At 48.9% G+C, this 69979-nt stretch overlaps 2 protein-coding genes across 5 annotated transcripts in view; both read left to right on the top strand.

Moving 5' to 3' along the window:
* The window catches only part of SLC2A5 (solute carrier family 2 member 5), a 36441-nt gene extending 2759 nt beyond the window's left edge, over positions 1–33682 (top strand). The window contains exons 2-13 of one of the 2 annotated variants that reach the window (XM_078330313.1): positions 8803–8920; positions 12042–12140; positions 12637–12797; positions 21633–21757; positions 27372–27524; positions 29241–29366; positions 29443–29630; positions 29746–29856; positions 30482–30583; positions 30897–30972; positions 31365–31492; positions 31588–33682. In XM_078330313.1, the coding sequence (XP_078186439.1) occupies positions 12640–12797; positions 21633–21757; positions 27372–27524; positions 29241–29366; positions 29443–29630; positions 29746–29856; positions 30482–30583; positions 30897–30972; positions 31365–31492; positions 31588–31791 (1371 nt within the window). In that variant the 5' untranslated portion in view covers positions 8803–8920; positions 12042–12140; positions 12637–12639 and the 3' untranslated portion in view covers positions 31792–33682. The remainder of the gene's footprint in view (positions 1–8802; positions 8921–12041; positions 12141–12636; positions 12798–21632; positions 21758–27371; positions 27525–29240; positions 29367–29442; positions 29631–29745; positions 29857–30481; positions 30584–30896; positions 30973–31364; positions 31493–31587) is intronic. The other variant, XM_035307622.3, reaches the window with a different exon arrangement.
* Positions 33683–44208: 10526 nt separating this feature from the next.
* On the top strand, positions 44209–69221 carry SLC2A7 (solute carrier family 2 member 7). Of its 3 annotated transcripts, XM_002750248.5 has the most exons (12): positions 44209–44337; positions 45565–45663; positions 47198–47358; positions 51259–51383; positions 52536–52688; positions 54649–54774; positions 55024–55211; positions 56251–56361; positions 59800–59901; positions 62451–62526; positions 65105–65232; positions 65990–69221. In XM_002750248.5, exons 1-12 carry the CDS (start codon positions 44287–44289, stop codon positions 66221–66223), a joined length of 1554 nt encoding a protein of 517 aa, XP_002750294.3. In that variant the 5' UTR covers positions 44209–44286; the 3' UTR covers positions 66224–69221. The 3 variants fall into 3 exon arrangements, with proteins under 3 accessions (XP_002750294.3, XP_054114714.2, XP_035163512.3); XM_054258739.2 differs by lacking the exon at positions 45565–45663; XM_035307621.3 differs by lacking the exon at positions 54649–54774.
* Positions 69222–69979: the final 758 nt, after the last annotated feature.

Here is a 69979-nt window from a genome sequence, read left to right as displayed (position 1 = left end):
GCTTTGGAGTCTACTCAGCCCCTTCACTTGAGTTATCTGGTTTGTCTCACATCTAAGAAAATGTTAGACAAATCAAGTGTTATCACCTCCATTTTAATTTTATTTTGTTTTATTTTATTTTATTTTATTTTGAGACAAAGTTGCCTAGGCTGGAGTGCAATGGCGCGATCTCAGCTCACCACAACTTCTGCCTCCCAGGTTCAAGCGATTCTCCTGCCTCAGCCTCCCGATTACCTGGGATTACAGGCATGCACCACCATGCCCAGCTAATTTTGTATTTTTAGTAGAGACAGGGTTTCTCCATGTTGGTCAGGCTGGTCTCGAATTCCTGACCTCAGGTGATCCGCCCACCTTGGCCTCCCAAAGGGCTGGGATTACAAGCATGGGCCACCGCACCTGGCCATTACCTCCATTTGTAGAAAAGAAATGGGTGACGAGGACTTAGGTGTTTGGGGGTCAGGGAGGTCCTGTGCTGTCCAGAAAAAGGCACGTCTGCCATGTCCCCTGTGTGCAGCTGCAGAAAGGAATGGAAATACCCCCATGTGGCAAGCCCTGAAACTGAGCAATACATTGCAAAAGGAAATGATTCAGATGGCCACATGCCGGAGGCCTGGCCTGACCCCAGCTGCCTCCTGCCTGAGCCCTCCAGGGAAGGAGGCCTCCTCTGGGCCAGCACGATGAGGGTGGAGATGGGCTTTCAGGAAACCTCCTGAGAGCAGCCGGCCGCTGGGGGCAAAAGCCAGGGCATGCTGGGCTTCCCAGAACACTCCAAAGGAAACGATTCCAGTGTTCTGTAGGAATCCAGGAAATTGTTAAGTGCAGCCAGGAGGGGATGTAGGAGCCAAGGAGAAATGCGGGGGCAGGTGAAAGCTACAGAGGCTGCGCAGCCTGGGTGTCTGGCAGTGTGTGGAGCCAGCTCCCTGCCCCTCAGCGGCTGTGTGGCAGTGGCCTTGCCAGCCTTTTCTCTTCTTTTTCTTTCTTTTTTCTATAATTTTGAGTCATGGTCTCACTCTGTTGGCCAGGCTGGAGTGCAGTGGTATGATCAGAGCTCACTGTAGCCCTGAAGTACTGGGCTCCAGCAATCCTCCCACCTCAGCCTCCTGAGTAGCTGGGACTGCAGGCATGTACCACCACGCTTGGCCGATTTTTAAATATTCTGAAAAGACAGGATCTCATTCTGCCCAGGCTGGTCTCAGGCTCCTGGGCTCAAGCGTGCCTTCTGTCTTGGCCTCCCAAAGTCCCTGGATTGTAGGCCTGAGCCGCTGCACTCAGCCTGGCTTTTCTCACATGTAGAGGGAAAAGACTGACATCTCTCAGATGTGCACCAATGACTTTCTGTCAGGAAAAAAAGACTCTTGACCTGAAAGAAAAAAAAATAAAATGGATTAGGAAAAAAAAAGATACAACAAGCTATTTTACAACTACGCAAGGATTGAGGGCCAGGTGCAGTGTCTGTCGCCCATAATTCTATCACTCTGGGAGGCCGAAGCAAGCGGATTGCTTGAGCCCACAATTTTGGGACTAGCCTAGGCAACACAGCAAAACTTGGTCTCTACAAAATATACAAAAATTAGCTGGGCATGGCAACGCGTGCCTGTAGTCCCAGCTGCTCTGGAGGCTGATGTGGGAGGATCGCCTGAGCCTGGGAGGAGAAGGTTGCAGTGAGTGGAGATCACGCCACTGCACTCCAGCCTGGGTGACAGAATAAGACTCTGTCTCAAAAAACGAACTAACAAAAAAGGTTGTGAATAAAGTTCCCCAACTCAATAAAAAGATGCCAAGGTGCTTTGGAAAATAAAGACACATTTTGATGGAGTGGCTCCACCACCAACTAGTTGAGTGTCCTAGCGCAAATGACACCCCTCTGTGCTCTCTGGGTCCTCATGATATTCATTTGTAATTAATGGATTAATTAATTAACCCATTTGTAACACCTACTACAGACCAGGCACGGTCCTAAGTGTTCTACACCTGTGAACTCATTTATTCCTGTGGTGGTATTATCCTCAAAAAAAATTTTTTTTTCAGGCGGGGTCTGGCTCTGTTACCCAGGCAGGAGTGTAGTGGCACAATCACGGCTCATTGCAGACTCCTTGGCTCAAGTGATACTCCTGCCTTGTATTTAAAATTTTTTTTTTTTTTCCGAGACTGCATCTTGCTCTGTCACCCAGGTTGGAGTGCAGTGGTGCGATCTCGACTCACTGCAACCTCCACCTCCTGGGTTCAAGCAATTTTCCTGCCTCAGCCTCCTGAGTAGCTGAGATTACAGGCACGTGCCATCACACCTAGCTAATTTTTATATTTTTAGAGAAGTGAGGTTTCACCTGTATTTTTAGTAGAGACAGGGTTTTACCATGTTAGCCAGGATGGTCTCAATCTCTTGACCTCATGATCTGCCTGCTTGGGCCTCCCAAAGTGCTGGAATTGTTGGTCAGGCTGATCTTCCTGACCCCATGATCTGCCTGCCTCAGCCTCCCAAAATGCTGGGATTACAGGTGTGAGCCACCGTGTCTGGCCTTCTGCCTTGTTTTTTAATTTTTTTTTTGGTAGAGACAAGGTCTCACTATGTTGCGCAGACTGGTCTCAAACTCCTGGGCTCAAGCCATCCTCCTGCCTCAGCCTCCCAAAGTGCTGAGATTATTGGCGTGGGTCACCACACCGGGCAGATTATCCCCATTCTAAAGGGGAAGGAACTGAGACACTGAGAAGTTCAGGAAGTTACCCAGGGCCACACAGCCCGGCAGAGCCAGGCTTCAATCCCACACTCCTGGGCTACAGAGGCTGTGCTCCAAACCCCCACAGCAGCGTGATGATGGTCAGCAATCCCTGCCCCTCCCACTACGTGTTTGTGAAACGGAGTTCAGCAGTTTGATAAAGTGACATAGCTTCAAGTATCGATCATTCATGAGAGCTAACTACTCCAGGGGTATTTGCATTCTGACTGGAGACTCCTAACAAGAAAAAGTTTTGAGCTGAAATAGTGTCTCTCTGACAGTAGAAACTTCAAGATAGATTTCTAAGGGAGATGGTTTGGGCTTCCTTCCCAGTGACCTTGAATCACACCCTGTCAGAAGGTCAGCCTAGGAATGTTGACCTAAAAAAAGAAACTGAAGCAAAATTAATATAGAGAGTATATTGGGGCCAAGGTTTAGGACTGTAGCCCTGGGAAACACTAGAATGTACTTTGGAGAGCATAGGAGAGGTTCAAGGTTTTGGTTGCTTTTTGTTTGTTTTTTGTTTTTGAGATGGAGTCTTGCTCTGTTGCCTAGACTGGAGTGCAGTGGCATGATCTCTGCTCACTACAACCTCCGCCTCCCGGATTCCAGCGATTCTCGATACCTCAGCCTCCCGAGTAGCTGGGACTACAGGCACGTGCCACCACACCCAGCGAATTTTTTGTATTTTTAGTAGAGACAGGGTTTTGCCATGTTAGCCAGGATGGTCTCAATCTCTTGACCTCATGATCTGCCTGCTTGGGCCTCCCAAAGTGCTGGAATTACAGGCGTGAGCCACCGTGAAAGGCCTGAGATTCAAGTTTTTAAAGAAACAAGGACAAATTAGGAGAGGAGTGATTACAAACATTGTGTGTTAGGAATTCTCACTGGTTTAGAGAAATTACATTGATTAGTGATGGGCTGTCCATTGCTGATGTAGAGTGTGTGCTCTGGCATCCGGTACATGGCATTGTTAGACTAATGTACCACTACATGGTGGCAACACTCAGTGTAGAGTCCACATAGCAGGCAGATGACTTAGCGCATGGGGGAGGAGGATGTGACTGCTGCCACATTTCGGTGCTTTGGGGGACTGGTCATTTAAAGGGGTGTATATCCCTCAAAAAGTTTCTTTTCTTTCTCAGGGTGGTTGTATTACTAGAGTCTCAAAATGTTCGCTGTATTATGAAAGGCAGGAAGCTGGTTTACTGGCAGCATGAGGAATGTGATTTCTGGTTTCTCCCTGAAGCGCAGCTCAGAGTCATGGCAACCTCCTCAGCCTGTAAGGCGAGACCTTCCTGGTCACTGCTGGAGTCACTGGGGCTTCGCATTTTAACAAGCTGGCTGGAGACCTGCACATCCTCTTCAGCCCCTCCCTCTTCCTCATGCCCTAATCCAGCCTAGTACCAAATTCATTTTGTTCCCCCTCCTGGAAAGCAAAGAAAGAAAGAAAGAGGACTTAAGCCTTTTTTCTATTATGTGCCTTTTAAAATATAGTACTGCATCTTTATTGAGACTATAACTCAATACCATACAGTTTTGCCCCTCTAAGGTACACAGGCCCAGGCTGACACTGTGGCTCACACTTACAATCCCAGCACTTTGGGAGGCTGAGGTGAGAGGATCACTTGAGACCAAGAGTTCAAGACTAGTTTTGGCAACATAGCGAGATCCTGTCTGTATAAAAAATGTAAATAATAGCCTGGCGTGGTAGCTTCCACCTGTAATCCCAGCACTCTGGGAAGCCAAGGCGGGTGGATGACTTGAGGTCAAGAGTTTGAGACCAGCTTGGTCAGCATGGTGAAACCCGATCTCTACGAAAAATACAAAAATTAGCCAGATACGGTAGCAAGCACCTGTAATCCCAGCTACTTGGGAGTCTGAGGCAGGAGAATAGGTTGAACCCAGGAGGTGGAGGCTTCAGGGAGTTGAGATTGCACCATTGTACTCCAGCCTGGGTGACAGAGCAAGACTCAAAAACCAAAAAAATTAAATAAATAAAGCATACAGGGTGGGGGTGGCAGCTAACACCTGTAATACCAGCACTTTGGGAAGCTGAGGCAGGAGGACTGAGACTAGCCTAGGCAACAAAGCGAGACTCTGTCTCTACACACACACACAGTACATGTTAATATATAAAAGTGTACAATTCATCACCAAAGTGAAACAAGCCAGGCATGGGAAGACACGCAATGAGTGACCTCACATGTGGAATCTGAAAAAGTTGAACTCACAGAAGCAGAATAGAGTGGTGGTTGCTGGGGGCAGGTGGTAAGGGGGTGATGCTGGTTAGAGTGTCACGTCTCAGTTCTGCAGGATGAATCTATTCTGGGGTCTAATTGTGGCTTGATGACTATAGTTAGTAATACTGCATTGCATACTTGAAATTTGCTTTAAAAAGTAGATTTTGGGTTTTTTTGAGACAGAGTTTCACTCTGTTGGCTGGAGTGCAATGGGGAGATCTCGGCTTACTGCAATCTCTGCCTCCTGGGTTCAAGCAATTCTCCTGCCTCAGCCTCCCCAGTAGCTGGAACTACAGGCACATGCCAGCACACCCAGCTAATTTTTGTATTTTTAGTAGAGACAAGGTTTCACCATGTTGACCAGCATGGTCTCTATCTCTTGACCTCATGATCCACCCGCCTCAGCCTTCCAAAGTGCTGGGATTATAGGTGTGAGCCACCGCACCCAGCCACAAAAGTAGATCTTAAATGTCCCCACCACATACAAACACACAGGTAACTATATGAGGTGATGGATATGTTAATTTGCTTGATTGTGGTAATCGTTTCATCTTGTATATGTATGTCAGATCACCCCCTTGTACACCTTAAATATATATAAGTTTTATTTGTTAATTATACCTCAATAAAGCTGGAAAAATTTAAAAAGAAAGTATACTATTTAAGGCATGTTTACAGAGTCATGCAGCCATCACCACAGTTAATTCCAGAACATTTTCATCATCCCTGAAAGAGGTTCTGTACTCATTAGCAGGTATTCCCATTCTCCCATCTCCTTCCCCAAGCCCTAGACAACCATTAATCGTTCTGTCTCTGCAAATTTGCCTATTCTGGACATTTCACATTAAATTGCATCAGACAATAGATGCACTTCGTGACTGGCCTCACTTTCTTTTCTTTTTTGAGACGTAGTTTCGCTCTTGTTACCCAGGCTGGAGTGCAATGGCGCAATCTCGGCTCACCACAACCTCCACCTCCTGGGTTCAGGCAATTCTCCTGCCTCAGCCTCCTGAGTAGCTGGGACTACAGGCACGCACCACCATGCCTGGCTAATTTTTTGTATTTTTAGTAGAGACGGGGTTTCACCATGTTGACCAGGATGGTCTCGATGTCTTGACCTCATGATCCACCCACCTCAGCCTCCTAAAGTGCTGGGGTTACAGGCTTGAGCCACCGCGCCCAGCCTGGCCTCACTTTCTTAATGTCTCAAGTTTTGCCCACTTTGTAGTATGTATCAGTACTTCATTTCTTTTTTTGTTAATTTATTTTTTATTTAATAGGGACAGGATCTCACCATGTTGCCCAGGCTGGTCTCAAACTCCTAGGTTCAAGCTATCCTCCTGCCTCAGCCTCCCAAAGTGCTGGGATTACAGACTTGAGCCACCATTCATGGGCCAGCACTTCATTTCTTTTTACGGCCAAGTAATATTCCAATTTATGGATAGACCACATTTTATTTGTCTATTCATCAGTCAGTGACCACTGAAGTTTCTACTTTGGTGTTATAGTGCTTCTAGGAAGATTTGTGTTCAACTTTTTTTGTGGAAAAGTATTTTCATTTCTCCCGAGGATATACCTAAGAGTGGAATTTCTGGCTCATATGGTAATTCTGTGATTAACTTTGGGAGGAATTGCCAGACATTTCCAAAGTGCCTATACCATCTTACATCTCTACCAGCAATGTAAGAGGATTCCAATTTTCTCCACATCCTTGTCAACTCTTATTATTACCTGTCTAAAGTGTGCACATCCTAGTGGGTGAGAAGTGGTATTTCATGCTGATTTTTATTTGCATTTTCCTGATGGGATATCAAGTCCTTTTAATTCACATCCTCAATAGTCCTCAAAGCTGGCACTTTTAACACCTACCGTGGCCCATCCCGTTACCCAGGTGCCCGTCTGCTGTCTGCTGGCCTCTGCAGTAACCCACTCCTTGGTCTCCCTTCTGCTCTGCATGTAGCCACTGAAGTAATTTTTTAATTTGTTATTTATTTATTTTTTGAGACAGAGTCTTGCTCTGCTTCCCAGGCTGGAGTGCAATGGCATGATCTCAACTCACTGCAATCTCTACCTCCTGGGTTCAAGTGATTCTCCTGCCTGAGCCTCCCTGGTAGCTGAGGCTACAGGTGCATGCCACCATGCCTGGCTCATTTAAATATTTTTGGTAGAGACAGAGTTTCACCATGTTGCCCAGGCTGGTCTCAACCTCCTGACCTCAAGTGATCCTCCAATCTAAGCCTCCCAAAGTGCTGGGATTTTAGGCGTGAGCTACTGTGCCTGGCCTGGAGTAATTTTTTAAAAGTTCAAATCCTTCCACCCCATGTCAGGGCTACAGAGCACATGAAGAGAACAGACAGAGTGAGTACGGAGTGAATGCCCAGTCTGTTCTGTGGCCCTGACCCCGGCTTGCCCTCCTTTCCCCACACTGGCCGAATTCCAGATGCTCAAAGTTCTGAGCTCCAGCTGCCTCAAGCCTTCGCATATTCTGTTCCCTTTTTCTGAATCATCCTCTTCCTCCTCCTCCCCTCAGCTGAAATGTTGCTCCCCAGACCTCTCTTTTTAATCACTCCTGTTTTTCTTCATAGTGCTTCCTACAGTTGCCGTTTATTACATTATCATGTAGTTTCTTAATCTGTGTCTTTACCATTGGACAGCAGTCTGCGGGGGCAGCTCTCTTGTTCACTGGAGGGTACTGTGCTTCCTGGAGCCCAGTTGGCTCGCCATACATATTGAAGGCATTTGGACCAGCAGGGTTAGTGAGGACCCACCCAGAATAACTTTGCTACTCCCAGGAGAGTGAGCCATGATTCCTTCAGGGCCCACAGAATGTGCCTTTGGCTTGAATTCAGGGAGAAAGTCAAAGAATGGAGGGTGAATGGAGTGCTCTTTGCTCAGAGACTCTAACCTGATCATTCAGTCGCTCTGCTGTCTCCTCTCTAGTCTCTCTGATCATTTTTGCTGGGATCCCATCCAAACAGTCAGGGAGCTGGCTATCCGTGGTGCTTGGCACAACCCCCGACTCTGGGGCATGAGCCCTGGGAACAAGCCAGCTCCACCAGCTGGGGTGTGCTTGTTGACTGTGCTGCTGGCCAGAACCCCTCCCCTGACCTTGAAGGACTTCAAACCCCAGGCCTTTATCATCAGACTGAGGGAATGGTGGTCAAGAGCTGCCCTTGGCTGTGTGAATGAAGCTGGCTGCAGTTTTGTCTTACTGAGAAGAGAATTAGAAAAGAAACTTTTTTTTTTGAGATAGGGTCTTGCTTTTCTGCCCAGGCTGGAGTGCAGTGGTGTGACCATAGCTCACTGCAGCCTTGAATTCCTGGGTTCAAGTGATCCTCCCACCTCAGCCTCCTGAGTATTTGGGACCACAGGCATGCACCACCACACCCAGCTAATTTTTAATTTTTTTTTTTGGTAGAGACAGGGTCTCCCTATGTTGCCCAGTTTGGTCTCAAACTCCTGGGCTAAAGCGATTCTCCTACCTTAGCTTCTCAAAGTGCTAGGATTACAAGCCATCACACCCAGACAGAAGAGGTTTTTTTTTTGAGACAGGGTCTCGCTTTGTCACCCAGGCTGGATTGCAGTGGTGCGATCTCAACTCACTGCAATCTCCGCCTCCCGTGCTCAAGTGATCCTTCCACCTCAGCCTCCTTTGTAGTGGGGATTACAAGTGTACATCACACCCAACTAATCTTTGAATTTTTAGTACAGAAGAGGTTTCACCATGTTGCCCAGGCTGGCTGAGAACTCCTGGGCTCAAGCAGTGCACACACCTCAGCCTCCCAAAGTGCTGAGATTACAAGCATGAGCCATCATGCCCAGAAGAGAATTTTTTTTTTTCTTAGACAAGGTTTCACTCTGTTGCCCAGACTGGAGTGTAGTGGCAAAATCTCGGCTCACTGCATCCTCCGCCTCCTTCAAGCAATTCTCCTGCCTCAGCCTCCCAAGTAGCTGGGATTACAGGTACTTGCTACTACACCTGGCTAATTTTTGTATTTTTAGTAGAGAATAAAATAGTGTAGTGTGTGTGTAGTGTGGGCATGTGTGTGTATGTGTGTAGAAATGGGTTTCACCATGTTGGTGAGGCTGGTCTTGAACTCCTAACCCTTGACCTGCCCACCTCAGCCTCCCAGAGTGCTGGGATTACAGGAATGAGCCACTGTACCCGGCCCCAGAAGATAATTTTTTTAATCAGCATTTTCTTTCCTTTCTCCCCCCGCCCCACTCCCACCCCTCTCTCTTTGTAACAAAATAAAGCAGTAAAACAGCTAGAGGGTAGGGGCACTCTATCCCCAGCACTTAGAGCAATGGCTGCTTCACATTATATGTTGAATAATTGAATGGATGAATGGATGAGTGAATAAATACCCACAGAGTCAGATGAGAGGTGAGCCGAGGTTATCATGTGTGCATATGTGGCTGGTGGGGGTGGGTGGTATGTGGTATGTGTGTGCGGGGTGTGTATGTGTGGTGTGTGTGGGCTGTATGTGTATATGTGTGGTGTGTGTGTGTGTGGTGGGGTGGATGTATGTGTGTGGTATGTGTATGTGATGGGTGTGTATATGTACATATGTGTGTGTGAGGGGTGGGCTCTGTGTGTGTGGTGGGTATGTGGCTATGTGTGTGGGGTGTGTGGTATGTGTGTGGGATGTATGTGTGTGTGATGTGGGGAGTGTGATGTGATGTGTGTGTGGTGTGTGTATGCATGTGTATGTGTGGGGGTGGGGGGCATGTAGGGGTTGGGAATGTATCTGTATGAGGGTTAGTGTGTATGTGTGTGTGGTATATGTATGTGAGGGGTGGGGACGTGGGTGTGTATGTGTATAGTGTGTGTGGGGGGTGTGTATGTGTGTGCAGTGGGGGGCATGTGGGGTGTGTTGTGTGTGTACATGTGGGGGCATGTGTGTGTGATGTGTGTGTGGTGTGTGTATATGCATGGGGGTGTGGGTGTGTATGTGTATGGGGTGTGTGTGTGTGTAGTGGTGGCATGTGGCAGTGTGGGGTGTGTATATGTGGGGAGTGTGTGTGTATGTCTGTGGGGGTGAGGTGTGGGGGTGTATGTCTGTGGGGTGTGTGTGTACCTGTGGGGGGAAGTGTGGGGATGTAATATGTGTGTATGTGTTTGTGATGTGTGTATCTGTGTGTGGGGTGGGATGTGGGTGTGTATGTGTGGGGTGTGTGTGTGTCGGGGTGTGTGTGAGGGTGTGGGATGTGTAGTATGTGTGTACATGCAGGTGTGTGTGTAGTGTGTGCATGTGTGTAGTGTGTGTACTGTGTGCATGCGTGTGTATGTGTGTAGTACATGTGTATGTATTGTGTGTGTGTGTGTGTATGTGTGTGGTGTGTTTTTGCTTTTCACTAGGGCTCCTTGCCGGTGCTGCTCTGCAGATTCTCTTCATCCTGTCTGGGGACCCGACAAGGCAGAAATGATCATGATTTCTCTCCCTGTCTGGGCTCCTCACTTACCTCTCTGAAGACATCCTCTTTAGGCTGAGCACAGTGGCTCATACCTACAATCCCAGCATTTTGGGAGGCCGAGGAGGAGGATCGCTTGAGGAGTTTGAGACCAGCTTGGACAATATAATGAGACCTTGTCTCTACAAAACAATTAAAAAAAAAAAAAAAGCCAGTCATGATGGTACAGACCTGTAGTCCCAGCTACTTGGGAGGCTGAGGTGGGAGGATCACTTGAGCCCAGGAGGTTGAGGTCGCAGTGAACTATAACGGCACCACAGCACTCCAGCCAGGGCAAGAAAGCGAAACCCTGTCTCAAAAAAAAAAAAAGATTCTCTGTAGATTTAGATCCAGTGGAATAGTGCTCAGCTTGGCACTGGAGGGCCGAGCATGAACCTGTGTCACCTGTGAAAGGGGGCTCTCCATCAGAGGAGATGGAAGAAGGTCCTTCGATGACAAGTCAGAGAGCAGCGTCCCAAGCTCTCTCCGACAGCAGAGTCACCTCTACAGCTAGACATGGTCATAATTAATCCTGGCAAACACTGTGAGGGAGTGTGATTGTCCTCGTTTTAGAGATGAGGAAACTGAAGATCATAGGAATTAAGCTGAAAATTGCCAACGGGTAGATTCAAAAATGAGATTTTAAGAAATGAGATAAAATCTGTAGATTTTAAGCGCACAGCTCTCTCCATGTCTGTCTCCTGATGTTCATTACGAATGAATTTCCTCTTGTCATTAAAGATTGAAAGGAATTTAGTTAAATAACTAAAATTTTCCTTCTTTTCTCTTTGATTTTCTGGTAGTTTATGTTTGAGATAGCAAGAGCTAATTCGCTACAGTTGGCAAATGCCGCTACGTGACAGGAATGTCAACAAGAGCAATTCCACAGCTGTAGTAGCTGCAGAGAAGCTGTTAGAGAAGTAGGTTTCAGCTTCTTTCTTTTCCATGTTTTATTTTGTTTTTGTTTTTGAGAAGGACTTTCACTCTTGTTGCCTAGGCTGGAGTGCAGTGGCATGATCTCAGCTCACCGCAACCTCCTCCTCCTGGGTTCAAGCAATTCTCCTGCCTCAGCCTCCCAAGTAGCTGGGATTACAGGCATGTGCCACCAAATGCGGCTAATTTTGTATGTTTAGTAGAGACGGGTTTCTCTATGTTGGTCAGGCTGGTCTCAAACTCCTGACCTCAGGTGATCTGCCTGCCTCGGCCTCCCAAAGTGCTGAGATTACAGGTGCAAGCCACCGTGCCCAGCCAGTTTCACTTCTTTCTGATCCAGTGGTTCTCAAATGGGGGCACTTCTCCACCAGGGGACACTTAGCAATGTCTGAAGACATTTGGGTTGTCACAGCTGGGGAGAGGGTTGCTACTGGAATCTAGTGGGTGGAGGATGCTCTAAACATCCTGCTATGCTCAGGACAGCCCCCATAACAAAGAAATATTCGACCCCCGTTGTCAGAGTGCCGTGGTTGAGAAAGTCTGTTGTAACTCAAGGTGTGTTGAGGGTAGGTTTCAAGGTATTCAAGTAGTTTCAAGACCACGGATCTTCAGATTACATCTTTCTATGAACTGAAGTAAAGCGGGAGGGCCCTGGAACCCTGGAGCTGCTTCCTGACCTAAGCCGTGATCTCTGCAGAGGCTGACGCTTGTGCTTGCCCTGGCAACCCTGATAGCTGCCTTTGGGTCGTCCTTCCAGTATGGGTACAACGTGGCTGCTGTCAACTCCCCAGCAGTGGTAGGTCACTGTGGTGAGCAAGATGTGGGGAGGGTGTTTGGAGCAGCTTATTGCCTGGGTGGGACTGGCCAGGGAGGGGCTGCTCATGCAGCGGGTCTTCAAGCAAAGGGAGAGGGAAACACGGCACAGACCTGAGGGAACTCTCAGACACGGGGCCCTTGGGATGGGCCAGGTCTGGCTGAACACACAGTGGGCCGGGCTCCAGGACGGGGCTCAGATCTTCTGTGGTCTTGTGGTTTAGAGGGAATCCGGAGGGGCCAGGGGTCTCCTTTCTAGCTGAGAAATACCCAGGGTGGCTTGCTGGTCAGAGGCTTCCCAGCCCTCCCTGTGGTACCCACCTGCTCGCTGCTCACAAAGCTTTGTCCTGCCTCCCACCCCACCCCCCGGGGAATAAGGTTGGTCTCTGTGCACTGTTGTGTTGGGTGTCCTAACAGCTAATGTTCTTCCTGCAAAACCAGATCACATTATTTTGGTGTTGTTTTGCTTTGTCTCCTAGTACATGCAACAATTTTACAATGAGACCTACCGGGATAGGACTGGTGAATTCATTGAAGACTTCCCCTTGACGTTGCTGTGGTCTTTAACTGTGTCCATGTTTCCCTTTGGAGGCTTTATTGGATCCCTCCTGGTCGGGCCCTTGGTGAATAAATTTGGCAGGTAAGGGAAGGGGAATCTAATTCCCTGAAACTCATAGACTCCCATCAGAGCTAAAACATAGGCCTACCACTGAAATCCTTACCATGAGACTAGGATAATAGGATAATAATCACCGTGGTCATTGTTCTTTTCTTTTCTTTTTTTAATTTGAGTTGTCCAGGCTGGAGTGCAGTGGCACAATCTCGCCTCACTGCAACCTCTGCCTCCCAGGTTCAAGCCATTCTCCTGCCTCAGCCTCTTGATCCTCGGATCACAGGTGTACACCACCACACCCAGCTAATTTTGTGTTTTTAGTAGAGATGGGTTTTCACCATGTTGGTCAAGTTGGTCTCAAACTCCTGATCTCAGGTGATCCACCTGCCTTAGCCTCCCAAAGTGCTGGGATGACAGGGGTGAGCCACTGCGCCTGGCTGGTCATTTTTATTTTCTAATGGGGTCAGAAAAGAAGACCAGACATTGTCAGTGTTTGGAGACCTAGGCAGGGTCTCATGGGTTAGAAGCAGGGGTGGCCTGGGATCTGCAGGCTCTCGGCGGACCCAGAAGGAGCCTTGAGTGCTTGTGGAGACCCAGGACTCGCTTTGGCTTACACTGCCCTTTTGCCCCCACAGTGTCATATAGGACATCTCTCTTGTGACACCAACCTCGTGAACACAGCGGGGGGGGGGGGGGTCAGGGCTGTATCTTGCCCCTATTTCTAGAAACATTAGAAATTCCATATTTTATTCCAAAAAAGTTTCCTTAAGATATCACACTCTCCCATGTAACTTCCATGGACATTATGGAGGACCTAGTTAGAAACAGAATTATAGAGGTCCCCTCATCCAACTCCAGTGATGAGGAGCGCACGGGGGCTGAGTGAGGTCACAGATCTCGTGAGCCCAGAGCCAGGACTGTAATCCAGACACCGATTCCTCCTCCAGTATTTCTAGAAAAGAATCTGAGAATAAAAACACACGGCTGGGTGTGGTGGCTCACACCTGTAATACCAACACTTTGGGAGGCTGAGGTGGGGCGATCATTGAGGTCAGGAGTTAGAGACCAGCCTGACCCACATAGTGAAACCCATCTCTACTAAAAATACAAAAAAAAAAAAAAAATTAGCCGGGTATGGTGGCACATGCCTGTAATCCCAGCTACTTGGGAGGCAGTGGCAGGAGAATCACTTGAACCGGGGAGGTGGAGGTTTGCAGTGAGCTGAGATCACACCACTGCACTTCAGCCTGGGCGACAAGAGCGAAACTCCAAAACAAACAAAAAGACACCGCCACTGCTTTGGGATCTAGCATTTTCTTGAGAGGTTAGTGTTGAACCCGTAATTTTCCCTGTGGGCCCCCATGGAGCAGAACATCCCTCCAGTCAGAATCAGACCTGCAGGACACTCCTTGAGTGAATAGCGTGCCGTTTGGTCCACAGATGGAGCTGAAGGTTGCTAATTGAACTGTCTTCTTGGGAGTCTGATAAATGCTATTTGGCTTGCCATTTTCTTAAGTATTTGTGTTATTTATTTATTTATTTATTCATTTATTGAGGCAGAGTCTTGCTCTGATGCCCAGGCTGGAGTGCAGTGATATGATCTTGGCTCACTGCAACCTCCACCTCCCGGGTTCAAGCCATTCTCCTGCCTCAGCCTCCCAGGTAGCTGGGATTACAGGCACCTGCCACCATGCCTGGCTAATTTTTGTATTTTTAGTAGAGACAGGTTCTCAAACTCCTGGCCTCAAGTGATCCACCCACCTCAGCCTCCCAAAGTGCTCGGATGACAGGGTGAACCACCACGTGCAGCTGGTGTCATTTAAATAATAGTAGCAACTAACATTTATTAATGAGTTCCTATGTGCCAGGCACTATCCTGACTGCATTTAGAAGTACTATTACAATCCCCACTTTAAAGATGGGGAAATGGTGCACAGAGAGACATTGTAACTTACCCGAGATCACACAGCTGGGAGGTGGCCAGGACTCCAACCCAGGACATTTCACTTCTGAGTATGAGCAAGTAACCTCTATACTCTACTTCTGTTATTTAGGGCAAATATCTTCTCAGTCTCTTGCCTTATTTTTTAATCATACCTATAGCACCTTTTTAACGCAAAATTTTAAAGTCTTCAAGTGGTCAAATTTATAGTTTTTGCTTTTCAACTAGGGACACTTAAAAAGCAAAAACTATAAATATATATATGTGAGACAGGGTCTCCCTCTGTCACCCAGTGGGGCAGTGCAGTGGCATGATCATAGCTCACTGCAGTCTGGAACTCCTGGGCTCAAGGGATCCTTCTGCCTCAGCCTCCTAAATAGCTGGAACTACAGGTGTGCACCACCATGCTCTGCTCATTTTTCAGTTTTTGTAGAGACAGGGTCTCACTATGTTGCCCTGGCTGGTCTGGAACTCCTGGGCTCAAGCAGTCCTCCCACCTTGGCCTCCCAAAGTGCTGGGATTATAGTCATGAACCACTATGCCTGGCCTCTCCTATATTTTTAAAATTAATTTCACAATTTTGTTCTTCCAGATAGATCTGGTATTTTATTTTGATGAGAGAGAACTAATTTTATTTTTTTTCCAAGTGGAAAGTCACTTGCTCTCAAATTTATCTTAGTTACTCGTGTTCCTTTACTCTTCCATTTAAAATTTTAAGTCAGCTTCTCAAATTCGCTGAAAAAATATTCTGATTGGCATTACTCTGAATTTACAAATTAACCTAAGGAAAACTGACATCCCTAGAAGCTTCCCATCGTCTTCAGGTCTTCTTAGATGTCCTTCAAGAAAGTTTCATTGTAAAGGACCAAGGATTTAGTTTTGTTCCTGGGAGTCACTGTGGTTCCTTGTCTGAAGTTTTACGTCTTTGTCATTTCTAGGAAGTTTTCAGCCAGTATCGCTCCAAATACCACCCCTCCCCTATTTTCTATAGCCTTTGCTTCTAGAACTCTGAAGTTCCTCCATGTCTTTGAATCTCTCATATTTCCCATCTTCATATCTCTGTCAGGTGCTTTCTAGGTAATTTCTGCAGGTCTCCCTTCCCATTCATTAATTCTCTCTTCAGATATAATAAGCCTGCTATGTTTTAAATTTTAAATGAAAAATGATTATATTTTTTATTTCAATAAGTTCTGCTTATTCATTTTTAAAATCTATTTTCTATCATTGTTTTAGATAACTTTTATAGTTTTTTTGTTCTTTCCTATAGTACTATTTTATATTTTATTTTATTATTTATTTATTATTTTTTTTGAGATGGAGTCTCGCTCTATCACCCAGGCTAGAGTGCAGTGGTGCAATCTCGGCTCACTACAGTCTCTGCCTCCTGAGTTCAAATGATTCTCCTGCCTCAGCAAATAGCTGGGATTACAGATGCCTACCACTATGTCCAGCCAATTTTGTATTTTTAGTAGAGACAAGGTTTCACCATATTGGCCAGGCTGGTCTTGACCTCTGACCTCAAGTGATCTGCCCCAACTCTTGGCCTCCCAAAGTGCTGGGATTACAAGCATGAGCCACCGAACCCTGCCTATTTTAAATATGTACACACACACGCACACACACACACACGAGATAGTATCTTACTCTGTTGCCTAGGGTGGGGTGCAGTGGTGCAATTATGGCTTACTGCAGTTTCCACCTGCTGTGCTCAAGTGATCCTCCTCTCTAGTAGCTGAGACTACAGAGATGGGGGTCTTGCTATGTTGTCCATGCTAGTCTTGAACTCCTGGCCTCAAGCCATCCTCCCACCTTGGCCTCCAAAAGTGCTGAGATTACTGGCATGAGCTACCATGTCCTGCCATTAAAAATAGATATTTTTCTTTTTTTTTTTTTTTGAGATGGAGTCTCACTCTGTCACCCAGGCTGGAGTGCAATTGCACGATCTTGACTCACTGCAACCTCCACCTCCCAGGTTCAAGCAATTCTCCTGCCTCAGCCTCCGGAGTAGCTGGGATTACAGGTGTGTGCCACCACGCCTGACTAATTTTTGTATTTTTAGTAGAGACAGGGTTTCACCATGTCAGTCAGGCTGGTCTCAAACTCCCGACCTCACATGATCCGCCTGCCTTGGTCTCCCAAAGTGCTGGGATTACAGGCATCAGCCACTGTACCCAGCCTATATTTTATTTTTAAAGAGCAGTTTTACACTCACAGCATAATTGAGAAGCTACAGAGACCCCATACACCCTCTCCCTGATACATACACAGTCTCCCCCTTTATCAGCATCTCTCCCCAGAGTGGTGTATTTATTATAAATGACGAAATTTGCATTGAGGTATATCATCACCCAAGGTCCATAGTGTACATTAGGGTTTATTCTATGGGTTTTGACAAAAGTGTAATGACTTGTATCCACCATTATAGTATCATATAGAGTAGTTTCACTGCCCTAAGAATCCTCTGTGCTCTGCCTAGTCATCCCTCCCTCGTCTCTAATTCCGGGCAACCACTGATCCTTTTACTATCGCCAGAGGTCGCCTTTCCCAGAATGCCATATAGTTGGAATCGTATAGTATGTAGGATTTTTTCTTCCTTCCTTCCTTTCTTCTTTCCTTCTTTTCTTCTCTCTTTCTCTCTTTCTTTTCTTCTTTATGCTCCTTCTTGCACACCGATAGGCTTTTCAGATTGGCCTCTTTTACTCAGATGTACTTAAGGCTTCTCCATGTCTTTTCATGGCTTGATAGCTCATTTCTTTTTAGCGATGAATAATATTTCATTGTCTGGTTGTACCACACTTTATCCATTCATTACTAAAGGACATTTTGGCTGCTTCCAAGTTTTGACAATTATGAATAAAGCTGCTGTAAACGTTCGATGCGGGCGTAAGTTCCTGAGTGGACGTATGTTTTCAACTCCTTTGGGTAAATCCCAAGGAGTATGTGATTGCTGGATCATATGAGTACAGATAAGCATGCGTTTAGTCTTGTAGGAAACTGCCGAACTGTCTTTTAAATGGATGTATCATTTTGCATTCCCACCAGCAACGAATGAGGGTTCCTGTTGCTCCAGCATTTGGTGTTGTCAGAGTTCTGGGTTTTTGCTCTTCTGACAGGTGGTACCTCATTGTTTAATTTACATTTCCCTGATAACACATCATGTGGGGCACCTTTCATATGCTTATTTCCCAACTGTGTATCTTGGTGAGGTGTCTGTTAAGATCTTTGGCCCTTTTAAAAATTGGGTTGTTTTCTTTTTGAATTTTAAGAGTTCTTTGTATATTTTGGAGAACAGTCCTTTATCCAATATTTTCTCCTAGTTTGTGGCTTGTCTTTTCATCCTCTAAACAGTGTCTTTCACAGAGCAGAAAGTTTTAATTTTAGTGAAGACCAGCTTATCATTCATTTTCTTTTTTTTCTTTCTTCCTTTTTCTCTTGCCTTCCCTCCCTCCCTCCCTCTCTCTTTCTTTTATCCCCTCCTTTCTTCCTTCTCTTTCTTTTTTCTTTCATTTTGAAATAAAACTTTATTGTGATTTCTTATTGTTATAAAAAGACAGACAATTGCTCGGGAGGAGTGTACTCCCATAAAATGTCCGCCTCCCTTCTTGGTGTGCCACTGGTTCCTATCTTTACTTGTTCTTTGTGTAATTGACCTACTATTTTGAGAGGATCATGTTAGCAACTTCAGACCAAAATTGTTGCTTTACCTATTCCTCCCTGGAATTTGATCAGTCCAGTTGACACTGTATGTATTTTGAGGCCGTTGGCATCATCTATATGACAATTATATCTTCTTTGCTATTATTATTTTACTTTTTTGTAATGCATATAACACCTCTGTGTTTTATGATATTTTTGTCTCAAATTATATTTTGTCAGTTATTAAGACTGTCATCCAACTTCCCTTTTTGTCTATATTGGCCTTTTAATTTTATATTTTCTAACTTTCTGTAATTATTTTATTTTAAGGATCAATTCTTTCTTTCACGGATTATGCCTTTGGTGTTATATCTGAAAAGTCATCGTCAAACCGAAGACTGTCTAGATTTCTTTTTCCTGCGCTATCTTCTAGGAGTTCTGTCGTTTTGCATTTAATATTTAGGTCTGTGGCCACTGTGAATTAATATTTGGGAAGATTCTAATGTCTGTGTCTAGATTCATTTTCTTGCAGGTAGGTAGACGTCCAGTTGTTCCAGCACCATTTTCTTTTCTTTTTTTGTTTTTGAGACACGGTCTCATTCTGTCACCCAGACTGAGTGTGGTGGCACAATCACGGCTCGCTGCAGCCTCAAACTTCCTAGCTTAAGCAATCCTCCTGCCTCAGCCTCTCCAGTAGCTGGGACTACAGGACTGCACTAGCAGTAGTGCCCAGCTAGTTTTTGATTTTTTTCTTTTTCTTTTTTGAGACAGAGTCTTGCTATGTCACCCAGGCTGGAGTGCAAAGTGGCACAGTCTCAGCTTACTGCAAACCCTGCCTCCTGGGTTCAAGCAATTCTCTAGCCTGAGTCTTCTGAGTAACTGGAATAAGAGGTGTGTGCCACCACACCTGGCTAATTTTTTTGTATTTTTAGTAGATGCAGGGTTTCATCGTGTTGGCCAGGCCAGTCTCGAACTCCTGGCCTCAGGTGATCCACCCACCTTAGCCTCTCAAAGCCCTGGGATTATAGGTGTAAGCCACTGCACCTGGTCAATTTATTATTTTTTCTAGAGATGGCATCTCACTTTGTTGCCCAGGCTGGTCTGGAACTCCTGTACACAAGTGATCTTCCTACCTCAGTGTCCAAAAGTGCTGGGATTACAGGCATGAGCCACTGCACCCAGCCCAGCACCATTTTTTGAGGACTTTTTTCTCCAGTGTGTTCCCTTTGCTCCAAAGTAAGTTGACTAGACTTACTTGGGTCTATTTCTGGACTCTCTGGTCTGTTCCATTGATCTATTTGTCTATTCTCTTTTTTTTTCTTTTGACAGAGTCTCACTGTGTCACCCAGGCTGGAGCGCAGTGGTGCCATCTCGGCTCACTGCAACCTCCGCCTCCCAAGTTCAAGCAATTCTCATGCCTTAGCCTCCTGAATAGCTGGGATTACAGGCACGTGGCTGTAGTAGAGATGACGGGGTTTCACCATGCTGACCAGGCTGGTCTTGAGCGCCTGACCTCATGTGATCTGCCCACCTCAGCCTCCCAAAGTGCTGGGATTATGGGCGTGAGCCGCCGCACTTGGCCTGTTGTCTATTCATTTACCTGTACCATAGTGTCTTGATTACTGTAGCTTTGTAGTAAGCCTTGAAATCAGATACCACCAGTTCTCCAATATAGTACCATTTGGATTCCTTATTTTATGACAACAATCGTTTTAAAGATTTTATAGTCCCAATCTGATTCTGTTGTCTGAAGGTGTGCTGTTAGTGTAAGCGGCTCTCACGTGTGGCGAGTGTTTCACGTGTTTAGGAATGTGGAGCTCTACTCATTAATGGCTTTGTCCTTCATGAGGGTTCTCATCATGAGGGCTCCATTGTGGGAGGCCCCTCTGGAGAAGTTTGCTTTGCTTCTGTCAGGATCTCTAGGGAGGGCTTGTTCCTGACTTAAATGGGATTACGTTCCAAGTTAGTGTGATGTTTGATATAGGTTTTTAGGTAGGTTCCCTTTATCAGCTTAAAGAAGTTCCTCCATTTATAGTTTGTTAAGGCTGGCTAAAAAAGACAAAAAATGGCTGGGTGCAGTGGTTTAAACCTATAATCCCAGTACTTTGGAAGGCTGAGGCAGGCAGATCACCTAAGGCCTGCAGTTCAACACCAGCCTGGCCAACATGGGGAAACCCCATCTCTATTACAAATACAATCACTTAGCTGGGTGTGGTGCCACGTGCCTATAATCCTAGCTACTTGGAAGGCTGAGGCATAAGAATTACTTAAACCCAGGAGGCTGAGGTTACAGTGAGCCAAAATCACTGCACTCCAGCCTGGGTGACAGAGTGAGACTCTCTGTCAAAAAAAAGAAAGGAAGAAGGAAACTTAGGCCAACTTTTAAATAAACGAATAAATAAAAATTTAAAAACCATAATGGTATTAAATTTTATTGACTTACTTTGCTGCTTCTGTTGAGATAATCCAGTGTTTTCCCCCAATATTTTACTTATTCATTTATTTACTGAGACAGAGTCTAGCTCTGTCACCCAGGCTGGAGTGCAGTGGTGTGATCTCAGCTTACTGCAACCTCCGCCTTCCTGGTTCAAGCAATTCTTGTTCCTCAGCCTCCTGAGTAGCTGGGATTACAGGTGCCGGCCACCACGACTGGCTAATTTTTGTATTTTTAGTAAAGACATGGTTTTACCATGTTGGCCAGGCTCATCTCAAACTCCTGACCTCAAGTGATCTGCCCACCTTGGCTTCCCAAGGTGCTGGGATTACAGGCATGAGCCACCGTGCCCGCCCGGCCCAAATGTAATCTTTAATATGGTAAAATACATTGAAACGTTTTTGTGTATGCTGTTGAATTTAATCTAAGATTTCATTTAGGATTGTGGCATCTATGTTGACATAAGTGACATAGGGCTATACTTTTCTTTTCCTCTAATGTCCTTAACCAGGACAATTTTGGGTTTGGCTTTCAAGATTACACCAAAATGATAAATTAGCTAATGATTTCAAAAACCTTTTACTATATCTTAATACAGAGCCTTTCCCTCCATTTTCACCACTGTTGTCCTCTGGACTGTGGTCATTTCCATTTGCTCCCCACACAGAGAATATGCCCACACCAGGCCACCCACTTGACCTGTCAGTCCCAGGTCCCAGAGAGCTAAACACACAGCAGTAAAGCCACTGCCGTAACTGCTGGAGCCTATGCAGGGAGACACTCGGGGAACATTTGTGGAATGAATGAGCAAATCCTTGAGCCAAACTAACCGATATTTTGTCCTCTGCAGAAAAGGGGCCTTGCTGTTCAACAACATATTTTCTATCGTGCCTGCGATCTTAATGGGATGCAGCAAAGTCGCCAAGTCCTTTGAGCTTATCATTATTTCCAGACTTTTGGTGGGAATATGTGCAGGTAAACAATGCTATGCTGTATTGCCATTCTGTGAGGGTCGTCCAGGAAGGGGACAACAGGCCCCCAAGGACTAGAACCAATCTGTGATCTCTGAAGTGTATAGAAAGCCATTCCTATGCCTCTACTGTGATATAGATGCTTGAGTTCTATGTGGGTCTCAGGTGCAAAAGAAAGCAGAGCTTTACTGTGATGTGTCCTACAAAGAAACATCTTTGAAAGACTGAAATGCAGAATCTTAACCTGGGAAGAATCCTTTCAATCCAATCCTTTATCTCAATATGTTGTAAACATATTTAGAACATATTGAGATAAAGTATCACACACACACATATATAACCTTATCCTTACTCCATATAACACAGTCTCTTCCATGTTATTTATTTATGAGACAGGGGGATATGGTTTGGCTCTGTGTCCTCACCCAAGTCTCATCTTGAGTTATAAACCCCACTTGTCAAGGGAAGGACCTGGTGGGAGGTGATTGGATCATTTCTCCCATGGTGTTCTTTAAACTGTAGGTGACGACCAGTTAGTGGGTGGTGATATCTGTTTAATGAGCAGCATTTTCTTTTTCAAAATAGGATAGCTGGGTGCAGTGGCTCACACCTGCAATCCCAGCTACTCTGGAAGCTAAGGCAGGAGGATCACTTGAGCTCAGGAATTTGAGACCAGCCTGGGCAACACAGTGAGACCCTGTGTTTTAGTCCGTTTTCACACTACTATAAAGAATACTCCCCGAGACTTGGTAATTTATAAGGAAAAGAAGTCTAATTGACTTACAATTCCCCCTGGCTGGGGAGGCCTCAGGAAACTTACACTCATGATGGAAGGGGAAGCAGGCACGTCTTACACAGCAGCAGGTGAGAGAGAGGGAGAGAAAGTGAGAGTAGGGAAACTGCCTTATAAAACCATCCAATCTCATGAGAACTCAGTATCACAAGAACAACATGGGAGAAATCTCTCTCATGATCCAATCACCTCCCACCAGGTCCTTCCCTTGACACATGGGAATTATAACTCGCCATGAGATTTGGGTGAGGACACAGAGCCAAACCATATCCCCCTGTCTCATAAATAAATACACACACACACGAGAACCAGGTTGCAGTGTAAAATGTATTTGTGTTTTTTTACTGTAGGTGAGAGTCAAAAAAGCTTGAGAAACAATCTAATGTATGAATTCCACCACCAGAAAGGTGTTGACAATGCCACATTTTAAGTTTTATAGGGGAATTTCAAGTTTGCCAAGGCATCCTGAGTTCTATTCCCGAAACACCCACCTGCTGAGAGGGTGCCGACTCGCTGGGAGGTGGCTTCTCCTAAGCCTACTCTGTTGCCTCCAAGCCTAGGCTGCCAGGCTGTACTGCGGTGACTTTAGAAAATTCTCCCGGGGTCCAAAGTGGCTCCCGCCGAAGGTCATGGCGCTCGCGAAGCGAGGTCATCAGTTCAAGGCTAACCTGAGCAACCTCATAAAGCTCAAACTGATTGGCAAAAAAAAAAAAAAAAAAGAAAATTCTCCCATAGTTGCATCATACTGAAGAGAAATGAGAGTACAGCCATGTCGGGGGCTTTCCCTGAGTTGCCATCCTTAGTTGGCAGTATTTCTCAGGCCCAGGAAGGGAGAGGCATCTAGGGTGCAAGCTCTCAGGGTCCTACAAGTGCAGGGTGGGCCCCTCGAGGGAGCCCCTCCTGGGGGCCTCACTGCCTCCCTCCAGTCACTGTCCCAACATTGCCAAGGAACTCTCATTTGTTTCTTCCAAACACAGGGATAGGGACAAACAGATAATTTGGCTGGCAGTCTGCAAACCCCTCAGCTGGGATTAATTGGCAGTAACAGAGACATGAAAAAAAGATGCAAGACGTTTCCCAAGCATGGACTAAGTCATGCCCAAGGGAGGCTGATGAGCCCTACGGCAAACTTTATCTGGTGCTCGGCTTTCCCTGAGAGTACCCGGCTGGGTCTCTGCCATCTTGCCCTGACCTGTGGGTTTTCTCTGCAGTGGGCTCAACTTCTTGAAAAATAGATGATTCCTAAAAGTTGTCAGCAGTGAGCAGGTCCAATCACTTCTGTTGACCATTAACAATACAGGATTGTTTCCAATGGAGAAATAGTAGGCTCCAGTAGATAACCAATCAGTTAAAAGTCTCAACCTTCACTCTGAAGTCAGCAGTTCTCGAAGTTTTAGGTCTCAGGCCCCTTTGCACACTTAAAATTATCGAAGGCTCCAAAGAGCTTTTGCTCATGTGGGTTATATTGATCAATATTTGCTGTATTAGAAATGGCAAGCGAGAGTCATATTAATTCATTTTTTAAAATAAGCCTATTACATGAAGAGTTATTTTATTTTACATTTTTGCAAATCTCTTGAATGTCTGGCCTCATCAAAGACAGCTGAATTCTCAGACGTACCTCTGGGTCAGGTCAGTTGTGATGTGGCGTGGCGGGCACTCTCTGGAAAACTCCCATATGCTCATGAGAGAAAGAGAATGAAGAGCAAATATCATCATCTCAGGATTATCACAAAAATCGTTTTGATCTCACAGACACCCTTAAAAGGTCTTGGGATCCCCAGGTCCTCAGATCATGGTTTGAGAACACTGGTCATTGGGTAATCCATTAGCTGTCAGTTTTTCACATACCTCCTGCAAGTCAGCAAAGTAGGTCACCAAGCTATGTGCTGCTTAGACACTCATCTTAAAACCACCCATGTGGCCGGGTATGGTGGCTCACGCCTGTAATCCCAGAACTTTGGGAGGCTGAGACAGGTGGATCACTTGAGGTCAAGAGTGCGACACCAGCCTGGCCAACATGGTGAAACTCCGTCTCTACTAAAAATATAAAAATCAGCTGGGTGTGGTGGAGTAGGTCTGTAATCCCAGCTACTAGGGAGACTGAGGTACAAGAATTGCTTGAACCCAGGAGGGGGAGGTTGCAGTAAGCTGAGATTGTGCACCTGTGCTCCAGCCTGGGCGACAGAGCGAGACTCTGTCTTGCAAACAAAACAAACAGACACAAAAATAAAACCTCCCATATGAACGAGAACCACATGGCTCACTCTAAAATGAAGTAAACAACTACCTGGACAAGGGGGTGCCAAGACGAGTGTGACTGTGATTTGAACATGCTCGTACTCACTGATTTGTTATTAGTCAGCTTCTTGGTGGGAAGACTGAAGGTATTCAGTGGCTCAGAGGAACTTAAACTTACTGTTGGTTGGTTGGTTGGTTGGTTTGAGATGGACTCTTGCTTAGTTGCCCAGGCTGCAGTGCAGTGGTGCGATCTCAACTCACTGCAAGCCCCACCTGCCCAGTTCAAGCAATGCTCAAGCCTCATCCTCCCGAGTAGCTAAGACTACAGGTGTGAGTCACCACACCCGGCTAATTTTTTTGTATTTTTTGTAGAAATGGGGTTTTGCCATGTTGGCTAGCCTGTTCTCAAACTCCTAGCCTCAAGTGATCCACCCGCCTCGGCCTCCCAAAATGCTGGGATTGTAGGTGTGAGCTGCGGTGCCCAGCAGGAGGAATTTAAACTTTAAAAGCCACTTTGCTCTGACTCCAGTGTCAGAAGTAGCTGGCTGGGACGTCCTTGTGGAATCATTTTAAAGACAAAAATAGAGATTGCTTTCCACTAACATACAGGTAACCCCATCTCTTCACAGACCTCCTGATGTTTGAAGGAGGTCTTTTTATGTCCTTTTATGTCCTTCACTAAGTTAAGGTGCTCTTGCCGCTAAGTGGCCCCCAGGCTCTTGTTAAGTGGTAAGGACAGAGCCTCCACTTCAGCTCCCAGGAGGCCTTGCCTTCCTCTGCAGCTCTTTGCCCTGGGCCTGTGGGGTGTTGCCCCCTCTTCCCACCTAGGCATGCTAAGAGCTGCTTTAAAGACTGCCCCTCTTTGCTCTGAAAATGGAGAAGAATCAGTATTAATGAACTGTGATATCTCTTTTCAAATATTAATCAGAGATGTCTGTGGGTAGAATTGCCAAGCAGGAAAACATGGCCTCAGGTACCCTCCCGTCTCAGTGCCATCCAACACCCCACCATCGACAGCAGCTGCAGCCTCCACTTGCTCCAAACTCTGTTCCTGAGGGTCTCCCTGTCAGACACCCACATCCTCTGAGCCTCTGCTTGACCCAGGATTGGCTACATGCTACTTGGACTAGTAAAACTTCCTCTCTATCCCCAGCCTCTAAATGTGCTTTTAGGAGAATTAAATAGGACAATGTGTGTGAAAATACTTTGGAAGCTGTAAAATTAAATTCTGCCTTTTTTTTTTTTGAGACAGAGTTTCACTCTTTTACCCAGACTGGGGCGCAATTGCATGATCTCAGCTCACCGCAACCTCCGCCTCCTGGGTTCAAGCAATTCTCCTGCCTCAGCCTCTCGAGTAGCTGGGACTACAGGCATGCACCACCATGCCCAGCTAATTTTTCTATTTTTAGTAGAGACGGGGTTCCACCTTATTGACCAGGATGGCCTCGATCTCTTGACCTCGTGATCCACCCGCCTCGGCCTCCCAAAGTGCTGGGATTATAGGCATGAGCCACTGCGCCCGGCCATTTCTGCCTATTTTTTTTATTAACAGCAGGCAACATCTCATTCTATAAAATATAGTAAGTTTTCCCTCCACTAGATTCTAGTACAATGGAAAAATGGACAAGTTTAAATATTGGGGATTCAGAAGTAGTTCAGACATTACATACATCCCAGAAATGCAGATATTCCATAATATGTATTGAAATTTCTAATGCTTATTGAGACATATAACTTGTTCTTAAAGGTATATGAAAGTATCTCTGCATTGGTTTATTATATGCTGAGGGCCAGGGGTCCTTAGCCATACACGCATACACACACCATGTACACACATACACCCACCCAGGATTTATATATATGTGTATATATGCACACACACACACACACACAGAGGCCATATACACATACAACATGCCATGTATGTATATATACACACACCAGGCCATATATATAAGGCATATATATATTTATAAACACACATGCATACACACAGAAGCCATATCCATATACACACACACAAGCCATACACACATGCAGGCTATACACACACACACATACACAGAGGCCATATACACATATACACACATGCCATATATAAATACACACAGGCCATATATATACACACATACAAACACATATATTATGCGTATACACACACATATATGTATATATACACATATATTTTAGTGGAAACAGGGTCTCACTATGTTGCCCAGGCTGGTCTCAAACACCTGGCCCCAAGTGGTCTACCCTCCCCACAGCCTCTGCAAGTGCTGAAATTACAGGCATGAGCCATCATACCTAGCTGCCTTACCATGTATTAAACAGATCCTCCACAAAAAGCAGAAACATGAGCGGGTCTCGACTTAGGCCGGGGCAGAGGGAAGGCCCTAGGTCAAGCTGGCCGGGGCCTCCAGATGACATGGGCTGAAACAAGGGACCCTGTGGGTGAGCTCGTTTGTAGTTTTCAGAGAGTTCTGGCCCAAATAATGTGATTGCTAAGAATAATATACTTGAAGACACAGCTTGTCCCTGCCAGACTAATTTTTCCTGATGGTGTTTCGATTTCACCTCCTCCCAGGTCTATCTTCCAATGTGGTCCCCATGTACTTAGGGGAGCTGGCCCCTAAAAACCTGAGGGGGGCTCTTGGGGTGGTGCCCCAGCTCTTCATCACCGTCGGCATCCTCGTGGCCCAGATCTTTGGTCTTCGGAATCTCCTTGCAAATGAAGATGGTGAGTTCAGGACATCTCGGGACCACCCCCACCCCTTCACCACCACCCTTGGCCCCTCCTCATTCTCCAAAGCCACCACCACAGGACAGGGCTTTTTGCCGACTGGTCTCTTGTAATAGGGTGGCTGTCCTTGGGGGGCCTATCCTGTCCTGAGTCCACACAGCAGGCCCTGGACAAAGGCATGATGATGGACTGGCTAGTGTTTACTCTCTGTCCCTCTTAGGAGATGGATGAGGTGGCTTTGAGTGATCTGCTTCTCTGCCTGCTGAGCGGCTGTCCATATGGAGGCCCGTGGCATAGCAATGACAGCCACCAGTGTGCCAGGCTCTGTGCTTGGGGCAGGCCCAGCATCAGTTCACAGGACTGTTCCCACCAACACTGTGGTCTGGGGCTCGGTGACGATCCCATTTTGCAGACCAGAAAGGGAAGTACCAGGAGTCAGGGTGGCCTGGCCCCATGGGTGAGGTGGTGAGGACATCCCAGACCCTGCCTCCACCCTCCCCAAGACAGCCCAGGGCCTAGCATACGGAAGTTGAACAGATGCCTTTAACTGGTGTTGTTTTTGCATGACTTTCTCCCTTAAACCATCATCAATCATCCCATCAGTCAAAACATAAGCCATTTCCCATCAGGGTTTCACATCCTGCCTGCAAGTCAGTCAAGTGGACCATCAAGCTCTGTGCTGCTTAGATGCTCTCTATAGAAAGTGCTTGTTGTGGGCCAAGTGCCAAGTCTTTTTTAGTAACTCATGCGTTCCTCAGAACAGTCCTATGAAGCCTGGGCCAGTATCATACCCATTTTACAGGTGTATCACCTGAGGCACAGAGAGATTGGAAAACTGCTCCAAGGTCTCATGAGGATACAGACCCATGGCACAGGACTAGGTCCTTGTTTCAGTGCCACATGCTCCTGCTTCTCCTTCACTCCTGCATGTGTTGGGGACACTTATGCTGCGGTGCCATGCCCTCATTAGGAGCTGGGACCAGAAGTGAATCAGCCAGGTTCCTGACTCAGGGAGCTCTGTAGCAGAACTCAGAACCACATACTCTAGGCGTTTGTGAAGCTCTCTGCTTCATTTCCTTGCTTTGCCTCTGGTTTCACCTTTGGCCGTGGCAGGGTGAATGTTACCATTTCTGAGCCTCACAGTGTGTGGACTTGCACTCAACACCTAGTCTGTGAGATGCGTCCACGCTGAGTCTTGCTGCGTGTTCACTGCAGTATCAAACTCCACTCATGAGTGCGGCCAGCCCACGTGTCCCCTCTACGTGGAATATTCAGGACATTCCCACTGTGTGTGGTGTCCTTTCTATCATCAAAGCTGTGGTGACCATTCCAGTTCAGGTATCCTGGTAGCCTGGCTTCTCTGGGCGCAGAGCTGGGAGCGGGCAGCTGGGTCAGGCCAGGTGTGCCCAGCACCTCCAGCCGCTGGGAGACTGTCCTCTGAAGGACACGGGGACGTTCTCACCAGCACTTGGTGTTGCTGGCCTCGTGGGTGTGGTCCCTCTGGTGGGCGCGGTGATGCATAGCTGCTGAGCCCTGATGCCGGTGCTTCCCAAGGGTCCACTGCGGGGAATCGCTGTTCTTAGGGCTGGGAAAGCTGTGCCCTCCTGACCTGTGCCCCGCTCAGGGTGATGGGGCCGGCTCCGTGCTCCGTGCAGAGGGTGCCTGTTGGGTGGTGGGGAGGCCGCTGGTGCCAGCTCGCTGCCTTCCTCCCAGGCTGGCCGATCCTGCTGGGGCTGACCGGGGTCCCTGCGGCACTGCAGCTCGTTCTGCTGCCCTTCTTTCCCGAGAGCCCCAGATACCTGCTGATTCAGAAGAAAGATGAAGCGGCCGCCAAGCAAGGTAACGAGGACCCGGGCGGGTACGGCCTCCAAGCTTTGCCCCCCAACCCTGGTCCGACGGCGCCATTTCTCCCTAGCCCTGAAGACACTGCGCGGCTGGGACTCTGTAGACGCGGAGGTGGCCGAGATCCGGCAGGAGGACGAGGCCGAGAAGGCCGCCGGCTTTATCTCGGTGCTGAAGCTGTTCCGGATGCGCTCGCTGCGCTGGCAGCTGATATCCATCATCATCCTCATGGGCGGACAGCAGCTGTCGGGCGTCAACGCCGTATGGGCCCGGCCGTGGCTCGCGAGCTGGGGAGGGCCTGGGGGCGCGGGGCGTGGGTCCCAGCGCAGAGGTTGCCTCCTTTGGGCAGCCGCCCAGCCCCGCACTTGCCTTGCAGATATACTATTACGCGGACCAGATCTACCTGAGCGCCGGCGTGAAGGAGGAGCACGTGCAGTATGTGACGGCCGGCACCGGGGCCGTGAACGTGGTCATGACCTTCTGCGCTGTGAGTGTCGTAGGAGCAGCCCACAGCCTCCACCCAAAGCCCCTCGGGCCCCCACGTCCCAGCCTCGGCGCCGCCAAGAGGGCAGCCCGTGGTTCCCAAACGTGGAGGCCCAGCCCCTTCTACAGAAGCTCCGTGTGGGAGTTGGTCCCGCACCGGCCCTTCACACTAGGGCCTGCCGAGCTGCACCGGGCCTGGGGCGACCACCTGACAGGAATGTAGGGGTGCCTGGACCGGGCAGAGCCCAATGCCAGGTAGCTCCAAGCCCGGGGTACCTGGAGTGAGGCTCGGCCACCTCAGGATGGGAACAGGCTCCGTGGGGCAGCGTCTCCGGTGCATGCAAACATCTGGTCTTCCGGGCGGGCGCGGATCCTCAGGCTCAGGGTTGTCGGATTAGGAGGCCCTAGGGCCGAGTCTCAGGGGCCGGCAGCTGGGGGGTCCCACATCCCAGCCACAGCCGACTTCCTGCTGGCCAACCGAGGGCATGTCTTGCACACAGGAGTGAGTGTGCGTTCACACGGGTGGGCACCCGGCTTGCCCAGCTCTCCTTACAGCTGCCCCATGGGAAGGGGTTGGAAGGAGGGTGAAGCTGGGCCTCTCTCACCTGAGCCCTGCTGCCCTCCTGTAGGTGTTCGTGGTGGAGCTGCTGGGTCGGAGGCTGCTGTTGCTGTTGGGCTTCTCCATCTGCCTCACAGCGTGCTGCGTGCTCACCGCGGCTCTGGCCCTGCAGGTGAGGGCGGGCCAGGGTCCCCAGAGCCCAGAGCTGCACCAGGAAGACCAGGGCCACTCCCACCTTCACCCCGACCTTCCTTAAAAGGAAAAGGGGTCACAGTGAGCTGTTTTAGCAAATGCAAGTGGCCAGACATCTAGGGATCAATAGCCCACAGCCCACATTCAGCTGATTTTCCAGTGGCTCATCGAGGTGGCACTGCTGGGGGGAGGAACCAGGTGCCATCCTCCACCCACCAGGGCAGGTTGGCCACACCCTGGGGTCCCATCCTAGCTTGTCTGCTCCAGGTGAACCAACTGCTTTCTCTCCACAGAACACAGTGTCCTGGATGCCATATATCAGCATCGTCTGTGTCATCTCCTACGTTGTGGGACATGCCATTGGACCCAGTACGTACCTGAAGCTGGCCTCAGGATGTCACCACCCCCTCCAGTTCCAGAAGCTCCTGGCTGGAGCTCCTTAGAGGCATCAGGGATGGCCCAATGCAGCCTGAAAATGGCATCTCTTCCCGGCTCCACTGCAGGGGTGTGGGGGGTGGCACAAAATGAGGGTGAAAATGGTAAAGTGGTGGTGTGGGTAGGAACACGCAGACTGTGCAAGCAGCAGAGTGGGCCTCCCAGGTGGTCGCTGGTCAGCCATCCCTGTACGCTGCCATTTGCCTCCTGCATGCTGCCCCACAGCCTGAGTCCTGGAGACGCTGCTGCTCCAGGGCCTGCATGGCCAGGCCTGGGATGCTCGGGCCTTCTCTGCCTTCAGGGAGGCTGTTCTCCTCCCACCGCAGGTCCCATCCCCGCACTGCTCATCACTGAGATCTTCTTGCAGTCCTCTCGGTCATCTGCCTTCATGGTGGGGGGCAGCGTGCACTGGCTCTCCAACTTCACCGTGGGCTTGATCTTCCCGTTCATCCAGGTGAGTGGGGCCCACTCTCACCAGATCCCCATGCAGTAGGGCTCGAGCCCATGGGCAAGGCCCATCCCACACGTCACCTGCCCCTCTTCCCGCAGGAGGGCCTCGGCCCATACAGCTTCATTGTCTTCGCTGTGATCTGTCTCCTCACCACCATCTACATCTTCCTGATTGTCCCCGAGACTAAGGCCAAGACGTTCATGGAGATCAATCAGATTTTCACCAAAATGAATAAGGTGTCTGAAGTGTACCCAGAAAAGGAGGAACTGAAAGAGCTTCCACCTGTCACTTCAGAACAGTGACTCCAGAGAGAAGCCAGTGGAGCGGGTCTGCCAGGGGCTTCCTCCTTTGGGCTGTTTTTCTGACTTCTAGCTGTCTGTAAATATCCAGAAATAAAACGAGTCTGACGTGGAATGCAGCCCTCATCTCCAGCCTCCCCACTCCAGTGGGAACTGTGCAAAGGGCTTCCTTGCTGTTCTTGAAGCCAGGCTGTCTCCAGATTGGCCCGTCACCAGCCCGAGTCAAGCAAACAGCTGGTCCTCCACCTTGCTGGGTCAGCCTTTGTGTGGCTCCTGGTAACATAATAAAAACAGTTACTATAGTGGCGAAATGGAAGGAATTAAATTTTGCCAGATAAACTGACTGTGGCCCCAACAGATCTTCTGGGGCCCTGGGCATTTGTTTAGAGCCAAATTCATCCTCTTATCAGATCCTTTTCCAGAAATACCTATCTAGGAAGGTGTGATATCAGAAACGACATCCAGAAAGCTAAGGAACAGGTCCCTGTGGAGACACTGAGTCAGAATTCTTAATCCTAAATTATATTATCAGTGGAAAATGGAATTGCTTCTGTGTAGTCAATAAAATGAATCTGATCACTTTTCAACAAGACGTGCTGCTGTTTGAGAGCAAATGGAAGGCAGGAGGAAGTTCCAGCCTGAGCAACACAGACCCCATCTCAAAAAAATATTTTTTTTAACTGGGCATGGTCCCAGCTATTTGGGAGGCTGAAATGGGAGGATCACTTGAGTCCGGGAGGTCAAGGCTGTCCTGAGCCATGATTGCATCACTGCATTCCAGCCTGGATGACAGAGTGAGACCTTGTCTCAAATAAATACATAAATAAATAAAAGATTGAGCAAGCTTCCAAATGTCCTCAGCTGTGTAGTGAAATCTTGAGGAGTCTTGAAATCTTGAGACTGTGGCCAGGGAGGAAGGGAAAAGGAACAGTGTCTTGATATGGTTTGGCTGTGTCCCACCCAAATCTCATCTTGAATTGTAGCTCCCATAATTCCCCTGTGTTATGGGAGGGACCCTGTGGGGGATAATTGAATCATGGGAGCAGTTTCCCCCATACTGTTCTCATGGTAGTGAATCAGCCTCATGAGATCTGATGGTTTTATAAGGGGAAACACCCCCTCGTCTGCCACCATGTAAGATGTACCTTTTGGTTTCTACCATGATTGTGAGGCCTTTTCAGCCATGTGGAATGGTGAGTACATTAAACCTCTTTTTCATTACAATTTACTCACTCTCTGGTATGTCTTTATAAGCAGCACGAAAATGCATTAACACAGGTCTCCCCCCAGAAATATAGAGAGCTGGAGGCTTTTCTTAGAGATATGAATAAAGGGTGCAAGTGTAAGTGTACGTATGTGCAAAAATATAGATAAAACCTTGAAAGTGCTGAATGGCCTGTGCAAGAAGTGATGTCTTCTCCTGGTAGTTGGGTGGCAGAGACTGGTGGCCAGGAGAGACAGTAGTGGGACTTGGGAGCACCTTTTGTGGGTATGGAATGGCGATTCCACAACCAACAAGCTAAATTACTCACAAGCAGGTCCAGAGGAAGTGAATGAACACTGTGGTTGAACCATCCTTGACCTTCTGCAGTAGGGATCTGCATCCTGGAAGGGGCACAGAAACAACCAAAGAGGAAGGCTCTGAGAGCTGAGGAGTAGCCAGGTTAGGATATCAGAAGTTAAGACACTGTGGCACCTCTAACACAGGGGAGGCTATGAAATTCATGGTTCTGGATGTCTACTTCCTGGGTTCAAACTTTGGTTATGCCACATTTATTGTGCAACTCGGGCAAGTTACTTGGCTTTTCTGTACCTCAGTTTTCTCTTCTGTTAAGTGGAACTAATAATAAATGTCTCACATGGCCATCAAGAGAATTAAATAAATTTATATGTAGATCAGTGTCATGTATTTTGTATTCTTAGGTACTTTTAAGTGCTCGGGAATAAGCATTAATCTTGAGGACAAATAAACTTACACATAAGATACAGTGAGAGACCATTATGCATGTATACTAGGATTGAGCAATGCAGTAAATGGTTGGCAGATGGTGGGGCCATTTCACAGTTGCAGTGGGAGGTTACAGATAAGCAAGGAGAGAGAGCGAATGATCCATGTGGTAGTAGATCATTATCTACTACAAGTAGACTTGGAGACCTGGGTATGAACTCACATGCGGTTTAATAGAGATTCAGGCTACTATACAAATATTTATAGATAAGCATCTACATATGAGTTAGTAAAATACAGCAGGAGAAGAGGTGTGGGAGTACCAAAGGGAGGTGAGGAATTTGGAAAGACAAATAGGATTTCTCCAGTTGGAGAAGATGTGACAGGAAGGTGAGGGATGGGCATTCCAGGCAACAGGCAGCACAGAGAGCTATGGAGGCATTCAGGGATGCTACGAGTTATTTGGTCTGAAAGTGAAGCCAGAGAGATAGAAGCGGGTATGGGGTGGGGACAGCTGTAGTGGATCATGTGGGTCCTGGGAGCCGAGTTGAACTTCATTGTCAAGACAACCTGGGGTTATGTGATGACCGAGTTTCCAGGAGCACCTGGCAGTAATGTGAAGGGGTGGGGCTTGGATAGGGAGACCAGCTGGTGAATAATGAGGGCCCCGCAAAGCCCTCCATGGTCAGGGCTGAATGTGAGGAAGCATTCAGAAAGTCAGTAGGATTTGGGATCCACTCAGCCCTCAGCGGTGAGCAGTCTGGCGTCCCTGCCAGATTTCTAATATGGGCCAATGGGGAAGGGCTGGAAGAGCTGGGTGGCAGGTTTTAGGAGAAGATCATATATACTTTTTTGACCTGTTGAGATGGAGATCATGGGACATACAGAAGATATCTAGAAGGAAGGTGGCATGTGGCTCTGGAGCTCAGGGGAGCAGGGACATAGGTTTGGGGAAACCACATATCTGTTAGCACCTACTGTGTGCCAGGTCCTGAGTGAAAGGTGCAGTGAAGAAAAGTAGCCCAAGGGGTGACAGGTGGAGGAGCAGCTGAACAGAGAGGGGAGTGAGGCGGCTGGGGGCAGCGTATGCAAACGTCTTATAGGAGAGGGTCAGCCATGGTTCAGGGAGTGATAGGAAGCAGGTGATGCTGAGGCAGAAAGGAGGTGGGGAGGAGGAAGGGGGCCCCAGGAGCATCAGAGATTCTATTCTGAATGTGTTGGGAGGCCACTGGTTCACTTGAGCGGAGAGTATTCTGATCTGATTTGCAATTTAAGAAATCATTCCAGCTGCTCCGGAGAAGAGTCTGAAGGAGACCACGAGATAGCAAGGAAATCCGATCCTTACTAGATCTGAGAATAGGTTAAAGCACCATGTTTGCGTAAGATTGCCCCAGGTTTGCTGACCGAGAGGATGAAAGGTGGGAGGTGGGCTGGGTGTGCTGGCTCATGACTGGAATCCCAGCACTTTGGGTGGGAGAATCACTTGAGGCCACGAGTTTGAGACAAGCCTAGGGAATATAGTGAGACCACCACCCTGCCCTGCCCCAGCCATCTCTACAAAAAGTAAATATAAAAATAACTGAGTGTTGTGGTGCACACCTGTAGTCCCAGCAACATGGGTGTCTGAGGCAGGAGGATCGCTTGTACCTGGGAGTCATGGTCACACCAATGCACTCCAGCCTGGGCAACAGAGCAAGACTTTTTCTCAAATAAATAAGTAACTTTTTTTTTTAAGACAGGAGATGGAGCACCGTCCAACAAGGGGCACAGGAAAGCCAGCAGAGAGGACAGAGCTGCCAAGCTCTGCCATTTGCTGAGACCAGAAAGAGTCCCCCTTGGATTCAATGACTCAGTGACCTCAGGGAGTGCTATGGGAGGTAGTGTGGGGGCAGATGGTAGACTGCTAGGGTGAGGACTGCAACTGAGGCAGAAAAGAAAGATTGGGAGCTCTAGTTATTGTTCGCTCTTCCTTCCTCCCTTTGCTCTTTCTGCTTGAGTGGGTGTTTGGTCACTTACAGAACACGTACACATACATAACATAAAAAATAGGTATACACATATCGGAGGTTTGGAGCAACATCTTCTTACTGGTGGGAGGCATGATTTTCTTATAGATGTGGACCACTGGGGGCCAAGCTGCCTGCAAAGATCAGTGAAAGCTGAGGAGAAATGATGCTCTGGGAGAATTAGACAATGTCAGGGGATGGTGACGCCTCCAGAGAGCCTGCCACTGCCATCACACCAGAGCAGGGTTGGGGCTGAGCCTGGGCACTGTTACAGCTCAGCTGGGTGTGCACACACCCTGAGAAGTGCTGACATACCAGCCCCCTGCTACCTTGGCCCCCTCTGGAACTTGGGCACTGATAAGCATGAGAGGGGAAGCTGAAGGGGTGCTGAGGGTGGCCCAGTGCTGGCCTGCAGGTGCCCCTTAGTGCAAACAACCTGGCACCACAGACAGCTGTGGGAGGCAGACAAGTTCCCGGGTGGAAGTGGACAGTTCCCCATAAGATCCCACCTTCAGGCAGGGAGGACCTAAAGGCTAGGAGCTGGGCTGCCAGTCCTGCAGACCAGAGTGGAGACTTATGATGCTTTTTCTGGGCCCACCCATGGTCCTCCATGAACCAATCAGCACGTACTTCCTCCCCTCTGAGGTCCATAAAAGCCCTGGGCTCAGCCAGAACAGGGCAGAGGATGGAGAGATGACAGGATGACAAGCTGCAGAGAGGAACTACCCTCTCCAGGGGCTCCTCTCTGTTGAAAGCTGAACACTCAATGGGACAATATGCCTGCAGAGGAGCTACCTACATGGGTCTCCTCTGAGTTGTTCCAACACTCAAGAAAGCTCCTCTTTGTCTTGTTCACCTCCACTTGTCTGTATACCTCATTCTTCCTGGATGCAGGACAAGAACTCAGGCAAAGGTGCCACCGGCCACAGGAGTTTCTGGCCAGAAAATCGACACCCCCAAATCCCATAACAATGCTAAGTCCCTGGGATGGGATCAAGGTCAGGACACTTGGCAGGTGAGAGATGGAGCCGAAGAGGGTTCAGACTCATTTACTCACCACTGTGCCCACCATGCCTGGAACAGTAGCGGGCACAGAGTAGGGGCTCATTCAGTGTTTTTTGAATAAATGAGTTTTGGGAGGGAGGATTGTAAATGGTTGATAGCAGAGCAAGAAAGAATGGAGCTAGGGAGATGTCAGCCCCCAGAAGACGTGTTCATAACCCAAATCAGGCAGCTGGAAGGTAGGTTTGACCAGTGGTTTTCACACTTCCAGATGTCACATACCAAAATTGGGTAGACTAACATCAGGCTGCCTCTTTCTATTTTGCAAATAAAAACATTTTTTAAAAATTGGTCATGTGTACTGTCTCATGCCTATAATCCCAGCAGGATTGCTTGAACCTGGGAGTTTGAGACCAGCCTGAGTAAGAAAGTGAGACCCTGTCTTTAATTTGCATATATATACACACACACACACACACACAATTTTTTAATAAATGAACTCTCATCAACAATCAAAATGAGGAAAAGATGTTTTAAAAGCAAGGGCATTTACTATCTATGAAGGATGTAATCACAGAATAAATTTCAGTCTTTTAAATCGAATAGGTTTTTCTTTGTGAAAACCTCACTCCATTGCCCTGTGTCCTGATATTGCCTAGTGGCTCAACCACCAGGAGAGAAACATCAGGAACAAGGGCAGGGCAGTGCTGTTCCATTACAGAAGGGCTCTCCGAAGAAAGAGCTGAAGTTCCCATCTGGAATGTTAGTTAACTGAGTCTTGCCCACTTCAGTCTGCTTTCTCCAGGGCCATTTCTTAATGCCTGCAGGAAGAATGAGAAAGCAGGTAGTTGGCATCAAATACGTATGATGTGGTTTTCTTATGCATGAACCTTTCCTTTTTCCCTCCTACTCTTCAGTGAATTGAGTGCTTTTTTCCCCCTTTTTTATGTGTTTTCCTTTTTCTTTTCTTTTTTTTTTTTTCTTACAATGGCACCATCTCAGCTCACTGCAACCTCCACCACTCAGGATCAAGCAATCCTCCCACCTTAGCTTCCCCAGTAGCTGGGACTACAGACACATGCCACCATATCCAGCTAATTTTTATATTTTTTGTAGAGGCAGCATTTCGCCATGTTGCGCAGGCCGGTCTTGAGCTCCTAAACTCAAATGATGCACCAGTCTTGGCCTCCCAAAATGTTAGGATTACCGGCATGAGCCACAACACCAGGCCCTAACTGAATGCTTTTTGAGAGGCTGCTCTCGTCATCCTATGTTCTGCACAGAACCAGAACGTGTAAGTGATACATACATGGCATCTTCTGTCTTTAGGAATTTACAGTGTAGCCAGGAAGACAAACACCATGCATACCTTTTCCCTCCTTGCACCCTTGAACTCAAAGTGGGTCACCAGAGCCATCTGTGAAAATTTGGCTAGGGTCCCTGCTCTTGCCAGATATCTTTTTTTTTCTTTCTTTTTTTTTTTTTTTTTTCCCCCTCGCTATTTGTTCCTGCTCCTTTCTTACAAATCAAGTGTTATAACACCCTTAAGTGAAAATTGCTTACTACACCTCCTTCCGGGAACTGCCTTCCTCACTCTCGTTTGCAGGAGGTGCTGTGGCCCCTCAATGTGAACAGCAAGCAGAGAGCCTTCATTGCCATCATTTTTTGCTTAATCGTTGCACTAATAGCAGGAATAATATTCACTGGTAAATAACTGCCCCCTCTTTTTTTTTTTTTTTTTATGGATTACAAAAGACTCTCCCATCTCTAAGTATGTGAATTTCCTAGTAGTAACTTATAGGTTACAGAAAAATAGCCAAATGTCATTTTGCTCAAGTGGAAAATCCACCTAAACAAGGTATCATTATGAATGGCTCTTTTTTGTTTGTTTGTTTTTGAGACAGTCTTTTTTTTTTTTTTTTTTTTTTTGAGGGAAAAAGAGAAGAAGAAGGGGAAAAAAAGAAAAAGAGGGAAAAAGGAATATTACTTCATTCCTAAAATGGGTTTCAATAATGGCCGATCAATATTTTGAGTGTTTAAAGTGGTTAATGCATATTTTATGTGTTTAAAATGGAGACCTCTATTGTGTTTATTTGTTCTGGCTCTGAGTTCAAGTCCTGGATATCATTATCAATTTGTTGTCTTGTTGAATCTAAATCTCATTATGTGTCTTATGTATCTGGGTGTTAAGATCTCTTATTGTTGTATTAATCCTTTTACCCTTGCATCCTTGTAGCTTTGAGATCTATTTTATTAAGTGTGAGAATTGCAACTCCTGCTTTTTATTTATTTATTTTTGCTCTCCATTTGGTCAGTGAGTTTTTTTCATCCCCTTGTTTTGAGTCTTTGTATATCTTTAGATATATCGTTAGATTTTTGTGGATAATGTATATTTTGTGTGTTTAAAATGGAGAGCTCTATTGAGTTTATTTGTTCTGGATCTTAGTTCCAGTCCTGGATATCGTTATCAATTTTCTGTCTCGTTGAATCTAAATCTCATTATGGGTCTTACGTATCTGGGTGTTAAGATCTCTTATTATTACATTAATCCTTTTATCCTTGTATCCTTGTAGCTTTGAAATCTATTTTGTCAAATGTGAAAATTGCAACTCCTGCTTTTTATTTATTTATTTTTGCTCTCCATTTGGTTACGTTTTTTTTTCCAACCCTTTATTTTGAGTCTATGTATATCTTTGGATATACCGTTAGATTTTGTCTGTATCTTTTGATTGGGAGATTTGGTCGATTTAAATTTAGGGTTGCTGCCGTTTGATATTAACTGGCTATTTTGTCCTTTTGTTGATAAAAATTCTTCTTTATGTTAATGCTCTTTACTTTTTGGTGTATTTTTAGAAAGGGTCATACTGGTTGTTCCTTTCTGTGTACAGTGCTTCTTTTAGAAGTTCTTGTAAAGCAGGCCTGGTGGTAATAAAATCTCTGAGTACTTGCTTGTTCCTAAAAAATTTTATTTTTCCTTCAAATGTAAAGCTTAAATTGGCAGGATATGAAATTCTGGGCTGAAAGTTCTGTTGATTAAGTATATTGAATATTGGCCCCCACTCTCTTCTAGCTTGTAGGGTTTCCGTTGAGAGATCTGCTGTAAGCCTAATAGGCTTACCTTTATGGGTAACTTGATCTTTCTCTCTGGCTGCCCTTAATATTTTCTCCTTCGTTTCGATCTTGGTGAATCTAACGATTATGTGCCTTGGGGTTGTTCTTCTTGAGGAATATCTTTGTGGTGTTCTCTGTATTGCCTGGGGTTGAATAGTGTCCTGCTTTGCTAAATTAGGAAAATTTTCCTGGATAATGTCCTGGAGAGTATTTTCCAGCTTGAATTCATTCTCTCCGTCACATTCAGGTACACCAATCAAGCGTATATTAGTTCTTTTCACATAGTCCCATATTGCTTGGAGACTTTGCTCATTCCTTTTTATCCTTTTTTCTCTATTCTTGTCTTGTTGTTTTGTTTCATTAAGTTGATCTTCAACCTCTGATACCCTTTCTTCTGCTTGATCCATTCGGCTGTTTAAGCTTGTACATATTTCACTAAGTTCTCGTGTTGTATTTTTCAACTCCGTAAGTTCATTTGTATTCCTCTCTATATTGTCTATTCTTTTCAACATTTCATCTAACCTTTTTTCCAAGTTCTTAGTTTCTTTACATTGGGTTAGAACAAGTTCCTTTAACTCCCAGAAGTTTCTTATCATCCACCTTTTAAAGCCTACTTCAGATAATGGAACACAGTCCTTTTCCATCAGGGCTTGTTCCATTACTGATGAGTCCTTTTCCATCAGGGCTTGTTCGGTTGCTGATGAGTCCTTTTCCATCAGGGCTTGTTCCGTTGCTGGTGGGTTCTGATTTTGAGTATACTCGGCCTTCTTAGGCTGTTTTTTCCCCTTCATTGTAGATGAACCGCCTTTCTAATTAGTTTTCTGAGTCGACGTCCGACTTATTGATTCCCAGTGCTGGGATTCGAGCAACCCACTGTGGCAGCCTAAATAGCAGCGGTGAGACTGATGGTGCTCTTCTGCCCGGGGAATCTCTGGTCTGGCTTCCCTCTTGAGTCCACAACAAGCGGCTCTGAGTTCCCGGAGCTCCAAACTCCGGTCAGTAGGGGAAGCAGTCCCGTTGGCTCTGCATGAAGAGCTGCTGCGCTGAGACGCCAGCAAAACCGCTGCGGCGGCCACAAGAGTTACGCTGGCGACCCGTGGGGCTCCTCCACTGGGAATCGGCTGATCGGTGAGTGACGAAAATTCGTCCAAAAGTGTGGCGTCGTCTCGTTCTCTGGGCTTTCACTGGGAGCTACAATCCTGAGCTGTTAGTGGTCGGCCATCTTGGATCGATCTCCCTTGCCAGATATCTTAATTCATTTTGTATTGCTATAACAGAATGCCACAGACTAGGCAATTAATAAGCAAAAAAGTATATTTGGCTCATGGTTCTGGGGCTGGGAAGTCCAAGATTGAGGAGCTGCATCTTGTGAGGACCTTCCTGCTGTGTGATAACATGGCAGATTTCTATATTTTAGCCCAGTGAGACCCATGTCAGAATTATGAGCCACAGACCCCTAAGATAATAAATTTGTGTTGTTTTAAGACACTACATTTTTGGTAATTTATTACAGCAGCCAGTATAGAGATTTGGGTATTGGGAAGTGGAGTTCTGCTAATGCCTAAATACTTAAAAGCATGGAAATGGCTTTAGCATTGCACAGTGGAAAGAGGCTGGGATAATTTTGAGAAGCAGGCTATAAAAAGCCTAGATTGTCTTGAACAGACTGTTAGCAGAATTGTGAATGTTAATGACCCTGCTGGTAAGGACTCAGAAGGCAGGGAGGAGCAGAGCGGAGAAAATGCCTGTCCCTTTAGAGAAGACCTACAACAGGCCAGGTGCAGTGGCTCACACCTCTAATCCCAGCACTTTGGGAGGCCAAGGTGGACAGATCACTTGAGGCCAGGAGTTCAAGACCAGCCTGGCAAACATGGTGAAACTCCATCTCTATTAAAAACACATGGCCGGGCAAGGTGGCTCACACCTGTAATCCCAGCACTTTGGGCAGCCGAGGCAGGTGGATCACCTGAGGTCAGGAGTTTGAGACCACCCTGGCCAACATGCTGAAACCCTCTCTCTACTAAAAATACAAAAATTAGCTGGGTATGATGGCACATGCCTGTAATCTCAGCTACTCAGGTGGCTGAGGCAGGAGAACACTTGAACCCAGGAGGCAGAGGTTGCAGTGAGTCAAGTCATGTGAGACCACATGCCTCTCAGCCCTAAGTGCCCCCAGTCCTGCACTACCTCCTCCTCCCTACTTCCTCCCCCTCCTCCTCCTGGCCACTGCACTCCAGCCTGGGTGACAGAGTGAGACTGGAAAATAAAAATGAAAATTAGCTGGGCTTGGTGTTACAGTTACTTGAGAGTTACTTGGGAGGCCACGGCACAAGAATTGCTTGAATGCTGGAGGCCGGAAGCTGCAGTGAGCTGAGATCACATCACTGCACTCCAGCCTGGGCAACAGAGCAAGACTTTGTCTCAAAAAAGAGAGAGAGAGAGAGAGAGACAGAGAGAGAATACCTGCTACCTACAGCATAATCAAGAGCAGGATCAATAAGGACCTCTCATTCTCTCAATCTTGTCATGCACCCACCTGTTACCATCCATGGGCAAACACATTTTACCCCGGGTATACTTTTTTTTTTGGAACAGGTTCTGGCTCTGTCACCCGGGCTGGAGTGCAGTGGCATGATCATGGCTCACTACAGCCTCAACTCCTGTGCTCCAGTGATCCTTCTACCTCACCTCCCAAGTAGCCAGGACCACAGGGACGTGCCACCACACCCAGCTAATTTTTGTATTTTTGGTTGAATAAGGTTTCACCATGCTCTCTCGCTGGTCTTGAACTCCTGAGCTCAAGCAACCTCTCCACCTCAGCCTCTCAATGTGCTGGGATTACAGGCATAAGCCACCATACCCAGGGCTTCCCCAGGCATACTAAACGTATTCTGCTTTAGTCACTTCTCCTAAAGGTCATGTTAATTAAAAAACATGTTAATGTTCCCATGTTCCTGCATTTCATAATTATCCTTTGAAACAGTTATCTGGCATTCTAATCAGTTAATTACTCCTAATTTATTCAGTCATTCTCTACTTTTTTTTTGAGACAGTCTTGCTCTGTTGCCAGGTGCCAGGCTGGAGTGCAGTGGCGCGAGCTTGGCTCACTGCAACCTCCGCCTCCCAGTTTCAAGCAATGCTCCTACCTCAGCCTCCCAAGTAGCTGGGACTATAGGCGCGCACCACCACACCCGACTAATTTTTTTTTTTTTTTTAGTTGAGACAGGGTTTGACCATGTTGACCAGGATGGTCTCAATCTCTTGACCTCATGATCCGCCTGCCTCGGCCCCCCTAAGTGCTGGGATTACAGCCATGAGCCCCTGTACCCGGCCTACTTTTTAAAAAAATGCCATGAGAGATGATTCTGAAATAAGCATCTTTGTCCAATATTTTATTGACTTATTTAACATTATTAAGTGTAATTAGAAATAGCATTGTGTTTCTCTGAAAGTGTCTAATTTGCTTTTCCCCAAATGGACAATTAGTCCAAATGTATGGGAGGAGGCCTATATGAAGAACTTAAGAGCACACACAAAGAAGAGCAGACAGGCGTCTACTTGAGGCCGGATGGTGGGAGGAGGGGCAGGAGCAGCAAAGACAACTACTGGATACTCGGCTTAATACCTGGGTGATGAAATAATCTGTACAACAACCCCCATGGCACGAGTTTACCTATGTAACATACCTTCACATGTACCCCCGAGCCTAAAATAAAAGTTTTTTTAAAAGCTAGGTGCAGTGGCTCATGCCTATAACCCCAACACTTTGGGAGGCCGAGGTGGGAGGATCACTTGAGGTCAGGAGTTCTAGATCAGCCTAGCCAACATGGTGAAACCCTATCTCTATGAAAAATACTTTAAAAAAGAAAGTTGGGTGTGGTGGCATGTGCCTGTAGTCCCAGCTACTTGGGAGGCTGAGGCAGGAGAATAGCTTGACCCCAGGAGGCGGAGGGTGCAGTGAGCCAAGATTGTGCCACTGTACTCCAGTCTGGGCGACAGAGCAAGACCCTGTCTCAAAAAAAAAAAAAAAGGAAAGAAAGGAGGCATATATGGAAAAATGACACAGAAGAAGCGTCTGAGATCCGGGTCACGGCCTCATTGTGTTATTAAAAGTCCTCATTTCTACAGATCAATGTCATGCAATGTTTTTCTCTCTCTTTCATGCAACTGGGAAGCTTTAGGTTTGGGGTTTCATGAGTACAAAGATGAAATCATGCCGTGTATGATTTGTGCACTGGCAAAACACCAACATGTGTCTTATCAACATTTCCAAGGAGAATTTGCTCCTGGGGAAAGTCAGCAGGGTCCAGAGAGCAAAAGGATCATAAAGCCAGCAGGCCCAGGGGAGAAACTGCTGGTCTGACTGGCACAGAGCAGGACTCAGGTGTCACTCCGGAGGTAGAGCACACCTGTTCTCCCAACTGAACAAGGATGGAGAACAAAGAGATGGGAACCCCTCCACTCATTCCATCCAGGGAGGGGGTAAGTGCCAAGACTAGGAAACTGTCCCTGTCCCTCTCCCACCAGCCATGCAGCTCTGTGGAGGGAGGCAAAGGCCCTGGAATGCTTCTATCAAGGAAGGGGTAGTGTGCCCGTTTCCTGCAGGATAACCAGGCCTGGGAGAGCCATGTGAGAAGCAGCTATCCTCAAACCTCCTGGCTCAGACATGGGCCAGACTGGTTTAGTGAATGCTAGGAGAGCGGATGGTGCTGGAGACGCCTCTCTCCCTTCCATCCCTGCTCTCCTCCCTCTTCCCCACTCTTAAAGATCAAGGAGAGATGGCTTCCGAAGAATGCCCGAATCCCGCCCTTCTCTGTCTAGTTGTTCCTGGGTGTGCAAAGCTATGGGTGTAGGCAGCCAGGCAGCTAAGGATGAGGGCTGGGGTGAGGACATGTGGTCAGGAGTGGTGGGTGGAGGGGGCAGTGGGGAGGGGACGTGCACCAGGGCCTTGGCTCTTGGACATGGCCACAGAATCCGCCCTACCTGCTCCTCAGACTTTAGCCCTCAGGCCAGTTCCTCTCCAAGCTGCCCTGGGTGTTGTGGCAACCATGGAAAGCCACGGCCCTGAGCACAGGAGATTGCCTGGCTTTTCCTAAGGGCCTGCTCTAGAGCCAGAGGCAAGCGGTGGGCCCCTCTGTCTGGGATGCTCTTCCCCCACGACGCCCGCACAGCTGTTCCCTCCAATCCACTCTGGTCCCGGTTCAAAGGGCATCTGCTCAGAGATGTCTTCCCTGCCCTGGTCAGCCTACTGAACATGGGCCCTCATTGCCCACAGGCTGCTACCCCATCCATCACCCTGTTTTAGTGTCCTCACAGCATTCTAGCTATTTGGAATTACCATCCTTGTCTCTTTTTTTGGTGGGGGGGAGGCTCCCCTCACTAGAAAGTGAGCTTCTCAAAGGCAGTGCTTTGCTGGGCCTTTTTCCTAAAGCGTCCTCTACCTCACACTTGGTCTCCAGGGCCTAGCACAGTGCAAGGCACATAGGAGGTGCTCAGATACGTGCTCAAGGAGGGAGTGAAGGCATGCAGAGACTACATGCCTCTCAGCCCTAAGAGCCCCTCTGTGCCACCTCATCCTCCTTCCTGGGGCACAGCCTGGGCTCCCCATCCCTCACTTCCAACCCAGGCCAGAGGGAGGGGAAGGCCCGGCCACTCCACTTCCGGAGGCTCAAGCCCACAGCCTCCTGACCTTGGACTCATCTCCCACAGCGGCTCCAGCTCACGCTGCTGCTTACCACACTGAGCAGCGCCTTTGGCTCAGCCTTCCAGTATGGCTACAACATCGCTGTGGTCAACACGCCGCACAAGGTGGGCACACGGAGGGCCGGGCAGCAGCTGACCTCGGTCATGGGTGGAAGTCGGCGACCATCTTCGTCCATGGAGGTCGCCATCTTGCCTCATGGAGGCCGCCATCTTGCCTCGTGGAGGCACCATCTTGCCTTAGTCCCCTGGATGCCCACCCCTGGAGACCAGGGCGTGGCAGGAGGTATTTCTCCCGAGAGTGTCGTCCTTTCCAGGCACATTGGGATGCTGGGGGTTCTGGATTCCCAGCCCAGTCTTTTCGGGCCTCAGGTCCTACCGCTCTCACACTGGGGAGGCTCCTTGTTGATTGGAAAGAGAATGGGGTCAAAGATTGAACTCTGTGGCATTTAGGGATTGGGGCAAAGGGGAACAAAGGAAAAAAAGAAAGGGCTTTTGTCACCTGTGGGAGAACTTGAGGGCAGAGTGTTCCCAAAGCATAGTAAAGGATGAAAGTGAAGGAGGGAGGGACAGCCTGTGCTGATGAACTCAGATGAGTACTGAGAACTGACCACAGGCTGGACATATACATATACATTGGTATATGTATATCCTTATGCTTGTATACATATATTAGCACGTCTGCATACACTGTATTACATATTCGTGTACTTACAATTATTACCATGGATGGAATCTCTGTGTCAAGCAATGTGTCATCACTTAATCACATTTAATGCTCACATACTCTTTATGAGGTACATTTTGTTTCTGTAATTGATTAGGAAATTAAGGTTTCTGGAGGTTCTGTAACTTGCCTGAGGTCACATAATTAGTAAGAATACTTCCTGGGCCAGGCGTGAGGTGGTTCACACCTGTAATCCCAGCACTTTGGGAGGCCAAGGTGGGCAGATCACCTGAGGTCAGGAGTTTGAGACTAGCCTGAACAATATGGTGAAACCCCGTCTCTACTAAAAATACAAAAATTAGCTGGGTGTGGTGGCGGGTGTTTGTAATTCCAGCCACACGGAAGGCTGAGACAGGAGAATCGTTTGAACCTGGGAGGCAGAGGTTGCAGTGAGCCAAGATGGCACCACTGCACTCTGGCCTTGGGGGCAGAGGGAGACTCCATCTCAGAAAAAAAAAAAAAAAAAAAAAAAAAGAATATTTCCTGTGGTGCCTCTGGCAGAGTAAGTCTCTCAAAAGTAAATTAAATTTTTTGCTTCTTTTCTTTTCTTTTTTAATAGAGACAGGGTCTTGCTATGTTGGCCAGGTTAGTCTTGAACTCTTGGCTTCAAGCAGTCCTTCTACCTCAGTCTCCCAAAGTGCTGGGATTACAGGTGTGAGCTACCATGCCTAGCCAAAAGTAAATTTTTTAACAGTGAATTTGTAACAATTTTTTTATTCAGTTTCTCATCTCAACCCATCATACAGTAGGTTTTTGATTCGCAGGTAATCGTAGGGAATCAGCGAGTTCAATTGTGTCTTAAAGGTGTTAGCAGAAAAACTTCCCTGTACAATAACAAGCAGCCACTGAGAACACTTTCTCATTTCTCATGAATTGCCCAATATTCTTAGCTGTGGATGGGGCAATGTTTTCCAGGTCTTCAAGACATTTTACAATGAAACCTACTTTGAGCGGCACGCAACTTTCATGGACGAGAAGCTCATGCTGCTTCTGTGGTCCTGCACTGTCTCCATGTTCCCTCTGGGCGGCTTGTTGGGGTCCTTGATCGTGGGCCTGCTGGTGGATAGCTGTGGCAGGTAAACAGAAGGTGCGCTACCCCCACTCAAAATTCACCCCAGTCAGCCACACTGTCTCTGGGTGTTTGTGGACCTGGTGGGGAGATGTGTGACCCTGAGATTCAGGAGATCTGTGAGTCTCTGCTTCGCCACAGACGTCATGACCTCAAGCCGGTCCCTAAAATTCTCTGGGATTTCTTTCCTAGACCGTTGCATGGGAAAAGCATTCTCTTCCGTCACCTACCACCTAGCACATCACCACCTGCTTCAGCCTTTGAGATCAAGGTTCTTGATGGTACTTAGCTCAGTGCCTTGTAAGCACTTCCAGTGGGTGTTCCATAAATGCTTGTTTATTGGGTTTCATTCCAGGGTCAGGTGACCATGGCTCCAAGTTCTAAGAGCTGCAGCCTCTCCCCACGTGGCCTCATCAGAGTTTGTTACTGAGGTTGGGGTCAGGCTGAGTCACTCTGCCTGCCGCTGTCTCCTATCTTGTTTGGAGATGAAGACGGGGCAGGTCTCTGAACTTTGCTTGGCTTCACTGATCATTCTTCCTAAGCGCAGGTGCTCCAAATCCGTGACTCCACAGATAAGGGAGAATGCACAGGCCAAGTTTCCCGGGAGGGCAAAGCCTGCACCGGGCTCAGGGTGAAGCCTGGCAGCGTTCCCTTCTGTCAGCCCCGCTCATTCGGATTCACGGTTACACTGGGCATGAGGTGCCAGACTAGGCAGTTTGCAGGAGTGACTGGAAGACCCTCTAATGAAAAGTACCTCAAAAAACCAGAGCAATTCCATTTCAGGCATAGAAGAAAATAGTGCTGTTTGAAAATTAATTATCTATTAATTAATGCAAGACTTGTAGGACCTCTTCTTGCAAATACTTGATCGACAATTAATTTGCCATACATTTTGCACTGGAATGAAGAAACTGTTCACTCCAATGTCATTGTGCCGTAATCCAGGCTTTTCTTTTGGTCATCCAGACTGTGCTGTACCCAGCTAGACCTAGAGTGATTAGACTGTTCTGGAAGTCCGGGCTTGGCCTCCACTTTCTTGTCTGAACCCATTTTCCAGATGAGGACCCTAAGCCCAGGAATGTCATGGTGCCAGCTTGCCCACTGGGGTCCTGACAGCCCCAGTCTCCCCTCCTAGTCATCAGGAAGGGCTGGGAGTCCAGAGAAGGGTGGGAATGTGTCCAGCTGCTTGATCTCTTTGGGCCTCTTGTCTGGCTGACCCTCCCCTATCAGAGTCTGGGCTCTGGTGGCTGCTTCTGAAGGGTGCGGCAGCCCAGGGAGAGAAAAGTGGCCTGAGAACACCAGCCTGTACATCTGTGGACTCCCTGGCTGGTCCTCAGTGTTGCCGAGCTGGGATATTTTCTTTTCCTTTTTTTTTTTTTTTTTGAGATGGAGTCTCGCTCTGTCCCCCAGACTAGAGTGCAGTGGTGTGATCTCGGCTCACTGAAACCTCTGCCTCCCACATTCAAGTAATTCTCTTGCCTCAGCTTCCCAAGTAGCTGGGATTATAGGTACCTGCCACTATGCCCGGCTAATTTTTGTATTTTTAGTAGAGACGGGGTTTCACCATGTTGGTCAGGCTGGTCTCGAACTCCTGACCTTGTGATCCACCCACCTTGGCCTCCCAAAGTGCTGTGATTACAGGTGTGAGCCACCGTGCCCAGCTGCTGGAATATTTTCATAGAGACCTCACCACCCACTCCCTGCTCTTGACACCAGAGCCCTGCCTTCCTGGCTGACTCACTCAGGGCACTCACTCAGGGTTCTGGGGATCCTCAAAGATGTGTGCAAAGCGTGAGACAATCACAAAGGTAGTCCTGGGGCTGTTGACAGCTTCATCACCCCCAGACCTGTAGGATTGTGAGGAGGGAGCACCGCCATCTGGAGGTGGAGAGAGAGGAAATAGAAAAATGAATGCCAGGGGCTGGGCACGGTGGCTCACCTGTAATCCCAGCACTTTGGGAGGCTGAGGTGGGTGGATCACTTGAGGCCAAGAGTTCGAGACCAGCCAGGCCAACATGGTGAAACTCCATCTCTACTAAAAATACAAAAATTAGCCAGTCACAGTGGTGTACACCTGTAATCCCAGCTACTTGGGAGGCTGAGGCAGGAGAATCACTTGAACCTGGGAGGCACAGTGTATTAGTCCATTTTCACACTGCTAATAAAGACAAACCCAAGACTGGGTAATTTATAAAACACAGAGGTGTAATGGACTCACAGTTCCACCTGGCTGGGGAGCCTCACAATCATGGCAGAAGGCAAAGGAGGAGCAAAGTCACATCTTACATGGGTGGCAGCAGGCAAAGAGAGTTTGTGCAAACAACAAAAAACAAACAAAAAAAACTCTTCCTTAGAACACCATCAGATCTGGTCAGACTTATTCACTGTCAGAGAACGGCACTGGAAAGACCTGCCCCCACGATTCAGTCACCTCCCACCAGGTCCCTCCCACAACACGTGGGAATTTAACATGAAATTTGGGTGGAGAGAGAGGAAATAGAAACAGCCAAACCATATCCCAGAGGTTGCAGTGAGCCGAGATCGCACCACTGCACTCCAGCCTGGGCAACAGAGCAAGACTCCATCTCAAAAAAAAAAAAAAAACATGAATATCAGAGTGCACCAGCCAGCAACCCCACAGCTCTGGAGCACTCTGCCCTCTTTCTGATCCACTGCAGTTCTTCTCCTGTGCAAAACCCAAGCCAAAGGCAAGCAAGGGCGGCACTGAAGCCATTGCTGCAAATTGGCATAGGACCTAGAGCACAGAGTCAAGCAGGTGAGTGGATCCTGAAGGCAGCGGGATGTGCCCGGCATAGTGCTCTTTTCCAGGCACTCCCTCTCCTTCACAGGCTTATGGTTTTTCAGACTTGGAAGGGATCTTAGAAATCATGCAGTCCCATTCTGCATCCCAATCATTGTGGGAATTCCCTGTTCAACATTCCTGACAGTCATCGTGTCTAGTGTAGATACCACCAGTGACAGCTTGAATACCATCAGTGACGGGAAGCTCTACCTCCTGGGACAGCCCATTCCTTGTCCTTCGCTCCTGTTTTCAGGCAGCTCGGATCATTAGGTGTTCCCCTCCCCAACCCCCACCCCCCACTGACCCCAAATCTTCCTTCCTGGGATGTCAGCCCATTTTCCCCTTCTTCCCATCTGTCAGGCTGCTACAACCACAGGCTTAAACAACAGACATTTATCTTCTCACAGTTCTGCAGGGTAGAAATTCAAGATCAAGGTACTGGCAGATCTGTTTCCTGGTGAGGGCCTTCTTCCTGGCTTGCAGGAAGCCTTCTTCTGGCTGTGTCTTTTCTCTTTTTTTTAGATACAGTCTCAGTCTGTGGCCCGGGCTGGAGTGCAGTGGCACGATCTCTACTCATTGCAACCTCTGCCTCCCAGATTCAAGCAATTCTTCTGCCTCAGCCTCCCGAGTAGCTAGGATTACAGGCATGTGCCACCACACCTGGCTGATTTTTGTTGTTTTTGGTAGATACAGAGCTTCACCATGTTGGCCAGGCTGATCTCAAACTCCAGACCTCAAGTGATCTGCCTGCCTCAACCTACCAAAGTGCTGGGATTACATGCTTCAGCCACCGCACGCAGCCTGGCTGTGTCTTCACAGGGCAGAAAAAGAGCGGTTTCTTGTGTGTCTCTTTCTATCCCGTCATGAGGGCCCCACATGACCTATTCCCTCCCAGAGGCCCTCCTCCTGATCCCATCACACTGGGGTTAAGGCCTTCGACATAGGAATTTGGGGGACATGATTCAGTCCACAGCCCCTGCTTCGGCCCTTTCTTGGGCACATTCCCCCACCTTTATGATGACCACCTGCAGAACAGGAGCTGGTGTCAGGAGAGCGTCCTCAGCCTCCATGCCCTGCTGCCCTCTGGGATCACTGTCTTTGCAGAAAGGGGACCCTGCTGATCAACGACATCTTCGCCATCGTCCCCGCCATTCTGATGGGAGTCTGCAAAGTGGCCAAGGCTTTTGAGCTGATCATCTTTTCCCGAGTGGTGCTGGGAGTCTGTGCAGGTACGGGGGCCCAGGCTCTGTCTGGCTCAGGCTTGGGGGAAGGGTCGGTTTGGCCAAGGCTGGAAGCAGGAGCAGCCCAGGTGTCTGGCTGGTTCCGTTCGCCTCTTTTCCTTTCAAGACATCCTGCATCTGCATTCCCAGGGCCCTGCGAGCCCCATGCTTGTTTTTGTTGACCGATTAATTAATTAATTTTTTGGCGACAGAGCCTCACTACATTGCCGGCTGATCTCCAACTCCTGGGCTCAAGTGATCCTCCCGCCTCCGCCTCCCAAAGTGCTGGGATTACAGGCGTGAGCCACTTACCTGAACAAGCCTCGTGCTTTCTAGCCCCTTCCTGTATTTAAGAAAACCTTCTATCAGGGAAGGATCTTGAGAAACACACTCACCTTGAAGTACAAATAGCCGATACGGTTTCCCAAGATATCTTCCAAGGAAGAGGGACAATTTCAACTCAGTAGTTTCTATTTCTCTTTTCTTTTTTTTGATACAGTCTCACTCTGTCGCCCAGGCTGGAGTACAGTAGCATGATCTTGGCTCACGGCAACCTCCGCCTCCTGAGTTGAAGAGATGCTCCTGCCTCAGCCTCCTCAGTAGCTGGGATTACAGGCTCCCGCCACCACCTAATTTTTGTATTTTTAGTCGAGACAGGGTTTCACCATGTTGGCCAGGCTGGTCTCGAACTCCTAACCTTGTGATCCACCCTCCTCGGCCTCCCAAAGTGCTGGATTACAGGCATGAGCCACCGTGCCCAGCAGCAGTTTCTTAGTTACAGCAGTTTCTTCTATTAATAAAAGTTAGACAAGTCATCTGTGCTTTAGAAGAATCAGAAAAGGGACCAAAGCAAAAGATTTATGGTTAGCTTCCAGGGACACACGAAGGCCTAGCCTTCTCCCCAGAACAAGCAGGCCAGCCCCGCAGCTAGAAAGGAAAAGGTCTCCTCATCACATCTTGGTGATGCTCCCGTGGGGGCTGAGGATTCTGGAGGGATTTTGTTATAAGTCCAAACTCAACAGTCAAGGTTGGCCTCGCTCCATCTCCGCGGAGGGGCTGGCAGCACGGAGAAGGCCCAGGATCAGGGAATGGAATTGAATTGCATCGCAGCTTTCTGCGTTTGCGGTTTGCCTGCCCTGATTTCTGCCGTGCCCAAACCAGGCATCTCCTACAGCGCCCTTCCCATGTACCTGGGGGAACTGGCTCCCAAGAACCTGAGAGGCATGTTGGGAACAATGACCGAGGTGTTCGTCATCGTTGGAGTCTTCCTAGCACAGATCTTCAGCCTGCAGGCCATCTTGGGCAACCCGGCAGGTAAATGGCAGCCGCAGGGGTCGTGTTAGGTCCGGTCCCTCACTCAGCCTCCGTGCTGGGTGTTACTGACGGATCAAGTCAGATGAGACCTGAGGGGTGACCCAGGGCTGGGCATTGTGCTGTTGGCGGGCAACAGGAGGGGTGACCTTGGTCAGGGCTGTTTTGGTGAGCGATGGGGACAAACTGTGTTTGGGAATGAGTTTTTGCTGTTAAGGGAAGGAGAGAAGAAGCTGGGGAAGCGAGGTCAAGAGAAGAGGCTTCTTTCAAGCCGTGAAAGATGTCGGCATAATTTGGCTGCCACAGGAATGGCGCAGTACAGCGGGAAGGACAAGCAGGTTCACAGCCACCGGCCCTGTCACTGGGTGGCTGTTTTCTGGCGGCCTTTACCTTCCCGGTGAATTAGGAGGCAAGGCTGTTGCCTGAGAGTGAGTGGGGGTCGTGGAGGAAGTTTAGGACTCACACCTGGGCTTAAGTGTGACCCTCTAAAGGTCCACTGAAAAATCACTGACGTGAAGCTGATTGATTAATAGAAAAAGTATGCAAACGTGTTTAATCAGATACGCGGAGTCTTCAGAGTGAGCATCCAGAGACAGGGGAAGTCGTCCACTTTCCTGCTTAGGCTCCACAGAGTATGACCGCCAAGTAGAAATGGGAGTGGACAAAAGGGTCTGATCTGACGTGAATGGACTGCATGGGGAGACCCCACAGGGTCTGCGGAGGGTCTTCTCGGCCTCTCTGTGCAGCCTTCCTTCCTTCAGGCTGTGGGGCCCTCTGCAGAATGGCCTTATGACCCACAGCCAAACAGCATTGGTCAGAGAATTTCCTTCCGGCCAATTTTGTTGTTGTTTTGAGATGGAGTCTTGCTCTGTCACCCAGGCTGGATTTTAGTGGCGTGATCTCAGCTCACTACAACCTCTTCCTCCCGGGTTCAAGTGACTCTCCTGCCTCAGCCTCCTGAGTAGCTGGGATTACAGGCACACACCACCATGCCTGGCTAATTTTTAGTAGAGATGGGGTTTCTCCATGTTGGCCAGGCTGGTCTCGAACTCCTGACATCAGGTGATCCACCGCATGGGCAGTGTTTACACAGAATATTTTCAGGTTTGATGGAACTGGTTTTGGGGAAAGGGGATCCGGCCACCTCTTGCCTGAGGCTCAGAGATGTTAAAGAATTTGTCAGTGGGCACAGTGGCGAATGCCCAGCATTTTGGGAGGCCGAGGTAGGAGGATCCTTTGAGCCCAAGAGTTCACAACCAGCCAGGGCAACATATCAAGACCAGTTTCTACTAAAAAATTTTTTAAAAAAGAAAAAATCTGCCAGGTAGTGCAGTAGTGCACACCTGTAGTTCCAGCCACTCAGGAGACTGTGGTGGGAGGATCACCTGAGCCTGGGAGACTGAGGCTGCAGTGGGCTATGATTGCACCATTGCACTCCAGCGTGACTGATAGAGCTAGACCCTATCTCAAAAAAAAAAAAGGAACTTGTCCACTTCCAACAGTACCAGCAGGGGTGGGTGGCAGTGGACAGACCCTTTTCTCTTAGTGGAATCTCAGCTTCCCTCCTTAGCCCAAGCCGTCCAGAAGGAGCTAACTCAGACCCAGCACAGGGTCCAGGCCCTGCCCTACCCCAGCCGTAATGAGGCAGAGGTTGTGTCCTTTCCAACCTTAAAAGTAGGACTAAAACAGAGCTCATTTTCCCGGGGGGTTCAAGCGTTTAAATCATTACCTATTCTTTAGAGAAACGGTGCTCTTCCTGCCAAATAATTAATGACATGCAGATTTTTGTAACTATAGTGATCTCCTTCATTTTGAATGTGGAGCCCATTTGTAGGAGGGCCCTGGTGAGAACGAAGTCCCCACAGTCCTTGGTTCACACATAGAAGTGTGACCTTCCAAGGGCAGTGGTGGGCAGGCCAGAGTTCCCCAGGCCTCAGGGTCCTGAGTGCTCGGCTCCTTGCAGGGTGGCCGTTGCTTCTGGCCCTCACTGGGGTGCCCGCACTGCTGCAGCTGCTGTCCCTGCCCTTCTTCCCCGAGAGCCCCCGCTATTCCCTGATTCAGAAAGGAGATGAAGCCAGAGCGCGACAAGGTATGAAGTTGCAGGCCACTCTCCCAGACCCTGCCCACCCCGTGGGCCGGGCAGAGTCACGGTCAGGGTCAGAGTCAGGGTTGCCATGGATTGGGGTGAGAGTTGGGAGCTGAATGGGGCAGGGTGTGGAGATTGGGTCATTGTCAAGGTCAGGTCGGGGAGTGGTGAGCTCAGGGCCAGCATGGGGGCCTGGGGCCTGGCCTGCAGGGAGCCTGCCCTCTGAGGGAGTGGTGGTTCTGCTCTCTGCAGCTCTGAGGAGGCTGAGAGGCCACGCAGACATAGAGGCCGAGCTGGAGGACATGCATGCGGAGGCCCGGGCCGAGCGTGCCGAGGGCCACCTGTCAGTGCTGCGCCTCTGCGCCCTGCGGCCCCAGCGTTGGCAGCTCCTCTCCATCATCGTGCTCATGGCTGGCCAGCAGCTGTCTGGGATCAATGCGGTACTCAGGACGGTGGCCTGGTGGGCAGACAGATGAAGCAGACCCAGGCTTCATCGACAGCAACACACAGTTCCACCCACAGAGGCCTGGCCTGGCTCCAGGGCCAGAATCCGCCCAAGTAGGGCCAGATATCAGGAAGAAAACTCAGTCCTTGCTGTCTCCCTGCTCTGCCCCTCCCCACGTGCCCCCTTCATTTTTCTCTGTTTCCCAGTCCCCAGAAGGAAATGCCTCCTGCTGATAGTCCTTTCCCCTCTGTACAAGACAACAGCTAGACAGATGAGCTGAGGTCTCCTGGATCCAAGCTCAGGTCACCAGGCTGGGGTTGGTGGGTCCAGCCTGGCTCAGAAGCTCACCTTGGGCCCGTCTGGCTGTGATGTTTCTGGCATCACGTTCTGTGCCCATGGCTATTTCGCTCTAACTCTGACCATGGTGTGAGGGGAAGGGTGGAGACCTGGCGGGAGCTAAAGCACTGGAGATTGGATGGGTGGCCCGGTTGCTCCAGTGGCATGTCAGGAAGAGGTGGCCTTGGCCTCAGGGATTCATGGATGTTTAATCAGTGATCATGGGAGGGTGGACGGCCCAGGTGGGAGCCACCAAATGTGGAACAGCACACATGGCTTTCCGAAGGGCTGTTTGTGCCAGTGTCCTTGGCACTGGGCCAGAAGACAGACTGAATTTGGGGTTGGCTTGGCCCAAGTGAGAGGTAAGAAGTCATTCTCTGGGTTCTGAGCTCTTAGAGGAACCAGATCATGGTGGGAAAAGTGATATTGGATAGTGCGGTCCGGCTCTCATTTTATAGATGCAGAACCTGAGGCCCAGAGAGAGAAGAGCCTTGACCCTCGGTTCCTGGGCAGAGCCGGGCTTCCTCCTGGTGTCCCAACTCCGGGTCATGCCTCTTTTTCCCACCACCTGCTGCCTCTTTCCTGACCCAGGGTCCCCAACCCAGGCTTACAGAACTGTGTATGGCTTGAGTTGAGGAAGTTCAGCCAGTGTCCTGGGTCTTCGGGCCTCCTCCTCACAGCCCTGTGTTTTTGTTTAGATCAACTACTATGCAGACACCATCTATACATCCGCGGGCGTGGAGGCCGCTGACTCCCAGTATGTGACAGTGGGTGCTGGCGTGGTCAACATAGTGATGACCGTCATCTCGGTGAGTGAGCAGGAGGCGTCTTTCCTGCTGGAGGGTTTCTGGCCAGGTGCCCCCAGGCAGCAGGAGCCCCGCAGAGTCAATTGAGTGCTGGTGGCCCTGGTCCTAGGGTCATTTAAGGGACATGGGCTTTAGGATGTCCACATACTAACTACTTGCATGACCTTGACCAGCCTACTCAAAATTCCTTCATATCTGGCTGGGCATGGTGGCTCACACCTGTAACCCCAGCACTTGGGAAGGCTGAGGCAGGCACATCACTTGAGGTCAGGGAGTTTGAGACCAGCCTGGCCAACATGGCAAAACCCAGGCTCTACTAAAAATACAAAAAATTTAGCCAGGTGTGGTGGCACACACCTGTAACCCCAGCACTTTGGGAGACTGAGGTGGGCCAATCACTTGAGGTCAGGAGTTCAAGACCAGCCTGGCCAACATGGTAAAACCCCATCTCTATTAAAAAATACAAAACTTAGCCAGGCATGGTGGTGAGTGCCTGTAATCTCAGCTACTTGGGAGGCCAAGGTAGAAGAATCACTTGAACTCGGGAGCTGGAGATTGCAGTGAGCCGAGATGGTGCCGCTGCACTCCAGCCTGGGCAATAAGAGCGAGACCCCATCTCAACAACAGCAACAACAACGAAGGTCCAGGTTTCTTCCTTTGTAACCATCGTCACGGTGACTGCAATACACGGTATTCGAATGCAGGTGCCACTTTTTGTTGGTCCAATATCATTATTTCAGAGTTCAGTATTTAAAATCTGAGCTACTTATGCTTTGAGATATTATGTTATATGAGAAAGGGTCAGATGATCATGACATTCCTTTCCCTAGATTATTCTCTTTTCTTGTCTTTGCTTTTTATCTTTTTTTAGACAGAGTCTCACTGTGTTGCCCAGGCTGGAGTGCAGTGGCACAGTCTCTGCTCGTTGCAACCTCTGCCTCCCGGATTTAAGAGATTCTCCTGCCTCAGCCTCCTGAGTAGCTGGGATTATAGGCGTGCACCACCATGCCCAGCTAATACTTGTATTTTTAGTACAGCGTTTCATCATATTGGTCAGGCTGGTCCCTGGACCATTTGCAAGTTATCTTCTGATCATTTTGATTCCTGTTTCTTGAGTTGGCAGTGATGGTCAACATTGTTTAGCAAGTTATCTATTATTTGTATTTTCCCCAGAGCTAGTTTAAGTTTCAATCAACTCTCAGAAGTTTTAGAAGGACAGGGAGGGAGAAGTTAAGAAAACCGTAGGAAAGACTGATAGGAAAGTTAAGGGAAGAGGACAGAGGTCCCCAGGCTGAAGTCTCAGCCCCTCCTCCTGCTGGATTCCCTTGGCCCCCTCCCCAGTTCTCCTCTGGGACAGGATCCATCCTTTACCCTCAGAGTCTTTCTCCTCGAGGATAAATGACCATCACGAGGACCTGCTTCCCCATCATCCTACCTGGAGCAACTGAAGCCAGAAAAATATGCTTTCCCTCTCCCTAAAGGAACAGTGGGAACCAGGCATAGAGCATGAAACTGACAGTATTTCTCTGATTTGGGGGCTGCACTTTGCTCCCATCTGGCCCTCCTGAATGGCGGTGATAGTCTGTCTGTTGGGATGTTGGGAAGACATGAGTCAGGTAACTGAGTCAGGGGCTGTACAGGGCCTGCACTGGGTCAGCGTTAGGAATGGAGGAGATTGGAAATGGTATTAAAGTAGAAAAGGAGCCGGGAGCGGTGGCTCAGCCTGTAATCTCAGCACATTGGGAGGCTGAGGTGGGTGGATCACTTGAGGTCGGGAGTTCAATACCAGCCTGACCAGCATGGTGAAACCCTGTCTCTACTGAAAATACAAAAATTACCCAGGCGTGGTGGGATGTGCCCGCAATCCCAGCTACTTGGGAGACTGAGGCAGGAGAATTGCTTGAACCTGGGAGGTGAAGGTTGCAGTGAATGGAGATCGCGCCACTGCACCCCAGCCTGGGCGACAGAGCGAGACTCCATCTCAAAAAAAAAAAAAAAGTAGAAAAAGTAAGAAGTAGAAGGATTGCTGGTCACAAGGAGTGTGACCTGGGCTTGCACCAGTGAGGATGAACCTTTACTGTGGTTCCCACAGACAGGAACGGGTGAGCAGGGTGAGCAGGTTTAGGAGTAGCTGGTGTGAATAACTTCCTCCAACTCCGGGGCACAGGGGCGGTCCCAGCTGTCTGCTCCTGGCCCCAGGGATTTAGGGCAGGAGCTGCTGGCCTTGAATGTGAAAGTCCACAGAGGAGGAGCTGGGGTGTGGGCCGGCATTGTGGGTTTGCAGATGACAGAGGCACTCTCAGACAGCGGTTTGTTACTATCCGTGGGAACCTGCTGACTGTGGGAGGGCAGTCCCTCCAGGGCATCAAACTCAGAAACTAAAACATGTGGTGATTCCAGTGGGTGGAAGAGGTGCAGGGAGGCAACACACAAAAGGTCTGGAAATGACCAGAACAAGGAAGGGTGATGGTGAAGAGCGTGAATGTCCGACCCAGGCCACATGAGCAGCCTCTATCCCACATGCGGGCGGCAGGAGTAAGAAAGGGCCACCTAAAAGGCGGGGCACGGTGGCTTACACCTATTATCCCAGCACTTAGCGAGGCTGAGGTAGGAGGATCACTTGAGGTCAGGAGTTCGAGACCAGCCTGACCAACATGGTGAAACCCTGTCTCTACTAAAAATAAAAATTAACTGGGCATGGTGGCAGGCACCTGTAATACCACCTACTTGGGAGACTGAGGCAGAGGAATTGCTTGAAGCCAGGAGGTGGAGGTTGCAGTGAGCCGAGATTGTGCCATTGTACTGTAGCCTGGACAGCGAGAGCTAAACTCCATAGAAAGAAAGAAAGAGAGAGAGAGAGACAGAGAGAGAGAGAGAGAGAGAGAGCGAGGGAGGGAGGGAGGGAAGGAGGGGAAAGAAAGAAAGAAAGGAAGGGAAGAAGGGAGGGAAGGGAGGAAGAGGGGGAAGAAAGGGAAAAGAGGGAAGGGAAAGAAGGAAAGGAAGGAAGAAAGGGAGAAAGAGACAGGGGCACCTAAGAGGGGGCTACAGGCCAGGCGTGGTGGCTCACCCCTGTAATCTCAGCACTCGGGGAGGCTGAGGCAGGTGGATTACCTGAGGTCGGGCGTTCGAAACCCGCCTGGCCAACATGGAGAAATCCCATCTCTACTAAAAATACAAATTTAGCCAGGCATGGTGGTGCACGCCTGTAATCCCAGCTAGTCGAGAAGCTGAGGCAAGAGAATGGCTTAAACCCTGGAGGCAGAGGTTGCAGTGAGCTGAGATGGCACCATTGCACTCCAGCCTGGGCAACAGGAGGGAAACTATATATATATATTTTTTTTTAAAAAAAGAAGAGGGGCCCTCAAGAGAAAGTGGAGGCTCTGCCCAAGAATCCTGGGTGCCAGGCCAACGCAGCTCCTCCCTGCCACCATTCCCCTCCAGGCTGTCCTGGTGGAGCGGCTGGGACGGCGGATCCTCCTGCTGGCTGGCTATGGCATCTGCGGCTCTGCCTGCCTGGTGCTGACGGCGGTGATCCTATTCCAGGTCTGACCTCATTCCCTGACCCTGGGTGGGGAGTCATGGTGGGGGTGGGAGGTCCCCTTCCTGACTGGCCCCCCTGCACCAAGTATTTGGCTCTGAGTCCCACCAAGGGCATGCCCCCTGCCTGGAAAAGTACTTTGCAAAGCCCCCTCCTGAAGGGAATGTCACAGATGGCTTCACTCACCTACACCTGCACATGCAAATGAGTAACTAGATAGATGGTCCAGCTGTCATGGGTAAGAGAAACAAAGAGGACAGTTTGCAATAAAATATGTGCTTCAGTACGTAAATGCAAGGGTGCGGCTGCAATGAAAATGGCCACAGGCAGTGAACAGGTGTGCGCTGAGGAGAGGTTAGACCAGATGTCACCCATCCAACAGGCAGAAGGAGGCTGAGCATGAAGGCTCATGCCTGCAATCCTAGAACTTTGGGAGGCCAAGGCAGGAGGATCAGTTGAGCCCAGGAGTTCGAGACCAGTCTGAGCAACATGGTGAGACCCCATCTCTACAAAAAAATACAAAACATTAGCTGGGTGTGGTGGTGTACACCTGCAGTCCCAGCCACTCAGGAAGCTGAAGTGGGAGGATCACCCAAATGCAGGAGGTCAAGGCTGCAGTGAGCCATGATCGCACCAATGCACTCCAGCCTGGGTGACAGAATGAGACCCTGTCTCAAAAAAAACAAAACAAAACTGGGAATCACATTTCAGTGAGATTAAAACACAGCAGGCCACCCAAACAAGAAGTACATCCTTTCAATTTGCAGTGTTCTCAGCCTACATGTATTATTTATGTTCTCCAGAAGTAATGAAAATACATGGGGTGGTATGATATGAAATCTTTTTTCTTTTTTTTGAGATGGAATTTCACTTTTGTAGCCCTGTCTGGAGTCAATGATGCGTTCTCAGCCTCCCGGGTTCAAGCGATTCTCCTGCCTCAGCCTCCCCAGTAGCTGGGATTGCAAGCACGCAACACCACATGCAGCTAATTTTTGTATTTTTAGGAGAGACAGGATTTTACCATGTTTGCCAGGATGGTCTCAATTGCTTGGCCTCGTGATCCAGCCGCCTCAGCTTCCCAAAGTGCTGGGATTGCAGACGTGAGCCACTGCACCCGGCCGATAGGAAATCTTGTCAAAGCAATCCATAGCCTGTGTCTCCGAGGCAGCTTCTCTGCTGCTGTTGCTCGTGCAGGAGGTACAGCACTGTCCTGAACCCTTTCAAATGAAAATGCATCAGAAATGCAATTGCACATGAGTCCAAGAATGTGTGAGGAGCTCATTCTGTCATTTCGAGGCAAGATCTTTGCTCTTTTCCTTCTTTTCCAAGCTGCCCTCTCTGCAATGACTTTGTCCTTAACCAGCAGGGCGTGCAGAGAGCTTCATGCAGGAAAGAGCTGGAGGGATTCAGGGAATCACCAAGAGGCAGGGGCCTGCGGGGAAAGCAAGGCCTGGCGAGAAACAGTGTTAGTAACACTCAAAAATCAATTAAAGTTTCCTTTGGAAAGAACTTTTTTTTCTAATTTTAAAACCAATTTATGTTCTCGGCCAGATGCAGTGGCTCACATCTGTAATCTCAGCACTTTGGGAGGCTGAGGCAGGTGGATCACCTGAAGTCAGGAGTTTGAGACCAGCCTGACCAACATGGTGAAACCCCATCTCTACTAAAAATACAAAAATTAGCCAGGGCTGCTGGCACCTGCCTGTAATCCCAGCTACTTGGGAGGCTGAGGCAGAAGAATCACTTGAATCTGGGAGACGGAGGTTGCAGTGAGCCAAGATCGCGCCACTGCACTCCAGCCTGGGCAACAGAGCAAGACTCTGTCTAAACAAACGACAAACAAAAAACAATACAAGTTTTTATTCTTATTGGAAACTTTAGGCCAGGTGCAGTGGCTCAAGCCTGTAATCCCAGCACTTTAGGAGGCTGAGGAGGGTGAACCACAAGGTCAGGAGTTCAAGACCAACCTGGCCAACATAGTGAAACCCTGTCTCTACTAAAAATGCAAAAATTAGCCGGGCATGGTGGCAGGCACCTGTAATTCCAGCTACTTGGGAGGCTGAGGCAGGAGAATCGCTTGAACCTGGGAGGTGGAGGCTGCAGCGAGCCAAGATCACGCCATTGCACTTCAGCCTGGGCAAAAGAGCAAGACTCTGTCTCAAAAAAAAAAAAGTCACAGAGTCACTCAGAGGGCAGAGGGGTATCATGAAGATGAGAGGAGTTAATGTTTGTGATTTGTAAAGTGCAGAGAATAGCACCTGGCAGGAAAATAGCTAAAAGGCAGGTGTTCCTCGTCCTCCATGATTCTCATCAGGTAAGGCTGGAGGGAGCCCTCTGAGGGAGGCTAGAGGGCCTGGTTCTCACTGGCCTTCCTCTCTTGCCCACAGAGCCCTTGAGGCCCATGTAGGTGCCCAGACATCTAGGCGGGCTCCTCCCTGGGGCAGAAAGGTGGGACCCGCAGGTGGACCCCTCTGCACATGGGGCTCCTGGCCTCAGGCTTGCAGAGGTCCTCAGCCAGGCCCTTGCAGCCCAGACAGCCCTGCCTCTCCCACAGAACAGGGTCCCTGAGCTGTCTTACCTCGGCATCATCTGTGTCTTTGCCTACATCGCGGGACATTCCATTGGGCCCAGTGAGTACCTGCTCGCCCCCTGCCCAGGCCACCCTGGTCCATTCCTGGGCCTGACACACAGTCAGTGCTTGACACATATGTGCTGAGTGAAGACATCCTTGGTCCCTGTGCTCATACAGATCCCACCTGTTTAAGCCGCCATGACACTCCAGGCCATGTTCATTCATTCAACCAGTGTTTACTAAGTGCCAACCAGTCAGCCAGGCCAGTGCCCCATTCATCATCTGTGGCTCCCAGAGGGATCCAGACTGAGGTCTGGTACCCAACAAGGAGATGAGCTTTCTCAAGCTTCCCCCATCCATCCATCCCATCTTCCCATCCATCCAGGAGAGCAGGGCCCCTTCCCCAGCCCACGCCACCCAGCCTCCAGGGAGTCAGCTGTATTTGCCTTCCACTAAGCACATCTGTGAATCCTGCCTGCTTGTGCCAGGGAGATCTCCCTGGGGTACCTCGTATGGTTTACATCCATACCCTGCAGACACGCACGTTAGCCTCAAGGCGACAGCATACCCAAGGCTCAACTGCCTTCTGTCTCTACTGACTGCCAGCTACAGTCCCTTATTGTCCCCAGTGTCCTCTGGCCAGTGGCTTTGGGCCTTCACCTGGGCCCACCTCTCCAGCAGCCTCTGAGACTCCAGAATCCTTCCCCATGTGTCCTGAGAACTGAACCACCTTTTCCCTGCCTGGGGAAAGACATCTCTGGCTGCGAAGACTCTAATAACATTCCCTGAAGAATGTTCATTTTGAAAGCACTGCCCATAAACCAGAATGAAGGTATTCATTCAACACCCATTGGCAGAATACCTGCTTAGACTGGCACATGATGAGTCAGGCACATGAATGAGACCACGCCATTGTATTTAAGGGTGTTTAAAAAGTGGGATTTAGGCCGGGCACAGTGGCTCATGACTGTAATCCCAACACTTTGGGAGGTGGAGGTGGGTGGATCCCTTAAGGTCAGGAGTTCCAGACCAGCCTGGCCAACGTGGTGAAACTCTGTTTTTACTAAAAATGCAAAATTTAGCCAGGCGTGGTGGTGGGCACCTGTAGTCCCAGCTACTCGGGAGGCTGAAGCAGGAGAATCATTTGAACCTGGAAGGTGGAGGTTGCAGTGAGCCAAGATCCTCCACGGCACTCCAGGCTGGACAACAGAGCAAGACTCCGTTTAAAAAAGAAGTGGGATTTAGAGCAGGAAGCCTTCCCAGTGTGCCTCAAGCGTGGAGGCAGGAGGACCTCATGGGAGAAGCGCTAGTGTGTATAGGAGGCTTGGCCGGATTCCAAGCTGTTCTGCCCTCACTGCTTGTGTGTTACCTGGAGCAAGCTGCAGTGCTTCTCCAAGAATGCGGGTGACCAGGTGTGCTGGGAAGTGTGAGGTCAAATATGGGCTGATCTGACGTTCAATGTAGGCCTAAGGGCTGCTGGCTGCTGTTGTCGTGGTAGAGAGCAGGGAGTCAGGACAGAAGACATCCCTTGCCAGCATCCACTTTGGGGGCAGGGGACCCGGGCCCCTCCTCACAGGGCTGAAGGAGTGTGCACTTGGCATCCCAGCTTCATTCAGGGGCTTTGAATCCATGTCCATCCAAGGAGACTGGGCCTTTTCTTTCTTTCTTTTTTTTTTTTTTTTTCGGGAGTCAGATTCTCACTCTGTTGTCCAGGCTGGAGTGCAGTGGTGTGATCTCAGCTCATTGCAAACTCTGCCTCCTGGGTTCAAGCGAGTCTCCTGCCTCAGCCTCCAGAGTAGCTGGGATTACAGGTACAAGCCACCATGCAGGGCTAATTTTTATACGTTTAGTACAGACCGGGTTTCACTATGTTGGCCTGGTTGGTCTCGAACTCCTGACCTCAAGTGATTCTTGAGACCGGGTCTTTTCAATGAGGCCATTTCACCACCCCCACTGAGGGTGGGAAGCTTGTAGGAAGAGGGACAGACTCACGCTTTCTTTGTGTAAAGCTACAGATATGTATATTTACAGGACCTAAACAGACACACAGTATTAAAATTTCATGGGAGTGGCGATTAGGGAACAAAAATGGCTTTAGACATTTTAGACAAGGCTTCTACGGAGGCGATAATGAAAGACGGTTGCCTGAGAAAAGGTGTAACCCGCAGATGCTGCCATACCCAGACCCGCCATTGGAGGGCGGCACTTCCTGAGCGTGAGCGGTCACTGCGCTCTGCCGCCCTCGGCCCCCTAAAGTCAGAGTAACGCCAGTGCCAGGAAGCTCTTAAGCTCTGCTGCCCGTGAGCTGGAGTCCACACACTCCCGCTGCTCCCACAAAGCCTCTCATCCATTTACTTTCTGCAAAGCTTCACGGAGTGTCATTGGGCCTTGAAGAAGCAGCAATGGAAATCCAGCTCCAGGCTCTCTAACCAGACTTTGCAAAGTGAACCTTAACCGCTTCTGCCCTGACCATGGCCTGGTGTTGTGGGTAAAGGCAGGGCTCCTTTCTAGTCTCCAATCCCAGCTGGGGCTCTCGAGGGGCCTAGGTCTGAGGCTAGAGTGGGTCGCATCCGGCCAGCCCTGGGGGACCCCTAGGGTCCTTCTCTGCCCCACCGAAACTGCACTCTGGCCTCCAGGTCCTGTCCCCTCAGTGGTGCGGACTGAGATCTTTCTGCAGTCCTCCCGGCGGGCGGCATTCATGGTGGACGGCGCAGTGCACTGGTTCACCAACTTCATCGTGGGGTTCCTGTTCCCATCCATCCAGGTGAGTGAGGGCCCCTTCCCCAGCCCACTCCACCCGGCCTCCAGAGAGTCAGCTGTATTCCCCTTCCTCTAAGTACTTCTTCCACTCCAGCAAGGTGGGGACAGACTCTCAGACACTTCAAAGGGTCCACGGACACACGTGGCCCCACTGCCTCCAAACCCTTGAAAGGCACCGGTTTCCCAGTTACTGAAATGTGATCCCCACTGGAATTGTAAAGGGCTGTGGCTTAGGGGCTCTGGGCTGTGGAGCTCAAAGGCAGCAGAAAGCAAAGGGAAGCCAGAGCCAGGGAGCAGATCGCCACGGCTTCCTTCCTCTGTTCCAGAGACAAGATGGGCTCATAAACTCTGCGCTCTCAGCACCTTCTGGGCACAGAGGCCATAAACCCCTATTGTCAAAAGGCTAAGAAGTGGGGTTTTTTTGAGACGGAGTTTCTCTCTTGTTGCCCAGGCTGGAGTGCAATGACATGATCTCAGCTCATTGCAACCTCCACCTCCAGGGTTCAAGAGAGTCTCCTGTCTCAGACTCCCAAGTAGCTTGGAGTACAGGCATGAGCCACCACACCCGGCTAATTTTGTGTTTTTAGTAGACACAGGGTTTCTCCATGTTGGTCAGGCTGGTCTTGAACTCCCGACCTCAGGTGATCTGCCTGCCTCAGCCTCTAAAAGTGCTGGGATTACAGGTGTGAGCCACCGCGCCCAGCTGGACCAGCACTGTGGTCCTCCTCTGCCTGCATCTGTCTTCTCATCTCCTGGTCTAGGAGGCCATCGGTGCCTACAGTTTCATCATCTTTGCCGGAATCTGCCTCCTCACTGCGGTTTACATCTACGTGGTTATTCCTGAGACCAAGGGCAAAACATTTGTGGAGATAAACCGCATTTTTGCCAAGATAAACAGGGTAGAGATTCCAGAGGAGAAGAAAGAAGAAACCATTGATGAACGAAGAAACGTTGGGCCTCCCGTGCCCTCTCCTGCCAAGGAAACTTCCTTTTAATGGCCCTGCAAGATGGACATCGGCCCGTATTGGAGGCTTCCTTCTATGAGAATGGGCCTCCCGGCCCCAGGATCTGGGGAGGATAACAGCACTAAGGCTTTTGTCGACCCCCCCTTTAATTTAATTGTGGATGTTATTAAATATCCACAATGCATATTTAGCTGAGAAATTCCAAGGCTAGCTGCTGAGAGGAAAGACCTGGATGAAGGGGCAGGCACGTGAATTTTGATTGGTTAAGACGCGATTCTCCAATTCTACATTGGCACCAACATTTAAGTGACATATAGATGCACTTTTTTAAAGTAAAACTTTTCCAGTTCCACAATTGTGATGGAGACCCAACTTGCCATCATTGCGTCGGTGAGGGAGTTCAGGGTTCTGAATGCCACTGCCTTCCTGGTGACGTGGCTGCAGATTGCACCATGGATCCCAGCCTGCATGCCCAGCTCTGTCCTGTCCATCACAGGCGCCACGGGCAAGAGAGTCCGCCTCTCCCTCCCATGGGCCAGTTGATAGCTTCCTTGAAAACAAGGTGCAGGTCTGGGTGTGGTGGCTCACACCTGTAATCCCAGCACTTTGGGTGGCTGAGGTGGGTGGATCACCTGAGCTCAGGAGTCCGAGACAAGCCTGGGCAACACAGTGAAACCCCATCTCTACTGAAAATACATGAATTAGCCAGTGCGGTCACATGAGCCGATAGTCCCAGCTACTCAGGAGGCTGAGGCAGGAGAATCGCTTGAGCCCAAGAGGTAGAGGTTGCAGTGAGCCACGATAATGCCACTGCATTCCAGCCTGGGGGACAGAGTGAGACCCCTTCTCAAACAAAAAATAAAAGCGCCTGCGTTTTGGCCTGACCATGTCACTCCCTGCTGGAATCCTAGGCTGACTCTATTACCTGAGACAGAAAGGCCCGAACCCCGCAGTCGAAACACGGGTTTCCCACCACCACCCCACGTACTTTCAGTGCCTTTCTCACTGGGGTGCTTTCATACGCCGCTCCTCCAGATGATCACAGCCCTACCCAGCCTTCAAATCCCAGCTCAAATGAGCACTGAGAACCTCTCCTGCCCTGTCCACCGAGAGGTCCTCTCACCTCTGGGCTCTGGCATCACTGCACACCTTCTTCCATTGGCGCGCTTGGCCCTTTGCATATTCATGACTACTCTACCTGTTGCCCTGTAGCCTCCAAACTTAGTGGCTTAAAACAGTGACGGCTACTGTGTCTTCTGGTGCCTGCGGGTCGGGAATTCAGGTAGGACTTGGTAGGAATGGTCCCTGCCCCTTGACAGCTGGAGCTTCAGCTGGAGACTCGGAGGCCCAGGAGCAGAGCTGTCTAGGGGCTCCTTCCGCTCCTGATCGCCAGTGCTGGAGGGCAGCAAAACAGACACTTACTTGGCCTGGGCTCATCACACCTGGGGAGCTGGATTCCTGGGGGTGACAGGGCAGGGGGAGACAGAGTTGCACACACACCCCCCCTCAAGAAAGTCACAGAGCAGGCTGGGTGTGGTAGCTCACGCCTGTAATCCCAGCACTTTGGGAGGCCAAGGCAGGTGGATCACTTGTGAAACCCTGTCTCTACTAAAAATACGAAAATTAGCCAGGTGTAGTGGCACGTGCCTGTAGTTCCAGCTACTTGGGAGGCTGAGGCAGAAGAATCACTTGAACCTGGGAGGCGGAGGTTGCAGTGAGCTGAGATCACACCACTGCACTCCAGTCTGGGCGACAGAGCAAGACTTCAACTCAAAAAGAAAAAAAAAGGTAGTCACAGTGCATCACTCTGCCACATGCTGTTTGCCAGATGAGTCACTCCAGCCCACGACAGTGGTTGGGTGTGGTTGTGATGAGAATTAGACCACCTCTTTTAGTATTTATTTATTTATTTAATTTTGAGACGGAGTCTTGCTCTGTTGCCCAGGCTGGAGTGCAGTGGTGCAATCTCGGTTCACTGCAACCTCCACCTCCCAGATTCAAGCGATTCAGATGCCTCTGCCTCCCGAGTAGCTGGGGTTTTAGGTGCCCACCACCACACCCAGCTAATTTTTTTTTTCTTAAGATGGGGTTTCACCATGATGGCTAGGCTGGTCTTGAATTCCTGACCTCAGGTGATCCACCCACCTCAGCCTCCCAAAGTGCTGGGATTACAGGCGTGAGCCACCATGCCTGTCCTAGACCACCCCTTTTAAAGACAGGGTCTTGCTTTGTTGTCCAGGCTGGAGTGCAGTGGCAATCATGGCTCACTGCAACCTGGAACTTCTTAGCTCAAGCGATTCTCCCACGCCAGCCTCCCAGAGCACTGAAGATTACAGGAGTGAGACCCTGCACCCCCCCGCACCTGGCCCTTTTTGAATTGAGGAGCGTCAAAAGAATTTGCAGAAATAGTTTAAAACCACCTCAACGTCTTTCTCTGGGTCTCACATTTTTCTCCATTTCAGTTCTTAAGTTACTTAAGGCCTTTGAGTTTCACTTCCCATGTGTCTAAATTGAGGTTGATCATCTTTGCCTCACATAAACCAGGTGGAAATGCTTGGTAAGTTATGAAGCATTTCACAAAGGCCAGGCTCATCTTCATGGCTGCTATTAGAAATAGATCGGGCAGCTGCGTCCCCTGCATGCTCATCCCAGAGTCTCCATGGGGCCCGTTCTCTGTCTGATCCATACAGAGCCCTGTGCCAATGATAGTCCCCAGTGGGTCCAAGGTGTGGCTCCAGCAGGTCCTGTGGCTGAGACAGCCCAGGTGTCTCATCCAGGAATTCCAGGAGTTCGTGTGATTCCTCCCTGGTATGAGGATGCCTCCCTCCTGGTCACACACCTGCTGGAGGTCTGTTCCCACAGCCTTTCCTGTGGTCTACAGAAGGGAATGTCCACGTCTCATAGTACCGGATCCAGTTAGTGGTGTGAAAGCAAAGCAGTGGAGAAGCCACCACCCGAGTGTCGTCTGAGTGAGCCCAGGGCTACCCAAAAACGTTTGCTGCGCTCTGGAATAAAACAGAAGATGATCTGGTGGTCTTTGTGGTTGGTGTGAGTGGACAAATAGGTTCTGGACCTGGACAAAGCTGACTGGCTTCTGCCCAGTAGAATGCAGCCAGGGGACAGGACAGTAAGGGGGTGTTATGAACACTGGAATGCCAATAAATGTGACAACCTAGATGAAATGGACAAACTCCTTGAAAAACACAGAGGACCAAAGGTTACTCAGTAAGAAATAGATAACCTGGGCTGGGTTCAGTGGCTCGTGCCTGTAATCTCAGCACTTTGGGAGGCTGAGGCAGGCAGATCACTTGAGGTCAGGAGTTCAGGACCAGCCTGGCCAACATGGTGAAACCCTGTATCTACTAAAAACACAAAAATTATCCCGGTGCAGGGATGGGGGTGGGGGTGGGGGTGGGGAAGAAATAGATAACCTGAATAGTCTTAAGTCAATTAAAGACACTGAATTTGTAACTTAAAAACCTTCCAAGAAGGGAGGAAAACTTCAGGGCCATATGGTTTCGCTGTGTAAATTCTACCAAACATTTAAGGAAGAAATAATACTGATTTAACTCAATTCTACCAGAAAATTAGAGAGGAAGGAACACTTCTCAATTCATTCTGTGAAGCTAGAATTACTCTGATACCAAAGCAGCACTGAAGACATTATGAGAAAACTGCAACCCAGTGTCACTCATGAACGTAGATACAAAAACCATTCCCCATATTTTAGCAAACAGACACCAGCAATGTAAGGATAATAATACATCTCAACCAAGTAGGGTTTAT

This window comes from Callithrix jacchus, chromosome 7 (genome assembly GCF_049354715.1).
Source record: "Callithrix jacchus isolate 240 chromosome 7, calJac240_pri, whole genome shotgun sequence".
NCBI lineage: Eukaryota > Metazoa > Chordata > Mammalia > Primates > Cebidae > Callithrix > Callithrix jacchus.
Note: the sequence above shows the minus strand (reverse complement) of the source record. Positions and strands in the feature narration are given on the sequence as shown.

What these genes read in the sequence shown, in the direction of transcription:
- SLC2A7 (XM_002750248.5), top strand. Translation starts at nt 44,287, where the DNA reads ATGGAGAACAAAGAGATGGGAACCCCTCCACTCATTCCATCCAGGGAG. An exon ending in TGAAGCCAGAGCGCGACAAG is followed by an intron (nt 54,775 to 55,023) that starts GTATGAAGTTGC and finishes TGCTCTCTGCAG; the next exon opens with CTCTGAGGAGGCTGAGAGGC. An exon ending in AGCTGTCTGGGATCAATGCG is followed by an intron (nt 55,212 to 56,250) that starts GTACTCAGGACG and finishes GTTTTTGTTTAG; the next exon opens with ATCAACTACTATGCAGACAC.